This window comes from Triturus cristatus, chromosome 1_2 (genome assembly GCF_964204655.1).
Source record: "Triturus cristatus chromosome 1_2, aTriCri1.1, whole genome shotgun sequence".
In the NCBI taxonomy this organism is placed as follows: Eukaryota; Metazoa; Chordata; class Amphibia; order Caudata; family Salamandridae; genus Triturus; species Triturus cristatus.
Genome location: NC_140580.1, coordinates 754,295,363 through 754,367,451, shown reverse-complemented (window position 1 = coordinate 754,367,451; position 72,089 = coordinate 754,295,363). Strand labels below are relative to the sequence as shown.

The following is a 72,089-nucleotide window of genomic DNA, read 5'->3' as shown; positions in this document are numbered from 1 at the left end:
GTGTATGTGAGTTGTGCTCAATTTTAATTGAGACTTCTTGTGTCTCATCTTTCCTGTGGTCTTGTATTTCTCTCTTTTGTTTAATGCTTACACTTTTTTCTGCACTGGACACATATTTCATTTTTATGAGAAAGTTATCAATGATGATAAGTACGTGGGCAAGCTAGTGAAGACCTGCCAGTAGCTTCTCTGGTGGTGCGCATGTGAGATACTTTCTCATTTCTCCACACTTTTTGAAATATTTTTCTTTGTGGCATGCACACACAGCCAAGTGTTGAGTGATGTGTGTTGAGTGATCTGATTATAGACTGGTTCCCCCGCTGTGGGAGGTTTTTAAATTGAGTATTGAGGCACAGGGGATTAGGTTAGAATTCATTAAAAGAACTACCTAATTAGGGAGAAGATAAAAATATCGCCCTACAGTGATCCTACATATTTATGACATAAATTGTTGAAAGTGCCACGTCTTTTTGTTGATTGGGGGGTGGCCTGGCATGTAGATTCCCTCTATAGCTCCTTGTTGTATTACACTTGGTAATCTCACCAAGTATGATTTGCTCAGGAGCCACAAGATCTTTTGTCACCATTGTGACACGTGTTCCTGTGTCCCTGAATGCCAAGGCCTCTTTTCCATTTATCAAAGGCTGCTGTCTGTATTTGCCCAGTTTACTGGGACTGACAAATAAGGAGGCAATATCCATACCTCCATCACAAATCAGCACAGCCTGAGTTGGAACAATGACTAGGCTAGAGTCCACCCCAGATCCCAGGGTTAACCTTCCTATATCCTTATTCTGAGTACCACCACTTGAAGCTGAACTAGGGGGAAAAGTTGCCTTAGGGGCAATGGTGGCTGGAGTTGAGTCTCACTTGTCCAATTGGTCTTCTGTTTACAGATTTGACACCATGGATGCTTCTTGCCTTTTCCCTTGTTGGATTGTGACTCCCCATCAGATGCAGGTTTTTTGGGGCCCTTGAGAAGACTTATGGTCTTTACCCTTCTCCCTACCCTTATCAGAGTTTTTAGAATCTTGCTTCTTGGAGTCACCACCTTGGTTCGGAACCTTCTGCCTCACCCTGGTTCTGACCCATTTGTCTGCCTTCTGGCCCAATTCTTGGGGAGAGGTCAGATCAGAGTCCACCAGGTACTGATGCAACATCTGATTTTGACAATTATTAAGGATCTGCTCCCTCATAATTAAATTGTACAACCCTTCAAAATCACAGCCTTCCAGAGCCTTAGTAGCACAATCTACAAAGTCAACCCAGTCTTGAGTCTGTGCCTTTTGGGTATCTCTGAACTTAATCTTGTATTGTTCAGTGGTTAAGCCAAACCCATCAATCAGAGCACTCTTCAATGCTTTGTAATTATCAGCATCCTCTTCTCTAACAGTGAGGAGCTTGTCTCTACCTTTGTCTGCAAATGAGAGCCACAAGATTGCTGCCCACTGCTCCTGAGGGACCCTCTGTACTTTACAGGCTCTCTCCAGAGCACCTATCCATTTGTGGATGTCATCCCCACTCTGGTAGGGCGGGACAATGTTTTTCAAGTTCCAATGGTCATGAGTGCCTTCTTTACCTCTAGGGACACTGTTGCTGCCACCATCGGGATCTAGCCCCAACCTTTTTGAAGCTCTCTGAAGCTCTAGGGGTTCCCTATCTAAGGCCAACTGCTCTCTCCTGATCCTGAGCTTAGCTCTCTCAAACTCAAGCAGTCTGCACGTCTTCTCATAAGAGGAATCTCTTTGTGAGAAGCTGAGGTCCCTACGGAAGTACCAGAATGATTAGATTCCTGAGAAGGAGATCTTGATCTTCTTGGTAAACTGTTAACCCTTACAGGTGGGTAGGGTAAAGAAAGGGCCACTGAGGCCTTCTCCATCACATTCAGGAAGATTTGGATTATCCAGGTTAGAATCATCTTGATCCTCCTGGCCATCATCAGAGTCCAGGTCATAGAAGTTTTCACTTCCTGGCCTTTCCTCCTCTGCTGTCCCACCCAACTTGCCTGCCTCATCAGACCCTGGGGTCTTCCTGAGGTCATCTAAAAGCAAAGCCTCTATATGGCGTTGAGTGCCTGGGCTTCTCCCTGTCTTCAGTTTCCTAAATGTACACATGGTTCTCAATTCTTGGAATGGGATATGGTCATACTTAGCTGGCAGAGGCCCACTGGCTTCTGGCCTAGAAGACAGACTAGTGTTATGTGGTGTAGGCACCTACCTAACTTAGTGGGAACTACTAAACTCTCTTGAGTTGGAGAAAGGGTGTGCTAGACCTTTGACTTACCCAACTCTAAGTTCAGTAGAACTTACTTTATTCTAGTCTTGATTTATATGTACCTAATACCTTTAGTTGTTTTCAGTTAGTCCCTCAATGAGATTATCTGGTAAAACAATAGCAAGCTTGAATCCCAACCAATGCACACCAATGTGAGAAGTTGGCCTGGTATATGGTGTCCACTAATTAAGGTGGGCACCTTGCACCAGTCCAAACGACCCTTATTGATGATTCCGTCAAAGACCACCTTTATTGAAAGCTATCTTAGTGGTAGCTATGGAGACCAGCCTTCAGGCTAAGTCTCGAAGGAATGTAAAGCAGACCCCAACTCTGTTTATTAATTTCTTTATTAATAGAATTTGTCATGAGGTTCAGATTCCTTCTCCGTTACATATTCCTAAATTACCGAAACTTACTCGTTATAAGACGATGCTTTGGTTTTTTAAGCGTCAGGATGTCTTTCTTAAAAGATATTCTCTCCCGCAATTTAATCTTAGAACTCCCTTAAGGAATGCTCTTCTTTATTTAGGAACAAAAATTGGAGTTGATACTGTACTACAATGGGCACTTTTGGGATTTCACTCTTTGTTAGATTTCTTGAGGGAAGGGACATGGTTGTTACCTGGAGAGATGCAGCTTCTAATTCCTGGGAACTTTATGTTACTTGGTTCGTATGCTTTTATTTTTAAAACGTTGGTACAAGTTGAACCAGTCAGCATTGGTTCCTCCAATCAACTATGGGACGATTTGTTCACGATTTGTAGGACGAGGAAGCCAGGGGTATGGAAACGTGTTCTTGCAGAATATACTGCGGATGATCTTAGTCAAAAAGCAATGAAAAAATGGCAAGAACAGGAGAATCATGTACTCACTATTAATACTTGGAAAATGATAAATAAACTGAATTTCAGTGTTCTTCGAGGATCTAATTGGAGAAGAATGCTGTTTTTCAGTAAATGGCTTCTGTACCGTACCCCTGCTGCCATTGCTAAAATGTTTCCCAATACTACTGCCACTTGTTTTAGATGCCAGCAATATACTCCTGCAAACTGGTCCCACACTATAGCTAACTGTGTTAAAATAATCCCGTTTTGGAATGAGATATTCGAATATATGCAAAAGTATTGTGGGATTCGGATTACTTATAATGTTAAATTAATATTGTATGGCTACGATTCCGATCTTGGTTTGACAGAACAGTGGGTTAAACTATTATTTATTGCAATGGCAGTTGCAAGGTCATTAATCCTGCAGAACTGGAAGTCAGTTCATGTCCCTCTCTTTACTGCTTGGTTGCAAAAAATTAGGAATGTTAGAAAGTCTGAAATGCGATATGCACAGCGAATAGGCGGGATTATGAAGTTTGATAGAATTTGGAATCTTTACTTTGTGTAATGGTTGATTTCCGTATTGTGTAAATTATTTTCTTCATGTAATTCTGTATTTTTTCTTTCTGCTTGCCAATTTATATTTTTTCTTTGTGTGCCAACTTATGGTTGTATTAATTGTATTTTTGACACAAGATTTTCAATAAAAAATTATTAAAAAAAAAAAAAAATACTTAGCTGGCAGAGGCCCACTGGCTTCTGGCCTAGAAGACATACTAGTGTTATGTGGTGTAGGCACCCACCTAACCTAGTGGGAGTTGCTATACTCTCTTCAGTTGGAGAAAGGGTATGCTAGACCCTTGACTTACCCAACTCTAAGTTCAGTAGAACTTACTTTATTCTAGTCTTGATTTATGTGTACCTAATACCTTTAGTGGTTTTCAGTTAGTCACTCAATGAGATTATCTAGTAAAACAATAGCAAGCTTGAATTCCAACCGCTGCACACCAATGTGAGAAGTTGGCCTGGTATATGCTGTCCACTAATTAAAGTGGGCACCTTGCACCAGTCCAAATGACCCTTAATGATGATTCGGTCAAAGACAACCTTTATTGAAAGCTATCCTAGTGGTAGCTATGGAGAGCAGCCTTCATGCTAAGTCTTGAAGGAATGTAAAGCAGCTTGTTTTACCAGATCATAACCTCCTGAATGACCAAATGAAAGGAGAACCACACAAGTGTTATTATAAAAATGTGTATTTATTACTAAACACACTCTACTAATCTCGTTATGAGATTAGAGCACGAGATACACAATATTAAATCACTAGATCAACAGTAAATAGCACAATAGACAATGGGCTCCAGGGGGAGACCGAACCCTATACTAAGAAAGAGGTATAACAACCATGAAAAACAAATCTGTAAACAATTCTTATTTATAGGGGTTTAGACTCCTTGTGGTCCCTATACAAGGTCTACGCGTTTCGATTGCAATAGTCCTCAGTCGTTTTGGTGCACCGATTATGTCCGTGTTGCACAGACGAAATCGACTGAGCAACACGGACATAATCGGTGCACCAAAACGGAAAAAACGATCAGACTAACGCAGCCCGCGATGACAATTTTAGACGGGCATCAACGTGCTTCCTTAACTGAAAGGACAGAAGAGACACGTCCCCAACAGGCTGGTCCATAAGTAATCGACTGAGGACTATTGCAATCCGTCCCCCTTCTGCTCTCTCCACAACAAAGTTGCTCCCTATCTCAAACCACTCGTCTCCATCTAAATCAAGGTCCTGATGAGAGGCCCAGTTAACCAGGGGTCTCGAAACGCGTAGACCTTGTATAGGGACCACAAGGAGTCTAAACCCCTATAAATAAGAATTGTTTACAGATTTGTTTTTCATTTGAACAATCCATTTCTGTGGTCCTAACAGAAAAATTGTAAAATATGTTTTTTCTTTTGTGTTGACTTTTAGATCAACAAGCCTGTGTGAACGTATGAATGGATCAGAATGTATGGGATGTGTGCATAGTGTGTTAGTAGTGAGCGAATAATGGTTGTGGTGTAAATATTGTATAAAGTTTTATGTTTTGTGATTCTTTTTCTAAACAAAGTTGCTTCGGCAACAGGAAGGTTTAAAAAAAATTTAAAAAATTCTAAAATATTCATAATTAAATTCTGATTAATTCAAGCAAATGAAAAGTCTCAGACACGTTTTGTTTCATTCTTTCAAAATGTGTCCTCCTAAATAATATGGAGCCTGAAGATTTAGTGCAGTATTAGCAGTCTAATTGTTTAATTTAACAGAGGCTCAGCTTGACTGCTTTCAGCCTACCTCCAATATTGTTCACGGTGGATGCACATTGGGCATTAGCATGTACAAGGTGACAGGCACCGCGCGGTGCCTGCCACCTTCTCCATGCCTATCTAGAGGGGGTACCATAGGTACCCCCCTTTGCACCCCCCACGCCCCCAACACTCTGGGGGCTGGCAATGGGCCCTCAATAGCAGAAACCACATGCACAAGTCTCCATAGGCATCGTAATATGGATGGCGGTGTCTTGCAGACACCGCCACCATATTGTGGCAGTTTTCCGCCCGGTCCACGAGTCGACCGGCGGAAAAGTGGCGGACAGTCTTCCCGTCTGCCGCGGATCCCCCAGCCATCCTAATGTGGCGGGGGGTCAATCATGGCAGGATGGCGGATGGATCGCCCCTGCCGGGCCGGCGGTGGCTACCACCGGCCCGGCGGGGGGATCCACCCGCCACCCTAACGGGCCCCAAAGATCTTCAACCAGTCTCATGTCCTGATAGGCTGGATATTTTGTGTCTCAATGGAGAAACTCAGGCAGTTCATCAGAAGCTGCAAACCTCATCTGTCAAAGTTGAACTCCAGACACTTCCAAAGCTTAAGGACCTGTTTCAGAACAGTTAACACTTAACGTTCAGCCATGGCTACTGAATATGTTGGAGCGGATTGAAGACTAATTGGAGACCACCCTCTCATTTGTCCTCTTTTAGGAGAAGTATGTTTTTTTAGTCATTGAATTCCAAAGTACAATCCATTGTGGTTTTAAATTTGCTCATTGCCTGGCCTGATAACACACATTTATCTAATAAAATGTTACCTGCAAAATATATGCTGCTTTTTTGTTTAATCTTGATTAAACATCTCTCTGATGCTAGAACTCAGGATGATTCTTCTAGACAAGACTCCGAGACAGGCATTTCTTTCAATATTGCCAAAACAACTAAAACTCATTTTAAGACTGTTCCCCTTTCCATGTTATTGTACAGACAAAACAACATGCAGGTAATTGTCATAGCGTTCCTGAAGGAAGGAAGGAAAACCTGAGAATGTCCTCATCATTTCAGCTATAGAAATGTTTAAGAAAACCTCATATACCAGTATATTCTCCAAACTAAGCTCGGTTGGTTTGATGGATTATGACCCTTGCCAGATTCTACTAGGCATGCTATGGTTTCAAACATTTTTGGGCTGAAACTAACCATGTGGACATTCTCAGATCAACAGATTGGTCTAGTGATTCAACTTTTTGCTTTATGAATATGTCTTTATTCTCCATTTTATATTTCAGCTCCATTCAGGTCTTCCAGCCCATAAGACAACTGATTTCATTAAGAAGCATGCAGACCTTTTAACCTGGCTCCAAAAAGTGTGTTTATTTCCACTGAGGAGACTCAGAACCATCTTGACAAGACTGTCTGTCCCACATTGCAATTTATTGAATTTTATCAAGAACACTATGGGGCATATTCTCAAGGACTTTTCGCCGAGTTAGCGGCACTTTATTGCAGCCAATGTGGTGATAGATTTATCGCCCTAATCACAAGCTGTTGCTAACAGCCGATATCGCCAGTTTTCCTGCGATAGCAGCCACAAAAAACATCGCCAGGGATTACACCGGCAACTAACGCTAATGAGATGGAGAGTAGGCATTCCTGTGCAAAAAGCCACGGCAACACCACCTCGCAACATTCTCAATGACCTCCCAGATCTGCAATAAGATCACAAAACATGCGATAAGGCACATTAGCAGCACGGAAATAATATCTGCTCTTGCCTGGTATTAGGTCACCAGAAGAAAAACAGATGCCATGGAGCTACTGATCATGCAGCTCGGAAACACAAGAGGGCCACAACACCCACCTCCACCCCCCCCCCGCATCCCCGGGGTAGGAAATGCCCACACCAACTTTACGAAATCATGAATAAAACAATTCGCCTGATGTCGCACAACTGCAACAATTAACATTCATGTGTGGTCAGAAAAAGGAGAATCATTCATTAATCTTTGAATTTCCAAACAAATTATTTTATTCAAATTATACTCTAAACAACTATCTGGAAGAGTCATGGCGGGTCTTCTCTGGACAATCTGTAAGTCACAGCCTACATGACAAAATTCAAGATAAGAAGGTGTGTCATGGGCTCATCAAAGGACAGAGAAAGAGAGAGAGAAAAAAAGGGAGAGAAAAAGAGTGAAAGGAAGAGAAGGAGAGAAAGAGAGGGAGAGAGAGAGACAGTGAAAGGGAGAGAGAGAGGGAGAGAGACAGTGAAAGGAAGAGAGGGGGAGAGAGTGCCGACACTGTGGACCTAGGCCTCACTGCTCACCTGCTGCCACCGGTGTGTCTCCAACCACGTGCCGGTATAAACTGCAACCCACCAGGTCCCTTATCTGAAACCGAGTCCACATTTATAAATGGCAGAGTTCATATCATTGCACACACCATCATCGCTTGCCTGCCCCTGCGCACACAGGCTGCTGCACTCCAGCCCCTCACGCCGCCCAGCAGTGATTACCCACCCCAGCGCACCTAGGCCTCACTGCTCACCTTCTGCCACCGGCATGTCTCCAAGAGGGCCCACCACGTACCGGTGCAAACTCCAAGCATGGGGCCCGCAACCTTGGCAGCCTCCACATCATGCAGCCCCGCACCGCGACCCACCACGTCACCCACATGATTCTTGGTCTTGATTTTGCAATGCCAGAGATCATATTAGTGCACACAGCATCATCGCAGGCTGCACACCCACTCAGCTCTTTAGGTGCCACTAACTCTGTGAACCGCGAGGCAACGCCACCTGGCGGTAGGACCGTGCTGCCCGCCGGCTCAGACCTACACTGCGGTCCAGCAGGGCTCACACAAATCCTTACCAGTCCGGCCCGCCAGGACGGTGAATTATCGCAGGTTGCACACCAGCTCAGCACTTAAGGTGACCCTACCTCAGTGCACCGAATGTCACTGTCCTGTGGCGGCAGGCCCGTGCCGGCTGCAGTGTATCCGGTGCCACCAACTTTGTGCAATGCAAGTCATGGATCCTTTATGATTGAGTTTCGTGATATGCCAGGCAGACGCTGCCATGTCACCTCCAGCAGTGGGGAAGAACTGGGACACGTAGCGTCGTCGTCCCCCCTTTAGCCGAGTGGGCTGGCCCGGCATACACCAGGCCAGCGTAGGGGTGTGAATAATTATCCCTGGGCGTGGTTAGTTTCGGGCTGGACAGGAACCCAACTGATGCGTGTGTCTCTGTTGCAGTGTCGGTGCAACACGGCCCGCAATCGACAATGTTGCATGCACCCGGAGGGCAGCCGTGCACAAAAGGATTGTACAAGGAGCGCAAGGCCGCTCAGGCTCCTGGCTCATACATGCCAACTGTTGTGTGTCTATCGCTATTGGTGCACCATAAGCCTAAGGCCTAGCCTCAATTGCAGCACAAAAGCCACATCACATTTCCAGAATGCAAGCAGTAGTCAGACTGACATTAGGGATGAAAGCTCCTTTGTTTCACATAAGGCGGAATGGACAGCAACACCTTCGACCTGGTCTTGCATCCGGCAGGCACACCCTGAGAGAGATACCATAGCAGATGATGATGACTCCCACACTACACACAGCGCTAAAGAAAGACCAACGTATCCACACACAGAAGTCCTTGCTCAAGGTACTCTTGCATGGAATGACCTTGACACTTAAGTACACAACAACCCATACGTCCAAACTTTGCACACACATACGACTCATTGCTCCGAGCTGTGGCATATCATCCACATAACTGCCACAGGCCAGAAGAGTGCCGGTTCTACGAGAGCCCCCAACGCAATGGCTGAACATCCCGTGCAGATGCACAACGCCTGTCATGTGGAACTGTACAGTGACCTAATGCTGCCTGTTAGTGTCTGATGCATTGGTCTGCATGTTGTGGCCCTTGTCTTGCCCGTACTGACACGCACCTGCTAATTAAGTCTACGCAACTTCACTAGTGGTCAACTGTGATGAGTGTTGATTAGAATGACAACTCGTGTGCCTCAATGAGCATTGTCCCTACACAGTGAGGGACTGACTGATGCATTTCACTTAGGGGTGAGTCCCTATTGCCAACTCCACCTCTGTGAGCCATACATTGTGGTTGGGATAGTTGCTGATAGCCCTGTGCTCTTACGTGTCTTCAGCAATGTGAGTATGGTGTCCAACTTCTTGCCATGTGGATCAATGTGATCCATCACTACAGGCTGTGTCCACCCAGTTGAGTGTGAGTAGGTATGGGAAGAGATGTTCTGTTGTCAAATGTGATGGGGGACACTACTTTAGGCCTTCCAACGACTTTGACATTTCATACACAGCCCTATTTCTTACATTGCGTGGGGCAAAGTCATGAAATTGCGCGATTGTTGTTTCAGAGTAATAAGGCCACAGCTAGTGCGGATGTATGACGTTACAACGCATACATTTACAACGCATGCACTTACAACGCAATTTTTACATCACAACTTCCACTACAACGCATTCCATTACATCGCATGACACTACAACGCATTTTAAAAAACTACCTTTCCAACACATTCCATTACATCGCATACTACCTTTACAACGCATACCATTACAACGCATACTGTTACATTGCATTTAAGGTAAGCATTGGATAGTATAGGGGTAAAAATTACTATTCTAACTCCAGGGGGTGCAACAGTAGAGTAAGTGTTGGATAGTATAGGGGTAAAAATTACTATTCTAACTCCAGGGGGTGCAACTGTAGGGTAAGTGTTGGATAGTGTAGGGGTTAAAAATTACTATTCTAACTACAGGGGGTGCAACAGTAGGGTAAGTGTTGGATAGTGTAGGGGTTAAAAATTACTATTCTATCTCCAGGGGGTGCAACAGTAAGGTAAGTGTTGGATAGTGTAGGGGTTAATAATTACTATTCTAACTCCAGGGGGTGCAACAGTAGGGTAAGTGTTGGATAGTATAGGGGTAAAAATTACTATTCTAACTCCAGGGGGTGCAACAGTAGGGTAAGTGTTGGATAGTATAGGGGTAAAAATTACTATTCTAACTCCAGGGGGTGCAACAGTAGGGTAAGTGTTGGATAGTGTAGGGGTTAAAAATTACTATTCTAACTCCAATGGTATGCATTGTAATGGTATGCGTTGTAATGCCTGCGTTGTAGTGACATGCGATGTAGTGTCTGCGTTGTAATGGTATGCGTTGTAATGGTATGCGTTGTAGTGTCATGCGTTGTAAAGGATGTTCCGTTGTAATGCCTGCGTTGTAAGTGTAGTGCGATGTAATAGTTGCGTTGTAAAGGTTGTTTCCCGCTAGTGTACACATTCCCAGTCATCTCACTGCCTATGTGTGTCACGGTCAAACATGCGCATTGCTTCCATTTCCCAGTGTGTACCTTATTTTTTCAATCGATGTCCTTACATTTATCCATACTTTCATACTTGGTCGATTATGGACATGACACATCTGTGTGAATTTGAATTCTTTATTCACATTCGGTGGAGTGTCGGAGCTGGAGCAGTACATGGCCATGCAAACCCCACATTACATTGTAGCCCAGTGGAGGGCCCCCCAGAGTCATTCAGAGATTGACAAGTACATCAGAAGAGGAAGAGTACAGTCTGCAGTCTGATTGCTGTGTCATCATTGGTAAGCAAACAAAATATGGCAGTCCATGTAGAGGTCCAAGGTGAGTGTCGCAGAGTGTTTTGGGGGACAGGGGGCGGTGTTGTTACAGGGCATGATGCAGAGGGCAGAACCAAGCTGAAACAGGGCATATGGCGGAGAAGATTGCTACTGGCTCCTTCTTAATACTAAGGTGGAATCACCCGCATCTTCATCCTCTATGTCATCTGTCTGACATGTGGGTGCTAATGTTTGGCCTGCAGCACTGTGTGCCACTGACACATCAGGGGCCATAGGTGTGTGTAGAAGTACCAGCAGCATTCATCAGCGACTGCCTTAGTGGCAGCAATGCGATGATGAGAATCTGCAGGGCATGGAAGATACCAACAACTTTACGCTGGTGTGCATCCGTGGCAGCCATTCTTTCCGCATGCATCCGCTCCATGTTCTCCATTGTACTCCGCATCTGTTCCCAAATCGCGGCTGACATCACTGAGGCCACTCTGACTAGACAGTTGTTCTCCACTCAGAGTCATGACTCCAGCGATGTCGGGCATGGGTTGTTGGACATCATGGAGCGAACTATGGGTGTCCGTTAGGGAGTGTAAGTGGTCCCTGATGTGACTTAGACACCCACGTATGTTTTCTAGTTTGGCTGCCATGAGGTCGAACCCCACCCGCACCTGTTCAGCCACCTCCTTCTGGCAGTCTAATTCTTGGCCTTGGAATGCAATGTGTTCTTCAGTGAGGTGCTGGGAGCCAGCCGTGGTGGTGGGTGCTTTCTGCTGTGTGGTCTGTGCAGGGGGTGAGGTCTCCTCGATGCAGCTGGGCTGCCCTGCTCCTAGAGGTGGGTTGCCGTAGCTGTCCATGAGCTGTGGAGGGTGTCGGTGTCGAAGGTGGGGAGGTCCTCTTCATCATCAGTGAAGAGTTGTTGGGTCTGCTCTGCAGGAGGTGTTGATGGTCCCTCTGCAATGTGAAGGGGAGATGCATTTCAACAATGTGTTGACATGTATGTTGACGCATTGTTCAAGTTTGCATACAGACTGCATGACAATGTACATTGTGACTGGGAGGAGCTGACTATTTGATGCGGGACAGTGGACATTTGGACTACATCACGGATGTGAGTTTGTACACATACATTATCATCTCACAGTTTCCTGCTATGCCACATGTGATTGGCCAGTTTCTACGCACAAGCGGAACCAGTTGTGTACTCTGTTCTGTAGTGAAAGTGTTGCACTTTGTACCACATTGTCATCAATGTTGATGTGCTGTTATTGCTATGTGTTTGTGCTGCATTGTGGGAGAGTCGCCCCTGCAGCTGTGAATTTTCTGCCCCTTATCTCTTTGAGGCGGTGTGCCTTTGACTTCTGTGCTTCTGCAGTGCTGAGATGTTGCAGACTTGGCTAATTTTGGCTCTTGTTTGGATTTTGGACGCTTGGGCATGGTTTATCCGCAGATGTGTTTTTGACATCAGGGGTTGTTTGTGCACGTGGATATGTCCGAGTGTGACCTGCTCCTTTCCGGATGTGTTCCACACTCAGCCACCTCAGTGTTGTGGCGTGAACCATGTCATGATAATTGGACTGCAGCCATGCTATTCGTCATGCAGTGTCTCCTGCATTGTCAGTGTGGCTCACAGACTCGCAGCTTTGCTGGTTTTCACACGTGTGCATAGGTTGGTTGTGAGATTGGTGCTGTGTGGGGAGGGACTCCTTTCTGCCCATAGTGGACGGGGGCCTACTTGCTGTTTGTATGTGTGCTGCAGTGTACCAAGGGGATCAAGGACATGATTCAGAGTCATTGTGGGTGTGCAGTGTGCTCTACTTAATTGTGCATGTGTGCCATTGTGCCCATCTCCCCCCGTCCCCCCTGTCCGGTACTCACCCTAGTGCTTTTGTGTCAGGTCATGTCGAGCAGTGTCTGGATCCCCAACTCCTGCCACTTTCTCCCCACTGATGACTGTGGACACCATTTCCTCCATCTCATCCAGCTCCTAGCGTTCCGCTGGACTTCCACCTCCAGTCTGCATTGCTGCCTGATGGTTGTCAGCGAGTTTCTTCTTGGTTTTGCGCTTCCCATCATTCCAGCGCCTCTTGACCTCTCCAATTGTCCTCCTCCTCACTCCGTCTGCATTCACCTTGTCCAGGATGGACTGCCATATTGCATTTTTATTTGCCAATGACACATTGGAGGTGACAAACAGTTGTTGGTGTTGTTCTATCACCTCCGTGATGATGATCTTGTTTTCCTGCAGACTGAACCTCGTCTTCCTCGTCTTCTTCTTGACCTTCCGTGACCCCGAGGAGGACACTGGGGGCTTGTGGGGTTCTGGTCGTCCTCCGTACTTGCTCGGCTTCCTCCATGGTGCAACGCAGTTTAAATTATTTTGTTTCTGTTTTTCGTCGCTTTTATAGTGCATTTTCCAACATGACGCTTGGGAATTGCAGGCCTGTCGCTGGTTATCGCTGATTTTGTATCACGATTTGGGACATCGCCGCTTTTTTCTCCTCGCATTTTTCAGGCATCACGTTAATTTTAACAAGGTCATTTGATGCGTTATCGTGAGACTATTGCATGGTACCCCGGTGTTGGGAATACAACGTTAACACGCCGTTATTTTCCCGCGATAGACTGCGATGTGAAAAGTTGCGTTAAGCCAATTTTGCGATTAATTATCACACGTTCTTGAGAATATCCACCTATGTTTCTTTTAGCTACTTTCATTGTTAATTTCATGGTTTTAATTGTATTAATACTTAATTTGGCAGTTCACGCAAAAAAAAGAGGACTAGTTACTCACAGTCAACTGTATTGTTAGGCATACATTTCTGATTGGTTCTCTAACCCTGAGCAAATCTCTAAAATCGATGTGGGGTGGGTTAGGGATGTGTTTCAGATTAAAGCACATGAATCAAGATATAATAGTATGATGGCTAAAAAACCTGGGTCGCACCATGTTATGGTAAAATCTATGAGTAATATAGAAATGTATCTGACCTTAGATTTGCCTATTTTGCACAGGCGTCTGCTATCTTACTTTTGCTTGAATTCGCTCCAGCAATTGTTCGTAGGATGACATAGACCACAGGATTACCAATCTGTACTTGTGATAGGGTCAGTGTAATTGACACTTTACATGTAGTTTTTATATGCCTTAAGTATGTGTCTCTACAACACAAGTATATCAGTCCTCTTTTTTACAAGAAGGATTTAAAATAAGTTCAGCCAGCTTTGTTATATTTTCAATTTGTATCTAATTTCAAGGATTGCTTTTAGGTATCGTGGTTTTTAGCTGGGTTTTTCATTCTGAGAGGAGACAAGTTTGGTTTTATTTTAGGACGACTTTATGATGAATTTTACGTTTTATGTACTTTTATAATGTGCTGTGTTTAAATCGAATAAAGTAATTTTTGATTTGATTGGTCTTCTACATATGTTGTTTCCATTGGTTACTTTTCCCAGGCTTCATGGCACTGGAGTTGTATTAATATCCTGGCTGGCATTTAAAATGAAGCACGGAAAGAAACTGTAATACTCGCCTCTGTGTCATTAATCAAACAAATCAAAATTTTACTTCACACCAAATAGCTCGGAAAATCTGCTTCAAGGCATAATTTAAATATTGTGTCTGCAAAACCCAGAAGTATAGGTACAATTTCAGCATTCTTCATCAACAGAAGCACTAACAATTTAATCAGAAAACACTAATTGTGTTTTTTAAAGTGTGGTAGTCAAGGTTATGAAATCTTATGCCACCTATTTTTGGAAGTTTTTATTTAAATCTCTTATACTCCAAATGTCAATTGTAGAAAATAATATTTGTTTACTATTTTGTTGAGGGTAACAATGAAAGCTTCTATGTTTGTCCTTATCCATAAAAAACAAATATTGCTTCTTTTAATTTGTCTCACAGAGATTTTGTGGGAAACATCGGAGGAAAACCTCAATCTGAACGTTGCCACAATTCTATCTAAAATCGATTAGCATTAGATACCACACTGAGGTCCTTCATGTCAAAGTGAATTCTGAGAAAACCCAAGTTTGTGATGGCTCCCCTTCAGTGCAAACCACATAATTGCCTGGAATTAAAACAAACCCTCAAATCCAAGGAACTGTACCCAAAAGTGTCAAATCTTTTTGGTGGGTTCAGTTAAGCCTTCAAATGGTGCTCAGCAAAGGGGTGTGAAATTTCCATAATTGGCTTGTGCCAACTTTGGTAAGTTTTGGTTTGAAATTTTGCCTATTGATGAAGTTAAAAAAAGTGGCTGAGAAATTAATAAGAAACTCGTTTTTTTCAGGCGAAGAATCCCACAAAATTAACTTTTCTACATGGCAATTCACTCCAAAAAAGATTTTTATGGAAAAAAAGATTCCTATGGAAGAAAAAGAATTTGGCACACTACTTGGCCTGCTTTGGCCAAGATAAACTAGCATTATCGCAGCTTGTTCTGACCACTTTTTCCATCACCATATCTTTTTTATTCTAGATACATTTTGTAGCATCTCATGTTGGTGATGTTTTGTGAGTTATCACTATTTACAACTGACACAGCAAGCTTTTGTAAAAAATCGTTTCATCTTAAATTTTATGAAGTTGGCAAATTTTAAAATTAAGTTGGCCAGAAATCATTGACAAATTGGATTTTTTAAATACTAGTCTTTGAATAAGGAAATCCTAAACCTTTTGTTAATTTCAAGCGTCTGCAATTTAGTAGAATGTATGGATTGCAATAAATAATGAATGTGTTTTCGGTGGCTCACGAACAATGGAAGAAATTCGGAAGACTAAAGTCTACTTGTAAGCTCCACTGAGTCACGCTGACTCATATAGCACAGAACTTCACAAACTGCATTATAAGTAACATTTGTTATTGAACTGACCATAAATTCCGTCAGCATTATGTCTTTTAAACCCAAACATCGGAAACATAAATGTCACTTCAAATTGCTTATTAGCAGCTTATTTTTGCTTCAATAATACTATGCGTGGTCATAAAAAAGAAGCAGATCATCTACAGATGCTGGGTATAATTAAATTGTAATAAATACAGGATACAAAAAGGGTCACCATGTTATATGTATAATATGGTCCTGTATTCCCTTAATAATAAACTATAAAGTAGACTATGGCGAGTGGATTCTAAATGTCACCAGAGTCAGGAATTGATATTATTGGAATATGAGAAGCATGTTACCTGTTATCAATATTTTAGATTACAAGGTTAACTTATCTTTATATGACAACATTATGAGGTGTTTTTTCAAACAGGTCTATGCTTACTGGAAGAAGTACACTGAATACTGTAGTGTACTGCTTATAAATCTGCGCTAAAAAAGTATAGAAAACATACTTTTATCTTAGTAGGTGGGTTATAGTATAGTCTACCTGTTCCTTATTTTAAACTTTATTTAAAGTTTTGTAAGAAATCAAAGAGTCACACAGGAATTGATAATAATTGCCACACAGTCTTACCTGTATTTTGGATATCCAGCTAAGTCAACAGCATCATCAATCACGCCAGGCGCAACACATATCATGTTACATATGTTTGTACATTCTGCTTTGATTTCAAATACCAGCCCCCACCCGGCTTCTTCGTCCCTAACACTGTAGTTTTAAATGCCATTAGCATCTCATTTCCAGTAGGAAGTGCTGGCTTGCTTAATAATTCCTATTGCTTCATTTGGGATTTTTGCTCAATAGTGCTAGATCCAAAGAGTGATGTCTAATAATCCACAATGCTTCGCAGGTCACCACTTTGCTATAAATGTGAGAGTAATTGATCCCATATGCCTTTTTGGCCTGGACATGGTTCCGGGGATCAAAGGAAAGCCAGGGAGACCCATGTATCAGCAACTTTGTTATAGAAAATTCAGTTTTCAATCAATTCACTTCCCTAGGCTATTGTGCATTTAGGCCTGGGGAAAATTGTTATTACGCTGCTGTAATTCACATATTTTTGTGAATTTCATGTTATGCTTGTTACATGAAATTTCTAAAATGATGCCACAAAGCCACTTCGTGTATTAGCATGCCAACGATGCTTTCTCAAAAGCACAGGAACAAGAGAACTTGAGTGGTTGTCATGCCTGGTGCTTTTGTTAAATGCGCCCTCAAGCCAAAGATTTAAGCCTGCATGCATTTCACACTAAAATATAGCTTGAAATGACAGATTTTCTTATCGCCAAAATTTCGCATAATTACTAGAAAGCAAATTACTCAAATTTCGCACACCTCTAGTCCTTACCTCCATGTAATCGCCTGCCTTCATTTTGGCAATAAGATTGCCATAGCCGTTAATCTTTGTAGTGATTTAGGAACCTCGATTGCTAAATACTAAGTCTCGGCGATGAACTCCGCTCTGCTCATAGAGTTTGCGGAGATTACGCACTCCGCGTTACGCGGAGCTTGCAGAGTTTTTTCCCTCACTCGTGCTCATCAAGTCAAGATGGCGAGCGCAACCGAGAAAATCCACCTACCGGCGAGATTTTTCCACTTTTGCAATCGTCAACATCAAGTTGGCGAGCACAAGCATGGAAAATCAACCTCCTGGCGAGATTTATCAATGCAGGCAGTCAGATTTCTCATTGCGGTCTTGTATGCTCGCAACCGCTCGCGTTGAGAAACTGTCCGCTCGCGTTGGGAAAGGTGCTGCTTGAGTTAAAATCTACTCGAAGGACAGAAAGGAAGTAGCGCCAGCTTGCGCTGTGCATGGTGCCATTTGCAATGATTGCACAGTGCAGGCAAGCACTTAGCTAATGCACTCCGCCGCTTGTGGAGTTCCGTGTAGCGCAGCAGAGGTTTTTTGCACTTTGTGGAGTTCCGCGTAGCAGAAACTCCGCCCAGGCTTACTAAATACTTGTTTAAAAGTATGGGTGCACAAAGGATTTGGTTTTAAAATCTATTCTTTGAAATGGTCAGTGAACAATAAGTATCTGGCCATTGCATGCTTGTGGTTTGTTAATGCTCCTTACAAAGACAGCTCATGGAGCCATGAGGACCGATTAAGTTGGAGTATGTGTTTTGATTATTCAAAGGCATTGTTATGCTTAGAAACTCCTGACGTTTTGGCTGGTGGAGAGGAAATCGAGGAACTCTTTGTTGGTTTCCCGATGGTTGAAATTTGCGATTTTCTGGAGTGATGCAATTCCCATGATTTTTTTATAAAATAACTGATGGGTGTGAATTATTCAATTTGAAGCCAATGCTGTTTGTGCAATGGTGGGAAATACACATGAACATAAAGAAGAAGAGTTTATAACACACATGTGGTCTAGAATTGAGGTCCCTGTTTCAGATGACTCTCAGGATGAAGTCAAAGCCTGACATAATCACAGCAGCTTTAGAATAGGGATGTGACGGGGCATGTTCATATAATACCAAAAACAGGTGTCTCTGCAGAGTTTTCACAGTGGAAGCGAAAGCAGTAGGTCTAAATTTAGTGGCATAGCTAGGTGTGGCGGACCGACCTGCTAAATGCCCCCACTCGTTGTCGTATGTCGCCAACCCCCCCGCTCATCCTCATCTTTCCCCAGCCCTCTTCCTACCGTCACTAGACGGCAAACTAAGGGATCGCCCTGGCAATCAAAGCTCTAGCTACACCACTGTCTAAATGACACCAAACTCTTTGGTATTCAAAAGCACAATGTTTTAGTGAGAGGGCAGGATCTTTATACAAAGGTCTGGAGCCAAGTAGGAGGTTAGGGCCAGATATATGACGCTTGACAATAGGGATTCTCAAATTGCAATGTTAACTGAGTCACAATTTTGGAATCAGCATTCTATATGTATCATAGTGACACTTCCCCAATTAGCACATCGTTGTGATTTACATTCGTCATTTACCAATTTCCAAATACTGGTTCAGTAAATAGCAAATTGATATCTGAGAATCGCAAACACAAGCTCTGTGTAACAGGGAGAAAGGCAGGAATGTGTCCTGTGTGTATTGCAAAGGGCTTGCTTGTGTGTTTTCTAACTTGTGGCATCATTCCACAAGAGCAGCCAGAGTAGGATGTTGGTGGCAGAAAAGGAAGATGAAATTTAGTGAGAAAGAACTGGAGGGACTCAATGAAGAATGTGTTCCACACAATAATGAGCTTTTGGGGAAAAACTCATTTAAAGTTCCAGATACCAGAAAGAAGATAACTTTGAAGGGTATCTAGGATAAAATGAATTTAATGGGAAAGACACATTGCACCATTGAGGAGATACGGAAGCAGTGGTACAGTCTGCATTAAAGAACAAAGCAGGTGTCAAATCGTCTGGCTGAGGCATGTGGAACAGGTGCGGTCCCTTTAGCAACCCACCACCCACACCTCTTGAAGACCTCAAACAGTCAACATTGGAGCCAGAAAGTATTGTTGGCCCAGCAGATATTGACACATCTGAATCCCCCAATACATCTAAAAGTAACTATCAACATAGTAATTTGAAATGTATAACTTTTAATTTTAAATGGATTAGATAGGTATTAAACTAAATAGCATTTCCAAATCCAATCCTGAATAACCATTACTAATACCTTTCTGATGCACTATGTAGAACAGACACTTTACTGGACTTATTCAAATACATTCTGAGTTTCATGACAATAAAATCCACAATTAAACATGCTAGAGACAACATTGTTTTAAAAGAAATATGTAGTAAATAATAAAAAATTGTATTTAAGGTTAAACAAAAATATGTATTGCTTTAAAGTTCATCAAAGTAATCCAAATATTTGTATATCACATACGTACCATCCACGAGAGGACTAGAGCCTGAACAAGAGACACCTCAAGAAAGTCTCTCCGACACAGACCAAGCCAATGGTCCCAGAGCTGCACCAACAACAACTTTACCAAATGGCAATAGTGTGTTGGTTATTGTTTTATTTTCTTGTTATCTTTTGGTGGTTGGTACACTATGTGCACACTCTGGTGATCTTGGACTATTTTCTCGGTTTCCGTTGCTAAACTTCCTTCTTTTTGGTGGAGGTTAAATCTAAAATATGTTAGAGATGTGGTAGATGGTAATGAGTTTGTATATCTATTCATTACAGCCCTGAGGAAGTCTTTATGGAAATTGTAACCATAGACGAAACACGTGTTGGCTGAATGGCTGTATGATCCAAGAATGGAATCTGTGGTTTAACAAGTCCTCCATGAGAGACCACTGGAATTGAAAATAAAGACCTTGAATGAATATGGGACACTTCTACTTTCTCTGAATTTATGGTTGAAATATTTAGAGACTGATACTGTTTGTCATTGCTCAGGGAACTAACCTTTGATTTGATTTTAGCAATTGCTTGCAATTGCACTCAACAGCGTGGGGTGGTGGCTGTTTATATTTCCCTTTGATGCAAATTTTATGAATTGTTTGTTAAGCCCTAAACCCATCACACTTTGCGCAGTAGAAACCTCACTACCCATCTATAGAAATCGACAACTGTGCCATGTTGACTCAGAACTGCAGTCTCTTCCATGCCAGATGTCCAACAAGACTCAGAAACCCAGAGCTGTGAAGGAAACACTGCAACCTGCTTAATGGGCAGACCCATGCACAGGAGGCTTCTTCGGCGCCATCTCAATGCTTCCAGAAAGAGACAGTCTGGTAACTTGTAACACCTACAGTTGTTCGAGATACATTGGCTTTTTCGGTGACTTAGAGGCCTCAAAGTTGGCAGTCCGACACCTACAAAATAGACACATAAAAGTCGTCATGTTCAGTGGGCATGAATGAAAACATTGCAAATTCCAAAGATGGCTTAGATAAGCTAAATAACACCATTGAGGAGGGATCAAACAATGAAGCTGTTATAACTTTATGTATGATTATACAACAACAAAATGGAAATCAAAGGCGCAAACATCATCAGCTTATATCTCTTATAGATCAGTTCACAAGGTCTGTTTACTGTATGGCACAGACTACTGCCACTTTATCAACGCAAGTAGAGATGGGGCACTATATTCGCATTATTGCACTGTAATTTTATTAAACAAATAAGACAAAATGTAAAAAAGAGACAGCGTGGAAGTTGCATGTGGCCTTATGCAAATTGCCAGTGTTTGGTGAATATACAAACCTCACACTTCTCTGCTGCTGGTTAATTAGGTGTGGTAAACGTGAAGATGCTGTAGTGGAGACGGGGTTCTATATACACACATTGCTATGTTAGCATAAGCGCTTTAGATGTAAAACGCCATCTTGCCACTTTGCTGCTTTTTCACACGACACTGCAGGTAGCTGTTATTACAAGTAAAACTGCTTGCTTGCTTTTTCTTCACATGAGAGCGGTCTGTTGTTCACATCCCTAGACGTGCACCGCGACCTTAGTCTGAACACTGTGTGCAGAAGCCGTCAAGGTCAAATAACAATGAATGCTGTTGAATTCAGGTTGATCGGCCCACGCTCTAGACACAACATGCACACAGCTGCATATATCTGAAACTCAGGTGCCTTTAATATTGCATATGCATGCATGATTCAGACACTTGGAGAAAACCTTTCCAGACACAGAAAGCAGAGCTGATCCTGTGATGTGATTCACCTAAGCTGATCCTTGATACCAGACGGTAATGCACCATTCACACTTAGTTATTCCGGTCCCGATGAAGTGCCAACTGACCCGTTAGGGGCAATCGAGGCATGAAACATGTCGACCAACTTCACCTTGGTAGACCTTTAGGAACATTACATCCACATAAGGGCACCCTCACCGCTTTTAATCAGGCTTGAGCTACCTAAACTATTAAACTTGACCCAAGTAGGACCGCTCCAAACCTATTTTACTTCACATTCCTGTGCACTACCCAGCCCTCACACCCACCCAACAGCTTCTTCATCAAGATCTCTGATAAAGAGCCCCGTTTACGGGAGCCCGTCAGGCATTGCAGTGCCGGCCCGACGAGGAGCAAAAGCCCTATGATGAAGCATGACATCCTCCGGGGTGTATGAGGGCATCACGAAGAAAGACCTCCCTGTCCCCCCATGCCTAGCCAGGAACTGCACACCCCTTTAAAACACTCTAGTAGTGCACCCACCCAGCTCCAATACACTAAAGCCTGTCTGGTAGGTGGTCACACCTCCCTGTGACAGGATACCTATTGTCAAGCCATCCTCTGCTTGAGTTTTATCCAGCAGCAGGAGGGCAGACTCATGTCTGTGGCTGGCAGCATCCATTTTGTGATGCCAGGGTCTGTAAAGCTGGTTCCGGGTGTACTGGTGTTGTCATATTTCTCCCTCTAGTCGGGTGGAATCATACCTCCCACACCAGTTACTGGTGTGGAGGTATGATTCCAAGGTGTTTGACACCAATCACAACATGTTTCCATGTTTTAAAGTTAGCATTTACCGCGAGGTTATAATGCACTTAAACATATATGGTTGGCTGCATCACAGACAACCCCGGAGAATAGGTTCCAAAGGCTGCAGAGGGATTCTGCTCACGCATGATCACCCTCTCACACAAAACCCAGCACCCTGCCTTCAGGATTGTTAAGGCCTGCCATAGGAGTGACTGATAGGTTTATATGTGTAGTGATTTAGAATAGATATAGGGAACCTATATCTAAGTAAGGGGTGTATGCACCACCTTAAACAGGCTGCTATAGCAGACCTGTGGTGTCATTTTGTATCGTCTCCCAGGGGTGGCATAATACATGCTGCAGCCACTGAGAGGCCTCTGGGGTACCTATGCCCTGGGTACATAGTATACCATATACTAGGGCCTGATAAGGGTACCCCAGAATCCAATCTGGAGTGTACCTGCAATCAATTTAGAGGAGAAAGCAGCTAGACTGGGGTTCTGGATAGCAGGATCCTAGTCAATCTAAGTCAGAAACAGTGAAACATCAGCAAAAAGTGGGGGTAACTATAAGAAGCAGATCCTACTCTCCTATAACTACCACTCAAGGTCAACCTCATACCACCACCACCAAGGTCATCCTCATACTACCACCACCCGAGGTCGACCTCATACCACCATCACCCGAGGTCAACCTCATACCACCACCACCACCCACGGTTCACGTCATACCACCACCATCACCACCCGAGGTCAACCTCATACCCCCACCACTACCACCTGAGGCTGACCTCATACCACCACCACTACTCGAGGTTGACCTCATATCACCACCATCACCACAGGAGGTTGACCTCATACCACTACCACCCAAGGTCAACCTCATACCACCACCACCACCTGAGATCGATCTCTTACCACCACCTGAAATTAACCTCATACCACCACCACCCGAGGTCGACCTCTTACCACCACCACCACCACCACGGGAGGTTGACCTTATACCACCACCCAAGGTCAACCTCATACCACCACCACCACCTGAGATCGATCTCTTACCACCACCTGAAATTAACCTCATACCACCACCACCCGAGGTCGACCTCTTACCACCACCACCACCACCACGGGAGGTTGACCTTATACCACCACCCGAGGTCAACCTCATACCACCACCACCCAAGGAAGACCTCATACCACCACCTGCAGTTGACCTCATACCACCACCACCTGAGATTGAACTTACACCACCACCCGAGGTCGACCTCATACCATCACCACTCGAGGTCGACCTCTTACCACCACCATCACCGGAGGTCATCCTCATACCACCACCACCACCCGAGGTTGATCTCATACTACCACCACCACCACCACCCGAGTTTGACCACTTACCACCACCACCACCCGAGGTCAACCTCTTACCACCATCACCCGAGGTCGACCTCTTACTACTACTACCACCACCACCGAGCTCAACCTCTTACCACCACCACCCGAGATCAACCTCATACCATGACTCCACCTGAGGTCAGCCTCATACCACCACCACCCCCAAGGTCAACCTCATACTGCCACCTGAGTAGGCCTGGGTGGTAAATTCCATTCCGGAATTCGCGGAATTTAGGCAATTTCGCGTTCCGCGGAGAACGCGGAATTGCACAAAAATTCTGATTTCCGCGGCTTCGCGGAATTTTTGCTTGTACGCGATCTCAAACTGCGTGTTCGCGAGATATTTCCCCCCGAGCACGCAAACAGCGGTCGCGAACAGGAAAAAAGCATCGCGAACAAGCAATTCCGCGTGTTTGCGGAATTTCTGCGTGTTCGCGGAGATTTTAAACCATTTCGCGGAGATTTGCGTAACGTGACTTCGCAAATTCCGCCCACCCCTACACCTGAGGTCAACCTCATACCACCACCACCCAGAGTAGACCTCATACAACCACCACTTGAGGTTGACCTCATACCACCACCACCTGAGATCAACCTTATACCATCACCACCACCACCCAAGGTCGACCTCATACCACCACCACCTTAGGTTGATCTCATACCACCACCACTCAAGGTCAACCTCATATCACCACCTGAGGTCGACCCCATACCACCACCACCCAAGGTCGACTTCATACCACCACCACCACCACCCGAGGTCAACCTCAAACCACTACCACCACACTAGGTTGACCTCATACCACCACCTCAGGTCATCCTCATACCTCCACCACTGGCCAAGGTTGACCTCATACAACCACCACCCGAGGTCGACCTCATACCATCACCACCACCTCCCGAGTTCGACCTCTTACCACCTCCACCTGAGGTCGACCTCTTACCACCACCACCACCCAAGGTCAACCTCACACAAACCACCAGCCGAGATTGACCTCATGCCACCACCACCTCCCAAGGTCAACCTCATACCACCACCACCATCCAAGGTCAACCTCATAGCACCACCACCACCACCACCTGAGGTCGAACTCATACCACGAGCACCTGAGGTTGCCCTCATACCACCACCCAAGGTAGACCTCATACCACCACCACCACCTGAGGTTGACCTCATGCCATCACCACCTGAGGGCAACCTCATACCACAACCTGAAGTTGACCTCATACCACCTCCACCCCAGGTTGACCCCATACCATGACCACACCACCAGCCAAGGTCAAACTCATACTACCACCACACCACCTCCACCACCCGAGGTTAACCACCACTAGCACCTGAGGTTAACCATATACCACCACCACCCGAAGTCAACCTCATACCACCACCACCATTTGAGGTCAACCACATACCACCACCACTTGAGGTAGACCTCCTACCACCACTTCTACCACCACCACTACTCAAGGTCAATTTCATACCAGCACCACCACCACTACTTGAGGTCGACCTCATACCACCACCACCACTTGAGGTCAATCTCATACCACCACCACCACCACTACTCGAGGTCGATCTCATACCACCATCACCACCACTCAAGGTCGACCTCATACCACCACCACCACTCGTGATTGACCTCATACCTCCACCACCACCCAAGGTCGACCTCATACCACCACCACCACTTGAGGTTGACCTCATACCACCACTACCACCTGAGGTTGAGCTTATACCACCACCACTTGAGGTTGACCTCATATCACCACCACCATTTGAGGTCGACCTCATACCACCACTACCACCCAAGGTCAACCTCATACCACCATCACCACTCGAGGTCAACCTCATACCACCACCAACACTTGAGGTCAACCTCATACTACCACCACCACTTGAGTTTAAACTCATACCACCTCCACCAACACTTGAGGTTGACCTCCTACCACCACTCCCACCACCACTTGAGGTCAACCTCATACGACCACCACCACTCAAGGTCAACCTCATACCACCACCACCACTCAAGGTCAACCTCATACCACCACAACCACCACTTGAGGTTGACCTCATACTACCGCCACCACCTGAGGTTGACCTCATACCACCACCACCACCGAGATCGACCTCATACCACCACCACACAAGGTGAACCTCATACCACCACCAATAACTGAGGTTGACCTCATACCACCACCACTGCCCGAGGTTGACCTCATTCCACCACCACCTGAGGTCAACCTCATACCACCACCACCCAAGGTAGACCTCATACCACCACCACCTGAGTTTGACCTCATACCACCACCACCACCTGATATCGACCTTATGGCATCACCACCACCATCCAAGGTCGACCTCATACCACCACCACCACCCCCACCTTAGGTCGATCTCATACCACCACCACCACCACCACTCAAGGTCAACCTCATATCACCACCATCACCACTGAGGTCGACCTCATACTACCACCACCACCACCCGAGGTCAACCTCAAACCACTACCACAACCACCACCACACAAGGTTGACCTCATACCAACACCACCTCCACTCAAGGTCAACCTCATACCACCACCACCATCCGAGGTCATCCTCATGGCCAATATTCTCCAAACCTGAGCCCAATGTGCTTGCCTCCCCTTCTTCGGGAAAGCTGAAGAAGGAAAAGTAGCATATATCGATAAAGACATGTGTATTTTTCGAAAGACAAGGGAGATGTGCAGGGCTCGTTGTGTTTGAATAGGGGTGTGTTATGTTGTGTCACGGTAATTGGGTGTGTTTGTGTTTTGAGGAGAACGTGATACTGGTTTGTGAAGGGTGACAAAAAGAACGATGATAGATGAATGGACTGTATTTTGTATTCTGTTGTCATATTAAGGAGGAATGTTATGTTACATTATTTGATGTTAAGAGCCAAAATTGTCAGTTTTGTAGCAGTGCTTCATAACGAACAATTACCCATGCCCAGCATCCCTGTTTTGAAGATAAGGGTCTGAAATATTAATATTTCCACTCAAGCTCTCTAAGCTTCACTCAGTTGGTTTTGATTGTTTTATATAAACTCCAACTATTTCTCTGCATTGTCGTGGTGTGTTTTGCTGACTTGCTTTTGGACTTTAAAATATAACCCCCCGACTCTGCAAACATCAGAGATTTGCTCTGGCTACCAGGCAAAAACAATTTTAGATCCTTGTGCATAAAGTTCCAAATGTTCTTCTAATTGAGAAGCCTGGCACTCATCATCTGCAAACGTTTGTATATCACACCCGCTGCTATTTTCAACATTACAGAGGAAGTGCATGGTGGCGAGGTATGGAACTCACACCCTCTGGTATTGAAGTCAGGGCCTAATTCCCTTACATTTAAAAGAATAAAAAAAGCTTGGCAGACCTGACAGGTTAGGGGGATAGTCATTAGATCTCCTGGCATTGCTCTTTCAGGCCATAGAAACAACAGACACTTTTCAGGGTGGATGCCTGTGCTTTATTAATAGTCTGAGAGAAATAATGTTGGGTGATGGTATACCATGGTGTAGTAGGGCAAAGTTGATTGTGTTGTGTTATGATATGTTACATTAAGGGCCACGTGTTCAAAGCAATATTCCTGTTGCAAACGATGCGATGCACAGAATCGGGCCTTTTGCAACAGGGAAAATGCCTTTTGGAGTGTACATAGCCAAATTGTGATTCGGCATCATGTTACCGAATCGCAGTTTGGGTTTTGCGATTCGGTGTTAGGACGGGGTGTGTTAAGGACGTCCCTTCCTAGTGCCGAATCGCAAGGGTATGTATGAATGTTTTGTGACTGGAATGCAAAAGCAAAACATTAGCTTTTTACCACCAACTTCAGTTCGGTGGTAACCCATTCACAAAGGGGAAGTGGTCCCCAGGGGGCTCCCTCCCCTTTGTGAATTCATGCAAAAAAAATAAAAGATTCTGAGCCACCCTCGGTCCCATGAACCACTGTCTACTCTTGAAAGATGAAACTGAAATGTTTCTTTTGTTTTTTAATGCATCCCGTTTAAAGAATACAGGGAGCATTTTAAGAATATTTTTTGTTTTATTTAAAAGCAAACACAGACATGGTGGTCTGCTGTTTCGGCAGGCCACCATGCCTCAGTTTTTAGCTAATGCAATGGGTCGTAAAGTATGACCTATCTCATGAATATTAATGAGGTAGGCCCATTTGGGACCCACTGGAAATTGTAAATGAAACTCTTAAGAATTTCATACATTTGAAATTGTGATTTCCTAATTGCAGTTCGCATAAAATCCCAATCCGGAATTCGCAATTTCAAACGTTCGTACATGTGGCTCTTAGTTATTTTACGTTATGGTAGTTGTGGGATAGCACTCATTCCTTATAAATGTCCTCTGATAGATAGAATCCCTGAATGCATGAGTATTTGTTGCAGTCATCCTAGCTTGAGAGTAAAAGAGTGCTGAACAAGGGTGGGAGTCCAGGGTTTGTCAGTGGTGACACCGAATGTGTGAATACGTAGTGTAGAGGCATAGTCCTACAATAAACATAGCACATCATTAAAAGTGTGTGAAATGTCGATGAGATTCCAAAAGCACTAATTGGCCACACCAAAAGCAGAACTATGCATTTTCCATTTACATAACAAAAGTTGTTCCTGGTCACTGTCATTCCATTGTACATTAGAGGCACTGAGAGCAATTATACGATTTCTTACTACACAGTTAGCTTGATGAAAAGACTGACTCCTCTGCAGGAGCATGCACACCTAAAATGGTGCATTGGCATTTATAAATGAAAATGAATAAATGAATCATTAACCACTATGACAAAGTTGGCGCACTTCCCGCTTTTAGGCAATGAAAAGCTCCTCCAACTCCCTCAAGTTAACTGCAGCAAATGCTGTGTGGTGGGAAAGCTTTTGGCCTAGAGAATTGGAAACACTATTGAACATCCTGGAATAAAGATAAAGGGGTCTATTACGATGGCGGGCGGACAAGTTCCACCCACCACTGTAACGTTATGCGGACCGTCCACCAGAGATGCGGCGGTCCCACTGTGGGGTGTGGCATCCCCCATCCACAAAATTGTGGCGGGCGGTGCTCACAGCACAATGCTGTGGATGCACGTTGGGTATTAGCATGCACAAGGTGACAGGCACCGCGCGGTGCCTGCCACCTTCTCCATGCCTATCTAGGGGGGGTACCATAGGTACCCCCGTTTGCACCCCCCATGCCCCCAACACTCTGGGGGCTGGCAACGAGCCCTCAATAGCAGAAACCACATGTGCAAGTCTACGTAGGCATTGTAATATGGATGGCGGTGTCTTGCAGACACCACCACCATATTGTGGAAGTTTTCCGCCCGGTCGACGAGTCGACCGGCGGAAAAGTGGCGGACGGTCTTCCCGGCTGCCGCGGACCCCCCAGCCATCCTAATGTGGCGGGGGGTCAATCATGGCAGGATGGCGGACGGATCGCCACTGCCGGGCCAGCGGTGGCTACCGCCGACCCGGCGGGGGGATCCACCCGCCACCCTAACGGGCCCCAAAGATCTTCAACCAGTCTCATGTCCTGATAGGCTGGATACTTTGTCTCTCAATGGAGAAACTCAAGCAGTTCATCAGAAGCTGCAAACCTAATCTGTCAACCTTGAACTCCAGACACTTCCAAAGCTTAAGGACCTGTTTCAGAACAGTTAACACTTAACGTTCAGCCATGGCTACTGAATATGTTGGAGCGGATTGAAGACTAATTGGAGACCACCCTCTTATTTGTCCTCTTTTAGGAGAAGTATGTTTTTTTAGTCATTGAATTCCAAAGTACAATCCATTGTGGTTTTAAATTTGCTCATTGCCTGGCCTGATAACACACATTTATCTAATAAAATGTTACCTGAAAAACATATGCTGCTTTTTTGTTCTTGATTAAACATCTCTCTGATGGTAGAACTCAGGATGATTCTTCTAGACAAGTCTCAGAGACAGGCATTTCTTTCAATGTTGCCAAAACAACTAAAACTCATTTTAAGACTGTTCCCCTTTCCATGTTATTCTACAGACAAAAAAACATGCAGGTAATTGTCTTAGCGTTTCTGAAGGAAGGAAGGAAAACCTGAGAATGTCCTCATCATTTCAGCTATAGAAATGTTTAAGAAAACCTCATATACCAGTATATTCTCCAACCTAAGCTCTGTTGGTTTAATGGATTGTGACCCTTGCCAGATTCTACTAGGCATGCTATGGTTTTAAACATTTTGGGGCTGAAACTAACCATGTGGACATTCTCAGATCAACAGATTGGTCTAGTGATTCAACTTTTTGCTTTATGAATATGTCTTTATTCTCCATTTTATATTTCAGCTCCATTCAGGTCTTCCAGCCCATAAGACAACTGATTTCATTAAGAAGCATGCAGACCTTTTAACCTGGCTCCCAAAAAGTGTGTTTATTTCCACTGAGGAGGATCAGAACCATCTTGACAAGACTGTCTGTCCCTCATTGCAATTTATTGAATTTGATCAAGAACACTATGGGGCATATTCTCAAGGACTTATCGCCGAGTTAGCGACACTTTATTGCAGCCAAAGTGGTGATAGATTTATCACCCTATTCACAAGCTGGTGCTAACAGCTGATATCGCCAGTTTCCCTGCGATAGCAGCCACAAAAAACATCGCCAGGGATTACACCGGCAACTAACGCTAATGAGATGGAGAGTAGGCATTCCTGTGCAAAAAGCCACGACAACACCACCTCGCAACATTCTCAATGACCTCCCAGATCTGCAATAAGATCACAAAACATGCGATAAGGCACGTTAGCAGCACGGAAATAATATCTGCTCTCGCCTGGTATTAGGTCACCGGAAGAAAAACAGATGCCATGGAGCTACTGATCATGCAGCTTGGAAACGCAAGAGGGCCACAACACCCACCTCCACCCCCCCCCCGCACCCCCGGGGTAGGAAATGTCCACACCAGCTTTACGAAATCATGAATAAAACAATTCGCCTGATGTCGCACAACTACAACAATTAACATTCATGTGTGGTCAGAAAAAGGAGAATCATTCATTCATCTTTGAATTTCCAAACAAATTATTTTATTCAAATTAAACTCTAAACAACTATTTGGAAGAGTCATGGCGGGTCTTCTCTGGACAATCTGTAAGTCACAGCCTACAAGACAAAATTCAAGATAAGAAGGTGTTTCATGGGCTCATCAAAGGACAGAGAAAGAGAGAGAGAAATAAAGGGAGAGAAAAAGAGTGAAAGGAAGAGAAGGAGAGAAAGAGAGGGAGAGAGAGAGACAGTGAAAGGGAGAGAGAGAGAGAGAGAGAGAGAGAGAGAGGTAGAGAGACAGTGAAAGGAAGAGAGGGAGAGAGAGTGCCGACACTGTGGACCCAGGCCTCACTGCTCACCTGCTGCCACCGGTGTGTCTCCAACCACGTGCCAGTATACACTGCAGCCCACCAGGTCCCTTATCTGAAACCGAGTCCACATTTATGAATGGCAGAGTTCATATCATTGCACACACCATCATCGCTTGCCTGCCCCTGCACACACAGGCTGCTGCACTCCACCCTCTCCCGCCGCCCGGCGGTGATTACCCACCCCTGCACACCCAGGCCTCACTGCTCACCTTCTGCCACCGGCATGTCTCCAAGAGGGCCCACCACGTGCCGGTGCAAGCTCCAAGCACGAGGTCCGCAACCTTGGCAGCCTCCACATCATGCAGCCCCGCACCGCAGGCCACCAGGTCACCCACGTGATTCTGGGTCTTGATTTTGCAATGCCAGAGATCATATCAGCGCACACGGCATCATCGCAGGCTGCACACCCACTCAGCTCTTTAGGTGCCACTAACTCTGTGAACCGCGAGGCAACGCCACCTGGCGGTAGGACCGTGCTGCCCGTCGGCTCAGGCCTACACTGCGGTCCAGCAGGGCTCACACAAATCCTTACCAGTCTGGCCCGCCAGGACGGTGAATTATCGCAGGTGCACACCAGCTCAGCACTTAAGGTACCCCTACCTCAGTGCACCGAATGTCACTGTCCTGTGGCGGCAGGCCCGTGCCGGCTGCAGTGTATCCGGTGCCACCAACTTTGTGCAACGCAAGTCATGGATCCTTTATGATTGAGTTTCGTGATATGCCAGGCAGACGCAGCCATGTCACCTCCAGCAGTGGGGAAGAACTGGGACACGTAGCGTCGTCGTCCCCCCCTTTATACGTAAGCTGAGTGGGCTGGCCCAGCGTACACCAGGACAGCGTAGGGGTGTGAATAATTATCCCTGGGCGTGGTTCATTTCTGGGCTGGACAGGAACCCAACTGATGCGTGTGTCTCTGTTGCAGTGTCGGCGCAACACGGCCCGCAATCGACAATGTTGCATGCACCCGGAGGGCAGCCGCGCACAAAAGGATTGTGCAAGGAGAGCAAGGCCGCTCAGGCTCCTGGCTCATACATGCCAACTGTTGTGTGTCTATCGCTATTGGTGCACCATAAGCCTAAGGCCTAGCCTCAATTGCAGCATGAAAGCCACATCACATTTCCAGAATGCAAGCAGGAGTCAGACTGACATTAGGGATGAAAGCTTCTTTGTCTCACATAAGGCGGAATGGATAGCAGCACCTTTGACCTGGTCTTGCATCCGGCAGGCACACCCTGAGAGAGATACCATAGCAGATGATGATGACTCCCACACTACACACAGCGCTAAAGAAAGACCAACGTATCCACACCCCACACACAGAAGCCCTTGCTCAAGGTACTCTTGCATGGAATTACATTGACACTTAAGTACACAACAACCCATACGTCCAAACTTTGCACACACATATGACTCATTGCTCCGAGCTGTGGCATATCATCCACATAACTGCCACAGGCAACAAGAGTGCCGGTTCTACGAGAGCCCCCAACGCAATGGCTGAACATCCCAGGCACATGCACAATGCCTGTCATGTGGAACTGTGCAGTGACCTAATGCTGCCTGTTAGTGTCTGATGCGTTGGTCTGCATGTTGTGGCCCTTGTCTTGCCCGTACTGACACGCACCTGCTAATTAAGTCTACGCAAATTCACTAGTGTTCAACTGTGATGAGTGTTGATTAGAATGATAAATAGTGTGCCTCAATGAGCATTGTCCCTACACAGTGAGGGACTGACTGACGTATTTCACTTAGGGGTGAGTCCCTATTGCCAACTCCAACTCTGTGAGCCAGACATTGTGGTTGGGATAGTTGCTGATAGACCTGTGCTCTTACATGTCTTCAGCAATGTGAGTATGGTGTCCAACTTCTTGCCATGTGGATCAATGTGATCCATCACTACAGGCTGTGTCCACCCAGTTGAGTGTGAGTAGGTATGGGAAGAGATGTTCTGTTGTCAAATGTGATGGGGGACACTACTTTAGGCCTTCCAACGACTTTGACATTTCATACACAGCCCTATTTCTTACATTGCGTGGGGCAAAGTCATGAAATTGCGCAATTGTTGTTTCAGAGCAATGAGGCCACAGCTAGTGCACACATTCCCAGTCATCTCACTGCCTATGTGTGTCACGGTCAAACATGCGCATTGCTTCCATTTCCCAGTCTGTACCTTATTTTTTCAATCGATGTCCTTACTTTCATACTTGGTCGATTATGGACATGACACATCTGTGTGAATTTGAATTCTTTATTCACATTCGGTGGAGTGTCGGAGCTGGAGCAGTACATGGCCATGCAAACCCCACATTACATTGTAGCCCAGTGGAGGGCCCCACAGAGTCATTTAGGGATTGACAAGTACATCAGAAGAGGAAGAGTACAGTCTGCAGTCTGATTGCTGTGTCATCATTGGTAAGCAAACAAAATATGGCAGTCCATGTAGAGGTCCAAGGTGAGTGTCGCAGAGGGTTTTGGAGGACAGTGGGAGGGGTTGTTACAGGGCATGATGCAGAGGGCAGAACCAAGCTGAAACAGGGCATATGGAGGAGAAGATTGCTACTGGCTCCTTCTTAATACTAAGGTGGAATCACCCGCATCTTCGTCCTCTATGTCATCTGTCTGACATGTGGGTGCTAATGTTTGGCCTGCAGCACTGTGTGCCACTGACACATCAGGGGCCAGAGGTGTGTGTAGAAGTACCAGCAGCATTCATCAGCAACTGCCTTAGTGGCAGCAATGCGATGAGATATCTGCAGGGCATGGAAGATACCAACAACTTTACGCTGGTGTGCATCCGTGGCAGCCATTCTTTCCGCATGCATCCGCTCCATGTTCTCCATTGCACTCAGCATCTGTTCCCAACTCTCGGCTGACATTGCTGAGGCCACTCTGACTAGACAGCTGTTCTCCTCTCAGAGTCATGACTCCAGCGATGTCGGGCATGGGTTGTTGGACATCATGGAGCGAACTGTGGGTGTCCGTTAGGGAGTGTAAGTGGTCCCTGATGTGACTTAGACACCCACGTATGTTATCTAGTTTGGCTGCCATGAGGTCGAACCCCACCCGCACCTGTTCAGCCACCTCTTTCTGGCAGTCTAACACTTGGCCTTGGAATGCAATGTGTTGTTCGTTGAGGTGCTGGGAGCCAGCCGTGGTGGTGGGTGCTTTCTGCTGTGTGGTCTGTGCAGGGGGTGAGGTCTCCTCGATGCAGCTGGGCTGCCCTGCTCCTAGAGGTGGGTTGCTGTAGCTGTCCATGAGCTGTGGAGGGTGTCGGTGTCGAAGGTGGGGAGGTCCTCTTCATCATCAGTGAAGAGTTGTTGGGTCTGCTCTGCAGGAGGTGTTGATGGTCCCTCTGCAGTGTGAAGGGGAGATGCATTTCAACACTGTGTTGACGTGTATGTTGACGCATTGTTCAAGTTTGCATACAGACTGCATGACAATGTACATTGTGAATGTGGGAGGAGCTGACTATTTGATGTGGGACAGTGGACATTTGGACTACATCACGGATGTGAGTTTGTACACATACATTATCATCTCACAGTTTCCTGCTATGCCACAAGTGATTGGCCAGTTTCTTCGCACAAGCGGAACCTGTTGTGTACTCTGTTCTGTAGTGAAAGTGTTGCACTTTGTACCACATTGTCATCAATGTTGATGTGCTGTTATTGCTATGTGTTTGTGCTGCATTGTGGGAGAGTCGCCCCTGCAGCTGTGAATTTGCTGCCCCTTATCTCTTTGAGGCGGTGTGCCTTTGACTTCTGTGCTTCTACGGTGCTGAAATGTCGCAGACTTGGCTAATTTTGCTCTTGTTTGGATTTTGGACTCTTGGGCATGGTTCATCCGCAGATATGTTGTTGACATCAGGGGTTGTTTGTGCACGTGGATGTGTCAGAGTGTGACCTGCTCCTTTCCGGATGTGTTCCACACTCAGCCACCTCAGTGTTGTGGCGTGCACCATGCCATGATAATTGGACTGCAGCCATGCTATTCGTCATGCAGTGTCTCCTGCATTGTCAGTGTGGCTCACAGACGCGCAGCTTTGCTGGTTTTCACACGTGTGCATACGTTGGTTGTGAGATTGGTGCTGTGTGGGGAGGGACTCCTTTCTGCCCATAGTGGACGGGGGCCTACTTGCTGTTTGTATGTGTGCTGCAGTGTGCCAAGGGGATCAAGGACATGATCCAGAGTCATTGTGGGTGTGCAGTGTGCTCTACTTAATTGTGCATATGTGCCATTGTGCCCATCTCCCCCGTCCCCCCTCTCCCTGTTCGGTACTCACCCTGGTGCTGCTGTGTCAGGTCATGTCAAGCAGTGTCTGGACCCCCAACTCCTGCCACTTTCTATCCACTGATGACTGTGGACACCATTTCCTCCATCTCATCCAGCTCCTAGCATTCCGCTGTACTGCCACCTCCAGTCTGCATTGCTGCCTGATGGTTGTCAGCGAGTTTCTTCTTGGTTTTGAGCTTCCCATCATTCCAGCGCCTCTTGACCTCTCCAATTGTCCTCCTCCTCACTCCGACTGCATTCACCTTGTCCAGGATGGACTGCCATATTGCATTTTTATTTGCCAATGACACGTTGGAGGTGACAAACAGTTGTTGGTGGTGTTCTATCACCTCTGTGATGATGATCCTGTTTTCCTGCAGACTGAACCTCGTCTTCTTCTTCTTGACCTTCCGTGACCCCGAGGTCCCAGGCTGGTCCTCCTGGGGGCTTGTGGGGTTCTGGTCATCTCCTGTACTTGCTCGGCTTCCTCCATGGTGCTACGCAGTTTAAATTATTTTGTTTCTGTTTTTCGGCGCTTTTATAGTGCATTTTCCAACATGACGCTTGGGAATTGCAGGCCTGTCGCTGGTTATCGCTGAGTTTGTATCACGATTTGGGACATCACAGCTTTTTTCTCCTTGCATTTTTTAGGCATTGCGTTAATTTTAACAAGGTCATTTGATGCGTTATCGTGAGACTATTGCATGGTACCGTGGTGTTGGGAATACAACGTTAACACGGCGTTATTTTCCCGCGATAGACTGCGATGTGAAAAGTTGTGTTAAGCTAATTTTGCGATAATTATCACACGTTCTTGATAATATCCACCTATGTTTCTTTTAGCTACTTTCATTGTTAATTTCATGGTTTTAATTGTATTAATACTTAATTTGGCAGTTCACGCAAAAAAAAGAGGACTAGTTACTCACAGTCAACTGTATTGTTAGGCATACATTTCTGATTGGTTCTCTAACCCTGAGCAAATCTCTAAGATCGATGTGGGGTGGGTTAGGGATGTGTTTCAGATTAAAGCACATGAATCAAGATATAATAGTATGATGGCTAAAAAACCTGGGTCGCACCATGTTATGGTAAAATCTATGAGTAATATAGAAATGTATCTGACCTTAGATTTGCCTATTTTGCACAGGCGTCTGCTATCTTACTTTTGCTTGAATTCGCTCCAGCAATTGTTCGTAGGATGACATAGACCACAGGATTACCAATCTGTACTTGTGATAGGGTCAGTGTAATTGACACTTTACATGTAGTTTTCATATGCCTTAAGTATGTGTCTCTACAACACAAGTATATCAGTCCTCTTTCTTACAAGAAGGATTTAAAATAAGTTCAGCCAGCTTTGTTATATTTTCAATTTGTATCTAATTTCAAGGATTGCTTTTAGGTATCGTGGTTTTTAGCTGGGTTTTTCATTCTGAGAGGAGACAAGTTTGGTTTTATTTTAGGACGACTTTATGATGAATTTTACGTTTTATGTACTTTTATAATGTGCTGTGTTTAAATCGAATAAAGTAATTTTTGATTTGATTGGTCTTCTACATATGTTGTTTCCATTGGTTACTTTTCCCAGGCTTCATGGCACTGGAGTTGTATTAATATCCTGGCTGGCATTTAAAATGAAGCACGGAAAGAAACTGTAATACTCGCCTCTGTGTCATTAATCAAACAAATCAAAATTTTACTTCACACCAAATAGCTCGGAAAATCTGCTTCAAGGCATAATTAAAATATTGTGTCTGCAAAACCCAGAAGTATAGGTGCAATTTCAGCATTCTTCATCAACAGAAGCACTAACAATTTAATCAGAAAACACTAATTGTGTTTTTTAAAGTGTGGTAGTCAAGGTTATGAAATCTTATGCCACCTATTTTTGGAAGTTTTTATTTAAATCTCTTACACTCCAAATGTCAATTGTAGAAAATAATATTTGTTTACTATTTTGTCGAGGGTAACAATGAAAGCTTCTATGTTTGTCCTTATCCATAAAAAATAAATATTGCTTCTTTTAATTTGTCTCACAGAGATTTTGTGGGAAACATCGGAGGAAAACCTCAATCTGAACGTTGTCACAATTCTATCTCAAATCGATTAGCATTAGATACCACACTGAGGTCCTTCATGTCAAAGTGAATTCTGAGAAAACCCAAGTTTGTGATGGCTCCTCTTCAGTGCAAACCACATAATTGCCTGGAATTAAAACAAACCCTCAAATCCATGGAACTGTACCCAAAAGTGTCAAATCTTTTTGGTGGGTTCAGTTAAGCCTTCAAATGGTGCTGAGCAAAGGGGTGTGAAATTTCCATAATTGGCTTGTGCCAACTTTGGTTTGAAATTTAGCCTATTGATGAAGTTAAAAAAAGTGGCTGAGAAATTAATAAGAAACTCGTTTTTTTCAGGCGAAGAATCCCACAAAATTAACTTTTCTACATGGCAATAAACTCCAAAAAAGATTTTTATGGAAAAAAAGATTCCTATGGAAGAAAAAGAATTTGGCACACTACTTGGCCTGCTTTGGCCAAGATAAACTAGAATTATCGCAGCTTGTTCTGACCACTTTTTTCATCACCATGTCTTTTTTATTCTAGATACATTTTGTAGCATCTCATGTTAGTGATGTTTTGTGAGTTATCACTATTTACAACTGACACAGCAAGCTTTTGTAAAAAATCGTTTCATCTTAAATTTTATGAAGTTGGCAAATTTTAAAATTGAGTTGGCCAGAAATCATTGACAAATTGGATTTTTTTCAATACTAGTCTTTGAATAAGGAAATCCTAAACCTTTTGTTAATTTCAAGCTCCTGCAATTTAGTAGAATGTATGGATTGCAATAAATAATGAATGTGTTTTCGGTGGCTCACGAACAATGGAAGAAATTCGGAAGAATAAAGTCTACTTGTAAGCTCCACTGAGTCACGCTGACTCATATAGCACAGAACTTCACAAACTGCATTATAAGTAACATCTGTTATTGACCTGACCATAAATTCCGTCAGCATTATGTCTTTTAAACCCAAACATCTGAAACATAAATGTCACTTCAAATTGCTTATTAGCAGCTTACTTTTGCTTCATAATACTATGCGTGGTCATAAAAAAGAAGCAGATCATCTACAGATGCTGGGTATAATTAAATTGTAATAAATACAGGATACAAAAAGGGTCACCATGTTATATGTATAATATGGTCCTGTATTCCCTTAATAATAAACTATAAAGTAGACTATGGCGAGTGGATTCTAAATGTCACCGGAGTCAGGAATTGATATTATTGGAATATGAGAAACATGTTACCTGTTATCAATATTTTAGATTACAAGGTTAACTTATCTTTATATGACAACATTATGAGGTGTTTTTTCAAACAGGTCTATGCTTACTGGAAGAAGTACACTGAATACTGTAGTGTACTGCTTATAAATCTGCGCTAAAAAAGTATAGAAAACATACTTTTATCTTAGTAGGTGGGTTATAGTATAGTCTACCTGTTCCTTATTTTAAACTTTATTTAAAGTTTTGTAAGAAATCAAAGAGTCACATAGGAATTGATAATAATTGCCACACAGTCATACCTGTATTTTGGATATCCAGCTAAGTCAACAGCATCATCAATCACGCCAGGCGCAACACATTTAGTGTTACATATGTTTGTACATTCTGCTTTGATTTCAAATACCACTCCCCACCCGGCTTCTTCGTCCCTAACACTGTAGTTTTAAATGCCATTAGCATCTCATTTCCAGTAGGAAGTGCTGGCTTGCTTAATAACTCCTATTGCTTCATTTGGGATTTTTGCTCAATATTGCTAGATCCAAAGAGTGATGTCTAATAATCCACAATGCTTCGCAGGTCACCACTTTGCTATAAATGTGAGAGTAATTGATCCCATATGCCTTTTTGGCCTGGACATGGTTCCGGGGATCAAAGGAAAGCCAGGGAGACCCATGTATCAGTAACTTTGTTATAGAAAATTCAGTTTTCAATCAATTCACTTCCCTAGGCTATTGTGCATTTAGGCCTGGGGAAAATTGTTATTACGCTGCTCTAATTCACATATTTTTGTGAATTTCATGTTATGCTTGTTACATGAAATTTCTAAAATGATGCCACAAAGCCACTTCGTGTATTAGCATGCCAACGATGCTTTCTCAAAAGCACAGGAACAAGAGAACTTGAGTGGTTGTCATGCCTGGTGCTTTTGTTAAATGCGCCCTCAAGCCAAAGATTTAAGCCTGCATGCATTTCACACTAAAATATAGCTTGAAATGACAGATTTTCTTATCGCCAAAATTTCGCATAATTACTAGAAAGCAAATTACTCAAATTTCGCACACCTCTAGTCCTTACCTCCATATAATCGCCTGCCTTCATTTTGGCAATAATATTGCCATAGCCGTTAATCTTTGTAGTGATTTAGGAACCTCGATTGCTAAATACTAAGTCTCGGCGATGAACTCCGCTCTGCTCATAGAGTTTGCGGAGATTACGCACTCCGCGTTACGCGGAGCTTGCAGAGTTTTTTCCCTCACTCGTGCTCATCAAGTCAAGATGGCGAGCGCAACCGAGAAAATCCACCTACCGGCGAGATTTTTCCTCTTTTGCAATCGTCAACATCAAGTTGGCGAGCACAAGCATGGAAAATCAACCTCCTGGTGAGATTTATCAATGCAGGCAGTCAGATTTCTCATTGCGGTCTTGTATGCTCGCAACCGCTCGCGTTGAGAAACTGTCCGCTCGCGTTGGGAAAGGTGCTGCTTGAGTTAAAATCTACTCGAAGGACAGAAAGGAAGTAGCGCCAGCTTGCGCTGTGCATGGTGCCATTTGCAATGATTGCACAGTGCAGGCAAGCACCTGGCACTGAAAATCACCGCGAACAGCATTTAGCTAATGCACTCCGCCGCTTGTGGAGTTCCGTGTAGCGCAGCAGAGGTTTTTTGCACTTTGTGGAGTTCCGCGTAGCAGAACTCCGCCCAGGCTTACTAAATACTTGTTTAAAAGTATGGGTGCACAAAGGATTTGGTTTTAAAATCTATTCTTTGAAATGGTCAGTGAACAATAAGTATCTGGCCATTGCATGCTTGTGGTTTGTTAATGCTCCTTACAAAGACAGCTCATGGAGCCATGAGGACCGATTAAGTTGGAGTATGTGTTTTGATTATTCAAAGGCATTGTTATGCTTAGAAACTCCTGACGTTTTGGCTGGTGGAGAGGAAATCGAGGAACTCTTTGTTGGTTTCCCGATGGTTGAAATTTGCGATTTTCTGGAGTGATGCAATTCCCATGATTTTTTTATAAAATAACTGATGGGTGTGTCATATTTGGGTGAATTATTCAATTTGAAGCCAATGCTGTTTGTGCAATGGTGGTAAATACACATGAACATAAAGAAGAAGAGTTTATAACACACATGTGGTCTAGAATTGAGGTCCCTGTTTCAGATGACTCTCAGGATGAAGTCAAAGCCTGACATAATCACAGCAGCTTTAGAATAGGGATGTGACGGGGCATGTTCATATAATACCAAAAACAGGTGTCTCTGCAGAGTTTTCACAGTGGAAGCGAAAGCCAGTAGGTCTAAATTTAGTGGCATAGCTAGGTGTGGCGGACCAACCTGCTAAATGCCCCCACTCGTTGTCGTATGTCGCCAACCCCCCCGCTCATCCTCATCTTTCCCCAGCCCTCCTCCTACCGTCACTAGACGGCAAACTAAGGGATCGCCCTGGCAATCAAAGCTCTAGCTACACCACTGTCTAAATGACACCAAACTCTTTGGTATTCAAAAGCACAATGTTTAATGAGAGGGCAGGATCTTTATACAAAGGTCTGGAGCCAAGTAGGAGGTTAGGGCCAGATATATGACGCTTGACAATAGGGATTCTCAAATTGCAATGTTAACTGAGTCACAATTTTGGAATCAGCATTCTATATGTATCATAGTGACACTTCCCCAATTAGCACATCGTTGTGATTTACATTCGTCATTTACCAATTTCCAAATACTGGTTCAGTAAATAGCAAATTGATATCTGAGAATCGCAAACACAAGCTCTGTGTAACAGGGAGAAAGGCAGGAATGTGTCCTGTGTGTATTGCAAAGGGCTTGCTTGTGTGTTTTCTAACTTGTGGCATCATTCCACAAGAGCAGCCAGAGTAGGATGTTGGTGGCAGAAAAGGAAGATGAAATTTAGTGAGAAAGAACTGGAGGGACTCAATGAAGAATGTGTTCCACACAATAATGAGCTTTTGGGGAAAAACTCATTTAAAGTTCCAGATACCAGAAAGAAGATAACTTTGAAGGGTATCTAGGATAAAATGAATTTAATGGGAAAGACACATTGCACCATTGAGGAGATAAGGAAGCAGTGGTACAGTCTGCATTAAAGAACAAAGCAGGTGTCAAATCGTCTGGCTGAGGCATGTGGAACAGGTGCGGTCCCTTTAGCAACCCACCACCCACACCTCTTGAAGACCTCAAACAGTTAACATTGGAGCCAGAAAGTATTGTTGGCCCAGCAGATATTGACACATCTGAATCCCCCAATACATCTAAAAGTAAGTATCAACATAGTAATTTGAAATGTATAACTTTTAATTTTAAATGGATTAGATAGGTATTAAACTAAATAGCATTTCCAAATCCAATCCTGAATAACCATTACTAATACCTTTCTGATGCACTATGTAGAACAGACACTTTACTGGACTTATTCAAATACATTCTGAGTTTCATGACAATAAAATCCACAATTAAACATGCTAGAGACAACATTGTTTTAAAAGAAATATGTAGTAAATAATAAAAAATTGTATTTAAGGTTAAACAAAAATATGTATTGCTTTAAAGTTCATCATAGTAATCCAAATATTTGTATATCACATACGTACCATCCACGAGAGGACTAGAGCCTGAACAAGAGACACCTCAAGAAAGTCTCTCCGACACAGACCAAGCCAATGGTCCCAGAGCTGCACCAACAACAACTTTACCAAATGGCAATAGTGTGTTGGTTATTGTTTTATTTTCTTGTTATCTTTTGGTGGTTGGTACACTATGTGCACACTCTGGTGATCTTGGACTATTTTCTTGGTTTCCGTTGCTAAACTTCCTTCTTTTTGGTGGAGGTTAAATCTAAAATATGTTAGAGATGTGGTAGATGGTAATGAGTTTGTATATCTATTCATTACAGCCCTGAGGAAGTCTTTATGGAAATTGTAACCATAGACGAAACACGTGTTGGCTGAATGGCTGTATGATCCAAGAATGGAATCTGTGGTTTAACAAGTCCTCCATGAGAGACCACTGGAATTGAAAATAAAGACCTTGAATGAATATGGGACACTTCTACTTTCTCTGAATTTATGGTTGAAATATTTAGAGACTGATACTGTTTGTCATTGCTCAGGGAACTAACCTTTGATTTGATTTTAGCAATTGCTTGCAATTGCACTCAACAGCGTGGGGTGGTGGCTGTTTATATTTCCCTTTGATGCAAATTTTATGAATTGTTTGTTAAGCCCTAAACCCATCACACTTTGCGCAGTAGAAACCTCACTACCCATCTATAGAAATCGACAACTGTGCCATGTTGACTCAGAACTGCAGTCTCTTCCATGCCAGATGTCCAACAAGACTCAGAAACCCAGAGCTGTGAAGGAAACACTGCAACCTGCTTAATGGGCAGACACATGCACAGGAGGCTTCTTCGGCGCCATCTCAATGCTTCCAGAAAGAGACACTCTGGTAACTTGTAACACCTACAGTTGTTCGAGATACATTGGCTTTTTCGGTGACTTAGAGGCCTCAAAGTTGGCAGTCCGACACCTACAAAATAGACACATAAAAGTCGTCATGTTCAGTGGGCATGAATGAAAACATTGCAAATTCCAAAGATGGCTTAGATAAGCTAAATAACACCATTGAGGAGGGATCAAACAATGAAGCTGTTATAACTTTATGTATGATTATACAACAACAAAATGGAAATCAAAGGCGCAAACATCATCAGCTTATATCTCTTATAGATCAGTTCACAAGGTCTGTTTACTGTCTGGCACAGACTACTGCCACTTTATCAACGCAGGTAGAGATGGGGCACTATATTTGCATTATTGCACTGTAACTTTATTAAACAAATAAGACAAAATGTAAAAAAGAGACAGCGTGGAAGTTGCATGTGGCCTTATGCAAATTGCCAGTGTTTGGTGAATATACAAACCTCACACTTCTCTGCTGCTGGTTAATTAGGTGTGGTAAACGTGAAGATGCTGTAGTGGAGACGGGGTTCTATATACACACATTGCTATGTTAGCATAAGCGCTTTAGATGTAAAACGCTATCTTGCCACTTTGCTGCTTTTTCACACGACACTGCAGGTAGCTGTTATTACAAGTAAAACTGCTTGCTTGCTTTTTCTTCACATGAGAGCGGTCTGTTGTTCACATCCCTAGACGTGCACCGCGACCTTAGTCTGAACACTGTGTGCAGAAGCCGTCAAGGTCAAATACCAATGAATGCTGTTGAATTCAGGTTGATCGGCCCACGCTCTAGACACAACATGCACACAGCTGCATATATCTGAAACTCAGGTGCCTTTAATATTGCATATGCATGCATGATTCAGACACTTGGAGAAAACCTTTCCAGACACAGAAAGCAGAGCTGATCCTGTGATGTGATTCACCTAAGCTGATCCTTGAGGTATGGGGTTCCCCATTCAAGACTAGAGACATTCTATTAGTTTTATAAAACTAGTTTACTAGCGAAGGGAGGGTGGTTCACAAAGTATTATAGGACTTCTTTTCCACTATCATTTGTAATATGATTTCTCCCTTCATTTTTTATGGTATTGTAACAATGCTGATGGTTTTGTTTTTAATCATTTGCCTCCTTATATTAGCCAAAGTACTGCACCTTAGAGCACGTAGTTCAAAATAAACATTTTAAACTTTTTCGTGTCTCCGATTACTCTTGTTGTGGACTGATACGAGAATAATAACGAAAAGGTGTTTCTGATTCCCACCATTCCTGAGAGTACTCTAAGTCGCATGTTCTGGGTTGTCTAATCATTGGTAGCTTCGAGGTGATCATGAGAACGAATGAGACACTGATGCTAGTCGGATAGGGGTTCTAGGTACTGAGGTGAGTGTTTTGGTACAACACAATTCACTGAGGTCCTGGTTTCCTGTGCATAGTTCTGTGCATGAGCAGAATCCCTGCAACATGGCACACCTAACGTTTTGGTCTTAGTAGTGCTTATATTTGTCCACAACACCCTCACTCTTGTTTCCGGTTAACAAGAGTGACGTTTTAAACCTACCTAAATAGTTAATATCTAGGTTCTCTCAGGCTTGACAATTAAAAAGGTTTCATTTTAAATTCTACCCTATTGTGCTACAGTTAATATAGAATGTTTTTCTTCTCTGTATCCTTATGACTGAAGTGGCTATTGCAGCGCATAGTCGCGCACCTCTCCGGCGTCATTTGACGCAGTTCGGGGTACCTGACGATGGGATGGCTATTATCTTTGTAGTGAGTGCCGATGCATCATTTCCCTATGAGTTGTTTTACTCTTGGGTTACTTTGCCGGAGGTGAATGCGGATGATAAGACGTTTCACACATACACTCCTACTGCGGTCCCAGATAATTACACGCCGTATAGGACGCAGGAAATTCCTATATCCGCCTGGCAGCATCGTATTTGGTTCAATGGCGCCCTCCCCCACATGGTTACACCGGTTTGTTTGGGTCCCTTGTCCATTCCAGGGGCCACTTGGCCAGTCTTGGCCGGGTTTACACCACATCCACGTTATTTGCAAGCCCCCCTGGATGACTTACGTCAACTCCATACCACCTTGATTACCGTACATAGGGCTTTAGTGCAATACTTTTCTCGCAATGTCCAGGTGGCAGCACCTGGAGTTGCGGCGCAACCAGCTGGCCCGGCCGGGATTACTATTAGTCCAGTCATGGTTAATTCGGTAATGGGCAAGTACCCGCTTCTTCTACGCGGCACTGAGAGAGATTGATTCTATGAGCAGCGAACCACCCTTGACGAATGTGTGACTACAGGGGGTCGCCCTCTTCTCCACTGTCTGTTCTAGCGTCTGATTTAATAAACTCGTGTAAAATTGAAGAGTAAAGTTACTAACTAAAACGATTCTCCAGTGGAGTAAGAAACCCTAACTGGGGAGTTTATAAGGGGTAATTAGGATAAGAGCATAGGGATCCTTGTAGTCCTGATGAAGGCCGGATAAAGATACTATAACCGGCTGAAACATGTCGACCTCTATGCAGACGGGGGGTGGTGAGTACATTACTAGCTCACACCACCATCATCCGTATATCTTTTTTAGTCCTGACTACGGAATTTATGAATAAAACTATTATACAGATATCCCTTAGTTAGTTTTAACATTATAAGTTTCTGCACATTTTTTAGGATCCTTTTTTATTCCTGTGTGTCTTTATCATTGTTGTATTGTTTACCCCTCCCTATTGCTCCGTCTCTAGCGTGGGTTTGCGCAGAGACATTAGTAGCAGCCCTATGATGAAGCATGCCACAATTTATTGTGGGTGAGGGCAGTTTTTACAAGTACAGTGTGCTCCCCTAGTCTATAACGTCCAACAAACTGAGACGACAGTTGACTTACCCTACCTCTTTGATGTGTTGGGACTTGATACGTGAGGAGGATGAGGTAGGGTGTATCCTTCTCCCCCTCTGTCGTGAGATTGTGTGGTAGCAACATATCTAGTAGCAGCAGTTACAAGTTCCAAAAGTAAGATTGATGATAACATCTTGACAGCAATTGCTGCAACTGAGATGGGTGATAATTACCCTTGGGGTTTCCCTTCTAAATACTCTTATCATTTAAGTCCTGATAAAGTTCCCAATGTGAGAATAAATGACGTTGGTGACAGATTGATTCCCAACGCGGACTGCAGACTTTCTTTGATAACAGCAGCTCACGAAGGTATGGTTTCTGCCCATGCCGGCGTTTCGGCGACTGTTACTATCGTACAACAACGTTACTAGTGGCGCGGATTGTATAAACAGACTCATGCTTATGTTCTTAAATTTGACATTTGCCAGCAGATTAAACCTTCGACGGCTGAGCGTCCGGCACAAACACAGTTGTACATATCTAATAAACCACTTGGGTGTGTTTATTTAGATCACTGCGGTCCTTTCTCCTCTGATACTGTGTATAAGTACATCTTAGTTGCAGTGGATTCGTGCACATGTTTTCTATGGGTCTGGCTACAACGGGGTGCTGATGCTCGAACTGTTATCAGGGATTTGCGTGTCTTTGTGGGAATTTTTGAATGTGGTACCCTCCTTTCTGACCAAGATCCAGCGTTCGCCTCTAAGGCGTACAAGGATGCCATGAGATCTTTGGGGGTCCAGGTCAAATTTTCATTTCCATACCGGCCTGAGGGCAATAGCGTTGTGGAACGAATGAACCGTGACTTAAAGCAATCCCTGACAGCTAGGGTTTTAGTTACTGGCAGGAACTGGTTGACCCATTTGTATAGCGTTCAGCGTGCACTTAATAATCTCCCTAGAAGGTGGTCAGACACCATACGAAATGCTCTTTGGCATAAAGACGTTTGTCCCGGACCTTGATGGTCTAGACATGGCGGCATAGGCCGCACCCTTTGACGTAGATGATCACTCTGCTGTATTACAGAATCTACAAGACACCAGAGACAGTCTTGCAAAGGAACACTTGCCCTCCACAACTGATGCTGCGCTTCAGATTCCGGTAGTTGGCTGACTACCTCGAGTTGGTGACCAGGTCCGTGAGAAGGTGGAGAACAAGAAGGAGTTTGGCCCCTCTTATTGTGCTCCAGTTCCAGTGCTTGGCGTGCAGGTACAAGAACAGTCATTTTACCTCCACTTCTTGGTCGCAAGGATAACAGGTACATCTCCATTGACAATGTCAAACTACGACGAGTGGCCAATTCTTCTTAGTATGACTCCAGTGGTCTCTTGTCCAGCAATGCTGAGTGATTCTGTTTTGGCTCCGGCGACTACCAACAGGCCTGACATTGCCATCAAGATGCATACATTTACTAATCCTTTATTGCCTCCACCGGCTGGTGGTCCAGTTGAAGATACTGAGTATACTTATCCCACAGATGTGTTGTTGCTTGGTTTACAATCAAGTGCAGTTGACCAGTCACGTTTTTCATTTGACACTAACTCTATGACTTCCAATGCCCCATCGAAAATTTCTATTTTTGCTGCTTGGTTTAAAAGACATTTTTTGATTCCCCCTTGAACTTACATTTGGCTGGTGCTCATATCTATTTTTTTGTTTATGTCAATTGGATTTGTGGTTGTATTTTTTCGTCTAGTAAATGGACACTATCTCACCGAAAGATCTACAATTAGATTAATTGATGGAACTTTGGCACCCCACTCCTCATCACACCTCATGAAAAGGGACCAGACTTTTGTGAATATTACTGCCTGGCCTGTGTTGGATGGGATTGTATGGGATGCTGTCAAATTTCAAATCCATGGTACCACAAAGGTGATAAATGTTCCCAATGTACTTTGTGTTTCTATGGGGAATATTGTGAAACAAAATATACACTGATGATTGGGATGTCCAACGCCGTAGATGCTCTTTTTTCTGATTTGAAATATTATGCTGCTTTTGGTGCTGAAGATTTGTATTTAGACACAGCAAATTATGGAGAGATGTTTTGCTACCAACACTATGGCAATCATTTTCTGCATAAAGCAAATACATTTAGAAATATCATCAATTTTACACGATGGGAACATTGTACAGTGCCCATTGAAGGCAGCTCCAAAACTCTAGTGAAAAAATTTACATATTTTACTGACTTCAGCGTATCTAAACCTGAAGCCTTTTATTTTAAATTGGCTGCAGAGTCATCTTCTAAAGTTAGACTGACCCACACTAAATTAATGTATTCCAAGTCCTTTATGAATGAATTAGCTATAGGGGGCTATGAGCTGTGGAAAGATACCATTGATCTTAAATCTCTTTGGGGTTCTAAAGCATGGCAGGTACAAGGTACGGAAGCTCTGCATCGTGCTTGCCTTATCCCAAACCACATGTTGTTTTTTAATTCTGCCATTTTTCAAACCTCCTGCTTTGGATTGGCTACTTCTAAAAAAAAAAAAAAGAATTCCCCCTACTATTCCTGATCTGGGTGCTTATCCAAGATGGGATAATCACACAGATCTGTCATTTATTACTAATACATCCTTCAACATTTCCAACCTCGACCCTGAAGGGTGGTTAATATGGCAGAAAAACTGAGATTCCTGTCAACATTGTTTTCTGGGTCTGTACCCCGGCTATACACAGGTTAGCGTGGACCCCTGGTTTGAATCTTCCCATTCTGTTACTACCTATTCTGTAGGAAAGTTATGTCAAACCTGGCTGCAAAATTCCACCTTGGCATCTGTTAAACTTCATTTATCAAAATTGAATGACAAGGTAAATTTAAATGACTTTGTTAAAGGCCCTGTGGGTGGCAGGTCCAAAAGATGGGTGTATGCTGTTTACAACGAAGTTTGGAAATTATCTCAAATTGAAGCTGCTTCCAGATTAAGGGCTATTGATCAAGCCAATTTAGAAAAAGTGCTAGCTGTCATCGATAATAGCATTAACACCCTTTCTTCTAGAATTTACACGTTAGATAATATTGTTTAATCTGTTGTGGATATTGTTCAGAATGATATGACTGTTTTATACCATGGTCAAAATCAATTGCGTTCTATAATGCAGTTTGCATGAACTTTACAAACATTGAAGGCTGGGAAAGTTCCCTGGGACTACATGAGGACATCGTCTTTATTCCTGCCGTTTAATCTGACTGCTAAACAACAGTTCATGTCCAAGAAGGATGCAACATACTCATTATTGCATATCGAAAAGTTGGAACCTTTACCTTTCTCTGTGGCCAAATCGAACGCGGCTGTGTGGCTTATCCATTGATTGATCACTTTACCATTTCCATTGTTTAAGTTCAGTTCATGTATGAAACACTATGCCTTAGGCAAGTAGGAACCATTGGGTACCGCTTTCCTGCATGAAGTTTGGTCACTCCCATTTACCTACAGATGCCTGAGAGAGGGTAAAGAGGTTTATTTAAAAGGAGAGGAATGCACTTCCACACCTGATCACTCAGTAGTCTGTAGGAACATCCAATTGCATGGCGTTTGCAACGTTCACGCACCCAATTTAGCTTGCATTCTGAAGGGAAATCCTGTGCCAGCAATTATGCCCACTTTCACGTTATTAGCCAATGGTAGTTACTTGCTTTTAAATAATGAACCATGCTGTGGGATGTTAGTGGGGATTCTGTACATTGTAACTGTCTCACAACAAGTAGTCTGTTGTAAGAATGTCCTTTTCCCACCCCCGCATGGAAGACTGGATGTATCCATCTGGCCTTCCATACCAACCTTGAAAGCCGAGTTCAACAAGATGAGCAGAATAAGGGCTCTATTTTCTCAAAAAGAAGTCGCCCTGACTTCCTCCCGTGAAACAATTGTCCTTCACGTAGCAAACACCCGCAACAAGGTGCATGCTCGTTTAAATACTGATCTCCCCCTTCATTTCGGTGCTCTGATTCATACTATATTTAATGCCTCGTCAAAAACTGGCTTGGTGCATTTTTTCAAAGTTGTGGGCTCTGGCCTTTTGACCTCCTTCCAAACAATATTTGGTGTGATACCGGCATTTTTTCCAGCGTCTTCGGCGGGCTTCTGTTGATTCTCGCCTTGACTGCTGGTGTGCTGCTGTTGGTTTGCTTGCTCCGCAATGGCTGCACGATCTGTATCACACGACAGCCTGCCCCGGCTGCTTCAACTGCGCAACCGGATGCTTGATTACTATGGAACATTACCACTGGCCACTTTAAGCGTAGCCTATGGATTATCCTTCCGGTTATCATACTTTACTTGCGTGCAACCTGTTTTCCATTGCCTAGATTGTCCATTCGAATGGGCTCTGGATTTGTGTCTGTCGAACACGGCGTCTCCTGCCCTGGATTATGATCGACTAATGAGTCCCTTAGTGGCTCATTAGTTGGACTTTTCTGGTACACTGGGATTATGGCCTGTGGAACGGCACATGGAGTCCTAGCGAATTGGGATATATATGCAGCAGCATAAGACTTCTGGGCGAGAAGTTATCTTGAAGAACATGCATGTTGTCCTCTGATTGTGCTAGAGGCTCCAGTTATCGAAGAACATGTATGTTCATTTACTTTACTTGACTGGATGGCTGACTCTCTTACTGAACATTATAATGACTTCCTCTTGGAGGTAGTTGCAACTTATTGTGTCTACACGTTGATGGGTTGAATTGGCAGTTGTCAATCTTCCGCACGTCTTAATCCAGATTTTTAATTTTTCTTTTTTACTCCACGTTGGGATGTATACCGTCCCTGAGAGATGTTTTAATTTTTCTTTTTCCCAACAAATTTTTTGAACTTTCACTACCAATTATATGGATTGGCAATATATGATCTTGGTTCTGTCTCACTTGAACTTGAACTCTGCGTTCCTACATTGATTCCCTTTTTGTTCGTGGTCCGATCAAGGGAGGGTGTAGTGGAGACGGGGTTCTGTATACACACATTGTTATGTTAGCATAAGCTCTTTAGATGTAAAACGCCATCTTGCCACTTTGCTGCTTTTGCACACGACATTGCAGGTAGCTGTTATTACAAGTAAAACTGCTTGCTTGCATTTTCTTCACATGAGAACGGTCTGTTGTTCACATCCCTAGACGTTCACCGCCACCTTAGTCTGAACACTGTGTGCAGAAACCGTCAAGATCAAATAACAATGTATGCTGTTGAATTCAGGTTGATCGGCCCACGCTCTACACAACACGCACACAGCTGCAAATATCTGAAACTCGGGGCCTTTAATATTGCATTTGCATGCATGATTCAGACACTTGGAGAAAACCTTTCCAGGCACAGAGTGCAGAGCTGATCCTGTACTGTGATTCACATAAGCTGATCCTTGAGGTATGGGGTTCGCCATTCAAGCCTAGAGACCTTCTATTAGTTTTATAAAACTAGTTTACTAGCGAAGGGAGGGTGGTTTACAAAGTATTATAGGACTTGTTTTCCACTATCATTTGTAATATGATTTCTCTCTTCATTTTTTATGGTATTGTAACAATGCTGATGGTTTTGTTTTTAATCATTTGCCTGCTTATATTAGCCAAAGTACTGCACCTTAGAGCACATATTTAAAAATAAACATCTTAAACTTTTTCGTGTCTCTGATTACTCTTGTTGTGAACTGATATGAGAATAATAACAAAAAGGTGTTTCTGATTCCCACCATTTCTGAGAGTACTCTAAGTCGCATGTTCTGGGTTGTCTAATCATTGGTAGCTTTGAGGTGATACGGAGAACGAATGAGACACTGATGCTAGTCGGATAGGGGTTCTAGGTACTGAGGTGAGTTTTTTGGTACACCACAATTCACTGAGGTCCTGGTTTCCTGTGCATAGTTCTGTGCATGAGCAGAATCCCCGCAACAATGCTTTAAACCTCAGTAGCCGCTCTGTATCAGAAGGCGTGAGCGTGCATCGCTGAGCAAATCATAATGTTACCAAAGAAAAGAGAAGTGTTGGGACAGAGAGAAAAAAACATTATCAATATTTGTTACTTTTTACTTCTTTTGTGTGACCTTTTTTTATAAATTGTAATTTACAACAATATTGACTTGTTTAAAAATATGTGCTTTTTTGGACTGAAACTAAACCAGTTTACAGTACATAAAAGCAGCCTTTGCCCGAGCAGATAAGAGCGGTAGGGCCGGGTGCGGTATTTTCAACAGACGACGATGAGGGAAAATGAATTATTTAATCTTCCCCTGTCATCGTCCGCTGAAACCTGGCCCCACCCGGGCCCACCGCCCGACCGCGCTTACCTGCACTGGCCGCGGCTGCATATAAGCTTGAATCAAAGGTATTACTTACTTACTTTAAAAGCAAACATTTTGTCTTGAGTTTGATTATATCTATTTAGTTGCTAATAACTTTAAAACTAATGCATAGTTATGTTTGCGCGTCATGCTCTTTCTTCTGGTGGCCTTGAGCCATCCTTTGTGTGATGTGGTGGTTGTTACTGATCCTCATAATCTGACTAATTAATGATATTCCTTGAAAAGTTGTTATGCTATGCAACAAAGCTCATGATGCTACTATCATGCAGCTTGTCTCATTTGAATATCAGACAGCATCACCACTTACATGTGGACAGCAAAAACAACTCTTGAGCAATCCAAATGTCCTTTCAATAACAGAACTTTTTGACTTATTGGCAGCAATGTAACAGCGCTCACTTAGGGGCCCATTGGGATGGTGGGCGGACTTTAGTCCGCCTGCCACCCCAGCGATGCTGGGACCGGCCGCCAGTGGTGCTGCAGTCCCGCACCTGCAATTAGGATGCCACCGCGGCGGTGGCATCCTCCATTCCCAGCATTGTGGCGGGCGGTGCTCACAGCACCGCCCGCCACAATGCTGAGAGTGCACTGTGTGCATTGTCATGGACATGGTGACAGGCACCGCGAGGAGCCTGCCACCATGTCCATGACAATGCAGGGGGGTACCATAGGTACCCCCCCTGTGCACCCCCCTGACCACCCTGGGTGCATGCAGCGGGCCCCCAAAGACCAAACCGCCTGCCTTTCCATGGCGGAGTCTCCACCATTGAAACACAGTTCACCGCCACGATGATAGCAGGCACCGCCACCATATTCCTGGGCTTTTCCACCTGGTAGGGAATCGGGCGGATTGCCTACCGGCGGAAAATCGGCGGACGGTCTTCCGTCCGCCGGGGTCCCCCCCGCCATCGTAATGTGGAGGGGGAAAGAATCATGCGGGACGTGGATTTTAGTGGGTGGATCGCCACCGCAACACGGGCGGTGCCGATCCGCCCGCTATCGTAATGACCCCCCTTAGTGTGGAGGGTGATGGTTAGGTGATAGAATTGTACTGTTCCCTTCAATTTAAAGACACACAAGAAGTAACAAGTTAACTGGATGGCCATATGAATCATGTACGTTTGTAAATTTGGTAACAATTGCCAAGTGAATGTCCCCAGAATCTCCTCTAAGAAGGTATGCAGAATACCAGTATGCATTGACAGAAATGAGTCGTGCGTGCTGCCTAGCAATCTTGCAGCAATATCTGTAACTAAATTGGAGGCATCACAGACAACTTGGATATTTAGGGAATGAATTTTCCTATTTCTAAAAAGGTACTCGCTGTGAGATGGTGGGCATACAGGAACATGAATGCCATCTATACATCTAATGACGAGGGTCGAGGGCAAATTTATAAAACTGTAACTTTGTCAATTGCAACTCTTGCACAGTGCTAGGAAAAGTAATATAATAATTAATGTGTATCGTTATAGCTTCCAGAAAAGCTCTGTTAAACCTGGATAGTGCACTTTGAGAAATCCTGCGTGCTGTAGCAATCACACGTTGGTAACTCCCAGAGGCTAAGAAGTGCAGTGAGCATAATACCTGCACAGGAGTGGGGAAATAATTTCTGCTGAGAGTGCTTCTCTCTAGTGGCTTAATTGCAGATATGAGATCTAAAATATTAGTACCACTGAGCCTATGCTTTTCAAAAATGTCCTCCCCTGTCTGTTAGAAAAGGGTAAATCTGAGTCTAAATATCCATTCCTTTCTCCTCCTCCCCTGCAAACCAGGTAGTATACTCATCCTCCTCACCATCACGTACAAAGCAGTCATTGTGGAATATTCAGATGCATTCTGAGCTGTGTGTAGAGATTATACCTAGTTACTACCTGTTTCGACTTGGTGGTAAATTGCACATTCAAAATGGCCAATCTGCGAATCGTCACTGTTTGCGGATGCTTCTTACATTGAAATTGCAATCCGGTAATATGAATGTGCTAAATGCGACTTGCTATTTAGAAGAGTCTCAAAAATATTGATTCGATATTCAATAGATGCACAAAAATAGTGAAGCAAATGCCCTCTGTATATATATAAAAAAAAGGGTATTTATGTGATTGGTAACCATCTGGAGACTGATTAGCAATTTGCAAACGCATCGTACAGCTATCCCTGAGTTCTTTATTTCAGGTTATGTCCTTAGGCTACAGCAAAATCAGGTATATCATTTCAGGGCTCCATCCTCCCTCAATCTCTCCCTATCACCTAGCTTCCACTCTACACCTCACAACAATATGCTACTACATCATTCACTCTCAGTATGCCAGATACGAGCTCACACATGCAGTGAATGAGAATGCAAAAGCAACAGTTGATGGACAGAATGCAGAACAATGTCATACATTCACCACAGTACAGAGATCTGGGCCTAAGTCCATCGTTTCCTTGCTCACCATGCCATACCAGTTTGAATCCAGCCATATACAAATCAGTCTTGACCCTGTGCCTCATGGGAACAGTCCAGCCCGAACTGCCAAGCCAGGTCCTCCCTGGACGGCAAACAAGCATCCTAGGACCAGTTTCGAGGTTTCACCCCTCTTCAGCCAGGATAGCTTGATTCTAGTGGCATGGAGAGCACGGGACCCACGTCTGGGCATACCCGTCCCACTCGGGGTGACAAATGCAAAAACAACAGTTGATGGACAGATTGCAGAACAATGTCATACATTCACCCAAGTACAAAGATCTGGGCCTAAATCCATTGTTTTTTTGCTCACCATGCCATTCCAGTTTGAATCCAGCCATATGCAAATCAGTCTTGACCCTGTGAATGAAAATGCAGCATATGACACATCTCCCTTTCTTACAAGCAACAAAACAATGAACAGCCATTCTCTTGCATATGTAGTAAAAGGACAATCATTCACTTAATCTCCAATATGCCTTACCTTAAACAGTCACCCTTCAACAAAAAACTCTCCAATACCCACAAAGACACATAAAGACAGCAAACAACAGTCACATAAATTATGCGAGGGATCAAGACATAATACTCCCCATACCTCATGTTAAAAAAACAAATTAGACAACAACTAGGTTGTGACTACCAATGCACAGTGGTTTAAGATTTGCTGGTCTTACAACCTCCTCGGACATTAGGTCATACCACCCCATCTGCACACTCACAATGATGCTTCATAACATTTAGGAATACAGAATAGATTGTAACGGACGTGCAGTCGTGCAACAGTCATGGAATAGAATCCACTGACTTCCTTCAGCAAAGGGTTTCCCATCATCCCTTAGTCTACCAATTCAAGGCACAAAACAAAAATCTAACTGAAAGTTTAGTCATACATCCACTCAACTCACAATTCCCTTCAACTCAAAATTCCCAGACCCCAACACAAAACCTGTCATCACAACTGCACTCATACTCAATGCCCTCAGACACCCACCGCACATTACTAAACTATGGTGCACAACAAATTCTCGCAACATCTCCATTATCCTAAAGTAGAACACTCATCCCCATAAGAACAACACTCTGCACCATGCGCAAACACACAAAACTGCAGCGGAGCACTCTAATACACCCCACACCCAGCACACTAACTGGCAAAAACGCATGTAACCTACACGAAGTACCCAGGTGTCTGAAAATGGCACCCGAAAAAGTCAGGACATTTTCCAAACAAAATGATAACAGCCTCCAGTAGACAAATACTAAAAAAATATTGACACAAAACAACAAATACTAGAGCAGTCCAGCAATATAACAGGTTACATCAGACCAGGACAGGAGGTAAAGAGGTACACATCTATACCACACTAGAACTAAATCAAACACAAATGCTCTCTGCCTCCTGTACCACACACATGTCAAACCTGCCCATTGTAGGAAAACAAACAGATCCCAAAGCACAATCAGACAAAACCTTTGGTTGTCACCCACAATACGATGAGGTACTACATTTATCACATTTTCACTTCATGGGGCACTTTACCTTGCAGCGTCCTGCGGCATGGCACTTCTCTTCTCCCACATTGCACACCATGGGGCACTCCCAATGCATCTTCCCACGAAAGGGTGCTACTCTTCCCTAACTTAGCCCACCAAAGGGCACTTCCTCATGGAAACTCTCACAACAGGGTGCTACTCTTCCTCAGTATAGCACCCCCTGGGGTACTCCCCCGGGCAATTTCTTGCAAGTGGGTACTACTGGTCCCATACTGTGTATACCACAGGGTAATCCCCACATACTACCTATGGCAACAGGGTACTCTACTAAACTTGTTTCTCTCACAATGGGCTACTACTCTTTCCTACATCTGCTACGTTTGGTCACACAACCATCATGTAGTCACACAGCCACTCACAGAGGAGTACTACACTCTCTTCCCCACACTGCTAACATGACGTCATCACACCAAAACACATGGATTTGAACATAAATGCTCACACTGTACACCCAAAACAACCTACCGGTGAATAATCTAAACTTCCCAACATGTCTTGCAAAGCTAACCTTCTGCACGCCACAGCCATTAACCTGAACTGCAATTCACAAGCAACCGGAGTCGGATCATATGGAAACATAGTAAGCCAACATGTGCATTACCAATAAGGTGTATATGGCACAAGTCAGTGTGCACCAGCCAAACTGTTCCTCAATGTAATGTACCTCAGAGTTTGTGGGGATCAAGGCACATTTATTAACATAACAAACACACAAGACGATGGACGGAATGTTGCACATTGGCAAAACATTCACCCCAGTCACAGATCTGGGTTTAATCCATCGATATTTTGCTCATCACGCCAACCCAGTTCAGACATGGCCATATGCAAATCAGTCTTGACCCGGTGCCTCACGGGAACAGTCCAGTCCGAACTGCCAAGCCATGTTTTCCCTGGACTGGAATCAAGCATCCTAGGACCGGTTTCGGGCTTTCACCCCTCTTCAGCCAGGATAGCTTGACTCCAGTGGCGTAGTGAGCACGGGACCCATGTCTGGGCATACCCTTCCCACATAGCGTGAACAGCAAAACACACAAGATGATTGACGGAATGATGCACATTGGCAAAACATTCACCCCCAGTCACAGATCTGGGTTTAATCCATCGTTATTTTGCTCATCACGCCAACCCAGTTCAGACATGGCCATATGCAAATCAGTCTTGACCCTGTGCCTCATGGGAACAGTCCAGCCCGAACTGCCAAGCCATGTCTTCCCTGGACCGGAATCAAGCATCCTAGGACCGGTTTCGGGCTTTCACCCCTCTTCAGCCAGGATAGCTTGACTCCAGTGGCGTAGTGAGCACGGGAAGAATGATGGATTGAACCCAGATCTCTTGACTGGGGGTGAACGTTTTGATTTGTTCTGCATTCTGTCCATCAATTGTGTGTCTTTTTGATTTATTAACAAAGGCACACAGTATACTACTATAAACTCCATGAGAGAAAATATCTTTGGAGATAGTCCTACTTCTCCTTTTAAATTCACCAGGAGGCCTTGGGTAGGCTTTCTTCAACACCTCCAGACTTGTCCCAATCAAACATCGGCTTACAACCCTCATTCTTGAAGACAAAATCTGCTTAGGCATCTCCTCCACACCAACACTCCGGTCTGGATCTTAAGACATTAGTGAATCTCCCTCACAAGCAAGTTGTACTGCTATGCCCCTAAACCCTCTTCTTTCAGCCCAGCACATAATACTTGAATTCAAATGGAGCAATGTGCTAACCTCGTGGTACATTAACACCAACTGGGCAAACAGAGGCATGGATTAAGCTGTGCCACAGTCACCTAATGGGGAAACCATGCTGCACACTCACCAATGCTTCTCCTTATGTCACCATCACCGTTGTGAAACCTCCTTAGAAATTAATATAACACAATAAGAGACATTTAGAGTTCTCTCTGAGAGGCTGCTAATGGTGAGTTTTTGATTGTGGAGTGGGATCAATCCATTGGTGGCGCAGACGTTAGTTGACCAGAGTCTTTCATGGTTTAGTAGTTAGTAAAGTTAAAAGACTACACCAAATCTACCAGGTTCAGCTGATATCCAGGAACTTGGCAAGGGGTGATACATGAGAAGGTGATAACATAATTTGAAAGTGTACCACTCTTTGGGCCATAATTACAAAGATTTTGAGTTGGGGGTGTGCCACTTTTTAACACAGACCCCATACAAAATCCTTTGTGGTATTTACAAAGCAACTCAAATATTGATTTGTATTGCATTGTAAAACAAAAACTAGTGCAAAGCAGTGCATTTTGCTGCCCTGCATTACATTGCATTTGGGAGGCATTCCATAGGTGTTTTTTGGGGGAGGTATATGACTTTATTCAGTTTTTTTTCAATAAAGCATTCACATATAGGATAGTTTCAATTCAGCATTTTAGCATATATTCCATGGGCGGATTATGTGCATTCTGGTGCATCCACCCATGGATTTTGACGCAAACCCATATTAACAAAGAGTTGTAGTTATGGGTTTGCACCAAAATGGTGCACCTGCCTGAAAGCTGATGTAACGAGGAGCAAAATCTTTATTTCTACTTGTTATTTTCGCCTGGCATGTGTGCTGCATTCTGTAACACACATACAGCATCCAAAGAGATTTTTGTGCAAGAAGCTTCTCCTTCCTGCACAAAAACTATCCTGACCATAACGCACGCACCCTTGCACCACACGCCAAGGGTGCCTGCATTTACACTACGCAGCCCAAAGTGCACCAGCGCAGGGAGAGAGTAGATTTGCACAAAAAAAGGAAAATATTGCCCAATTCTCCTCCCTGCCTTTGACGCAATACAGTGCAGCAACTTCATTGCTGAGCTGAATTGCATGAATTACTTGTAATTCTGGGCCTATGTGCAAAAGGGGAAGACAAACATGACCTCTCTGTATTTCTGTCATGACCCAGGAAATCCATTTATGGTGACTTCAACTCATGGGCAAAAGGCAATGTGTACTGCTGCTGAAAGAAAATCTACTCCATAGCGTAACTGTTCATCGAATGTATCTCATACCTTAACTATCCGCAATGTAAACGATCCGTTCCTCTGAAACAATTAATATGTTTTCCTTTGACCTTGGTTTACTGTAAAAATCTTTCTGTTTTGTTCCATTGATATTGCTTGGACACATAGCGGGTTTTTTAGTACACACATGAGCAATTCACCTTTCTACTCTTGCTTCCCATTCTCCCAGCTTATGGCAGACAATGAGAAATGCAGGAGAGGAAATGAGGTAGAAAGAGAAGGTGGGGAATGCATATAAATCCCTGGGAGGCCTTTGGCCAGTTTAAGGGGAAAGCAATATCCAGAATGTTGCATCTATCCCTCTAAAGATTCTGCTTTATAGCAGAACTGGTGAAAGCTCAGATATTTAAGGTAAGTTCCTTTTAGTCTGACCTGAAGGCAAAGGTCCACCCCAAACTTCAGGCCACAATGTTAGTGCAGTGAAGAGACCCCACCAGGCAGTGATATTATTATACAAAAACACAGCAAAGTATATAACTCCTCAATCGCACCCCCAAACTTTGCCTACTGGTTCTTTCTCCTAGAACTTTAGGGATTCCCATCTATCCTAATAAGTATGGTTCATTCTCTAAGACTATGGCATGAAGTGATGTGAGCTCCAACAGCACTGCAAGGCATTGAAAATGGCAATACAGCAGAATATATATAAAAGAAATGTAATTACTATGTCCCACACATCTTTGTACACATGTCGCTTTCAGCTATTTCTAACCAAAATTAACTATTACAATTGCTTATCTCTCAACGTAGCAGTTTAGGGTCTTTTGTGTCGTGGTCTCGTAGCCCACCCATACGTGGGGTGCCCTTCAGAGGACAAGTGGAAACTCAGGGTGGTAGTAAATATGTGTCTCCCCCCAGATTCCAGAACTGTCAGCAAAATGTATTTTCTTTTTACCGAAGTTTGACATTTTCAAGGGTTGCTGGTAACATTGCCTAGTGGGAGCCTGGTTGTCTAGGTTTAAAAATGTCGAGGTTTTCTAGGATTTCCTAGATGCTAGATGGAATAGGGCCCACAATTCACAGCTACCCAGTTTGCAAACAAAGGATAAGCTTTGAGTGGAAAAATGTGATGTACCCATGTTGCATTTTGGGTTGTTTCCTGTTGCAGGCACTTGGCCTACCCACACAAGTGAATAAACTGTGGTGGGTGAGGTTTTTTGAAGGCGTGTGGCACTATAAAGGTCTATACACATGTATCTAGTTCTTCCTTGTTTTGTTGCGGTGCTCTAGAGTAGGGAGATCACCCACTCCCCAAATACGTGACTGTAGTCAACAGAAATGTCAATTCTTTTATCCTCAAGCACACACTAATATTATCATGCAGTAACGACTTTATGTAGTGGCATGAAATAACATAATCTCCAATTTCTTATTCTTCTTGTATTCTTTTTTAAATTTGTTATTAGAATTCTGGTCTCAAGCCTCAAGCCAACACGTGTTTAGTCGCCATAGGAAAATACCCGCCACTTCCTCAGGGCTAAAAGACCTAGAAATACACTAGCTATAGTACATATGGAAATGCGGACATGTCATTGCCACTTTAAACCCACACAGCGTGACTTTAGTGCCTGTTTTAACCGTATTTTGACATTCCTGTGATATCTTAGTGGCAAATCATGCACAAATGTTTGTTAGATAATTCCAAAGTCATACGTAGCACAATGTAAAGTTCTATTACTTTATTAATGATAGTCTTTTTTTCTTTTTGTCCTTATCTCACCAATAAGCATATGCAGATCTTACATGATGCCGTCATACCAAACTGTGCACCCTACGGCGACTGCACTTGCTTAGGTCAAACCAGACCAGCCCCTTTGATGATGGCTTGGTGTAATCATTGGACCGGAAAGTACCAGGGGAGTTTTATAGCAATTTTAAATCCCGGCCCCAGATCACTAGTGCCTGCCAGATGTGCTTTCCCTAGTTTCTCCCTGGTCCAGGCGGGCCATGGCGAACGCAGCTTTAAGCCAGCCGTCACATCTCGGGGGTCGCTGCTCTTTCCACTTCAAGCAGATCTCTCTCCGGGCCAACAGCACCAAATATAACAACAACCCTCTATGTAGCTGCGGTAACTTTCTCCTGGACACGCCATCATCTCCAAATATTACCAGAGAGATATTCACCCCTATAATGACTTTAAAAATACCACACAGTATCCCCACCACTTTCTTCCAAAAAGCTCCAAGGACAGGGCATTCATAGAAAATGTATAAGTCGTTGGCATTAAGAAGGTTACATCTTGGACATTTGGGGGAGGAAAGAGGGGCAAACTTGGCAATTTTTGCGGGAGTGTAATAGAGTCTGATGGTCACTAAGAAGTGGTTCTTCTTTAAGCTGGCCGGTTTAACATATTTATAAAGAAGTTTCAGGGAAGGTTCATAAAAGTCTGTGATGTTGGACTCTAGTGAAGACTGGTTCCAAACCTCATGTTGCGGGGGGGTTTCCATATCATCAGCTTCCACGAGCTTACCATACCAAATAGAAATTTCTTTCTTTTTACCATGCACCGTTTGCAGTGACTGTTCCAATTCCCAATCTCCCCTTATATCTTCCTTTTCTGCTGTAAACCAGGAGGCAAGTTGCAAGTATTTAAACCTAGAGATGCTACCCCCCACCTTAGCCCTTAATACCTCCCATGGATATAGTCCTTCTTCAGACACACGCTCTGACCAGGTGGTAATACCTGCTCTCTTTATTGGGATTGCAAGACTGTCCTTCAAACAGGGCGGGGTACCCGGGGAGTCCCAAATAGGGGCAAACTCTGAGTAATACCCAATCCCCCATCTACATCGGACCTTAAACCAGATATCCAAGGCAGACCTGAGAACCTTCAGACGCACCCGTTTGAAGAACCTTGGTGCCCCAAACTTGTATAGAAAACCTTCTTCTCCACAACCCCCCTCCATCGTATGCATCTCACCCAATAGCCTCCCCTATGATGACTCATCAGGTTTTACAAGCAACATCTGGATGTTTTTAAACTAGAAGGCGATAGCGTACCACCGAACATCTGGAAGAGCAAGCCCTTCCCTTATGAGCTTGCGTCTCAACTTTTTCCAAGACAGTCTAGCTCCCTTTTCAGCCCAAATAAAGCTTCCAATTTTACTTTGGATTTTACTGATGTCCTTACTGGGGAACGCTAAAGTGATCATATTAAATAGGTATGTCAACTTGGGAAGGATGACCATCTTCACCAGGTTAACCCTACCAAAGATTCTCGATGGGAGGTTCTTCCATCTGGAAAATAGACAATCTATCTCTTTACTGATCCTATTTAAATTGATCTGGGTGGTTTTATCCAGCTCCTTAACAATATTTATACCCAGATATTTTAGTTCGTTGCTCATAGGGCCCTCCCAGTCATTAATGTTCCAGCACATCACTGTTGTACGGTCTAGTGTCTCGTTCCCTCTGTGTCACGTGACGCCCCGTCCAATCGGGACGGGCGGCTCCGTGACGCGGAGGGGGGCGGAACACTAGACGGAGAGAGCTGGCGGCGAGCGGACATCGCCGCTCCTCGTGGGCCATTATATCGGAATTACATGTTGTAATTCGATTAAATAAACTACACGCTGTTATCACTACCTGCCAGCGTCCTCCCTGTTATTCCTGGCACAACAAATGGCGACGAGGGTTCCGGAAGTGGGGCCCACGAGTGTCTCTCCATGCCCTCCTGTTCTTGCTGATTGAGGCGGAGCCCTCCCACGTGGGCGTCTGCTGCTGAAGTCCGTCCCTGCTGCATCTAGTGCCGGCCTTGCTGCCTGTCTCGCCTGCCTCCCTGCCTCGTGCTTCTGCCTGTTGATGCTGTCTCCGGCCCTGAGTGCCAGGTACCTTCTGTTGCTGTGGGGTCTCGCCTAGCGGTGTCCGCGCCTTGCTTGGTCCTCACCCCTCGTGCCTACGTGCTGTCAAGGCTTTGGGTCCTGCTGCTGCGTGGGAGAGCCTGCCGTCCGCGCCACGTGTGCCGGGCGCGCTCAAAATGGCGCACGGAGGCAACATCTGTGTCCCGCCTCTATTTTTGGAGGTTCCCGGCAAGCCATGCATGAAGTGGAAAAGCTGGTTGAGGGCTTTCGAGAACTATATCGTTTCCATTGATGGCACGGGGTACTCGGCGGAGCGGAAAAAGGCGCTGCTGTTCGGACTGCTGGGGAAGGCTGGGCAAGAGGTCTTCGACAGTTTGCCTGTGTTCGTGAATCCGCCTGGTGTTACCACTCAGCTCAACGCGTACCAGGAGGCGGTAAGGAGGTTGGAGCTGCAGTATGCTGAAGAGACTAACATCATGGTGGGGCGCCACAAGTTCGCGCTTAGGAAGCAGGAAGAGGGGGAGTCTATTGAGGAATACATTGCCTGCTTGCGCGTTCTGGCCCAAGACTGTGAATTTGCGGGCATGACGGACACTTACATCAGAGACCAGGTGGTGTTCTACTGCCACTCCAAGAAAGTGCAGGAACGATTGCTGACATGCCGCGATCCTACGCTTCAGGAGGTGGTGGCCATTGCGAAGGCCATCGAGAGATCCCTGGTGTCCGCAGAGGAACTTGCCAAGACTAGCCACGCTGCCAATGTGTTTTATGTGCAGGACAGGAGCAAATCCGCCCAGAAGCCTCCTGATAGAGGGGCGAATGATAAGGGGGCGGTTAGGAAGCCGTTCGCTTGCTTCAGGTGCGGAGCGATAGATCACTTGGCGGACAGTAAGGCTTGCCCTGCGCTGGGCAGGAAATGTACTAAGTGCAGGAGGGTGGGCCACTTTGCTGCTGTATGCAAGACCAGGAAGCCAGCTAGCAGTGTGAAAGTGAGTTCTGTGAGCGAAGGTGATCTTGAGGCGCTAGGGGATATAGTGCTATCTATTGATGCTGAGGATGGGCGAGTGAAGGGGCCCATAGGCTCCGTGATGATTGGCTCTGTTGAGCTTCCGTTCACTGCTGATTCAGGTTCCCCTATTACCCTGATTTCCGACACTACCTTTGATGCGATGTGGCACGATGTGCAATTGCGTGTGACGGACGTAAACCCGAAAGCGTTTGGGGAGCAGGATATAGTGATGAAAGGGTACTTTCCCGATACCCTCACTTTCAAAGGGAGGGCCATCAATACCAAGATTTACGTGGCCGAGAAAGGGAGAAGCCTTGTGGGATGGAAGGATCTGGCAAAGTTAGGAGTGATGTTAATCCCGGGGGCAGCGGATCCCATAGTTCTCAGAGCTGACTGGGTCAATTCCATTCAGGCGGACGATGACCCGGGTGGGTTGTCCGGCGTTCTTGCAAAATTCAGCTCAGTCTTCGCAAATGAAGTGGGATGCGTGAAAGGCTTCGTGCAAGACATACAGCTGAAGGAGGGGGCGATGCCAATCAAGCACAAGGTCAGGACTGTGCCCCTATCTGTCAGGGCGGAACTCAAGTCTGTGCTGGACAAGTTGGAGAATGAAGGGGTAATCGAAGGTGCCGGTGCTTCGGAATGGGTGTCCGCGATCGTCGTATCGAAGAAGAAAAGAACTGGAGACATCCGTCTGTGCGTGGACCTGCGTTCCCTCAATAACAACATCCTAGTCAATTGTCACCCGCTGCCCAACATTCAGGATATTTTGGCGTCGACGTCCGGATCCTGCCTGTTTACCCTGATTGATCTGAAGTCCGCGTACCACCAGGTCTGCCTCACCGAAGGCTCTAAGAAGCTGACCACATTTGTCACTCCGTTTGGGGCATACAGGTATGTCCGGCTGCCTTTCGGACTCGCCTCTGCTTCGGGGGTGTTTCAAAAGTTGATGGATCTCTTGTTCTGTGACATGGAGGGGGTTGAAGCGTTCCAGGACGATATCTTGATCCACACTAAGGACGAAGCAGAGCACCTGGTGGTGTTGGGCAAGGTGTTGGAGGTTCTGCGTGAAAAGGGGATGACAGTCTCCAAGGACAAATGCAAATTTATGGAGTCCAAGATCGAATACTTGGGGCATGTGTTGACCCCGGATGGGATTGCTCCCAAAGAAGACCTGGTGAAGGCGATCAGAGAAGCTCCGTGCCCTGGCGACAAGGATGCACTGCGGTCTTTCCTGGGGCTCAGTGAGTACTATTCGAAGTTCCTGCAGGGGTACGCGACCACTGTGGAGCCACTGAGGGCCTTGTTGAGGAAGAATGTCAAGTACGCGTGGGCAGCGGAGCAGGACGCGGCTTTCGAGGCCGTCAAGAGGAGTATCGCAGAGGCACCGGTGCTGCAGCCTTACAACAAGGACTTGCGGAATGTGGTCACGGTCGATGCAAGTGCAAAGGGCATTGGGGCGGTTTTCTGCCAGTTCCACGGGCAGAAGGAGAACACCATCGCCTTCATATCCCGCTCTCTGAGCGATGCCGAGAAGCACTACAGCACCATTGAGCGCGAGACGCTCGCCTGTGTCTGGGCGGTGGAGAAACTTAAGAACTACTTGTGGGGCAAGGTGTTCGAAATCGTCACGGATCACAAACCCCTGATCTACATGATGGCCGGCGAGGGCCGTGGTAATGGGAAGGCCAGTTCGCGGCTGCTGCGCCTACTGTCCAAGCTGCAGGAATACCACTTCACCATCAGGCACATCAAGGGTGGCCTCAACTGCAGAGCGGATTGCCTGTCCCGCTTGCCCGTGGCAGGGGACGTTGATGGGTCCCTGGACGATACGGAGTGTGTGGTGGCACTGGTGGATGCCACGACGATGTGCGAAGGTTCCATATCTGAAGAGGAGTGGCTCGCTTCTCAGGAGAAGGACGTGGTTCTCCGCACCGTGATGGGCCACGTGACATCATATTGGCCTCCCGTGCGGAATCTACATGGGTCCCTCCGGAGCTTCCAGCAGGTGAGTGCGGAACTCACCCTCGAGAATGGCTTCTTGAAACGGCATGAGCTGTTTGTCCCTCCGGAAGGTCTCAGGGGCAAACTAATAAGGATTGCCCACAAAGGTCACCCTGGCGGCACCGCGACCAAGAACCTATTAAAAATGTACTACTGGTGGCCGGGGATGTCCAGCGACGTCTGCGAATTCATTGACAGGTGTGAGCAGTGTCTGAAGGCGGACAAGCATTGGAAAACCAGCAGAGGGGAGCTGCAGAGAGTGGAGATTCCGGCTGGCCCATGGAGCAAGGTCGCCATCGACTTCGCGGGCCCGTTTTCACTGCTGCCGGAGGATTGCAGATTTCTCATCGTGATCACCGACTATTACTCCAAGTGGATACAGTACAAGTTCGTCCGAGAGGTTACCACGGACCGGGTGATTCAAGTGCTACGAAAAATCTTCGCTCAAGAAGGGCAACCGAAGGTCATGGTATCTGATAACGGCACCCAGCTGGTATCCAAGAAAATGATGGATTTTCTCGCCCACTCGGGGATCAAGCAGGAGAAGACCCCATTATACAGCCCGAAGAGCAATGGGCAGGTAGAGAGAATGAACAGGTTCCTCAAAGAGGGAATCCAGCTTGCCCTTGCGTCCAACTTGGATGTAAAGATGTTTCTCGCGGACAAGGTGCACACTTACCACAACACTCCAAATGCCGTTACTGGTCACACGCCTTTCTATTTGATGAGGGGGAGACGGTGCACCAGTGAACTTACCCCCAAATACAACGAGTGGTATGATGTGCGAGAAGACACGGAGGGTGTACATGAGAAGACGCTGAGAGTCAGGGAGCGACTCATGGCTAAGCAAGAGTGTGCAAAAAAGTACGCCGATACTGTGAATAGAGCCAGAGCTAAGGAGGTGGAACAGGGAGATTGGGTCCTAGTAAGGAAGCCGCATAAGGTGATGAAGGGGGAGTCAGTCTTTCAAACTCCTGTACGTGTGCGGGAGGTCAGGAAAGGGGCAGTGTGTTTGGAAAGCGGAGGATGGAGAAGCAAAGATGACATCGTCAAGCTCAAAGCAGGCCAGGAAAACATCATTATGAATGGAGGCCGTGCGAGTGGGCCCAGGAATGACGATAGTGTACCTGAGTGGCAAGAGTACGAGGTTGTGAGCAGGAGTGAACGGGCGGATAATGGTTGGCTGCACACCCCGCCTGTTGACAGAGCTAGCAGTGGTGAATCAGCATGTCATGAGGAGATGCGAGTTGAGACAAGTGGTGCCGGTGGGCGTGGTGGAATGAAGTCCATGCGAGAGTGCGAAGGCAACCAAGGTGTCCAGGAGGGTACCAGATATAGCAGCCCGCTATGCGCCGAGGGGCAACCTCGGTTTGTGACTCCTAGGAGGCCTACCAGATCTGTTAGGGCGCCCAAGCGCTTTGAAGACTTTGTTATGACATGATTAACGTTTTGCTGTTATATTATTGAAGGGGAGATGTTGTACGGTCTAGTGTCTCGTTCCCTCTGTGTCACGTGACGCCCCGTCCAATCGGGACGGGCGGCTCCGTGACGCGGAGGGGGGCGGAACACTAGACGGAGAGAGCTGGCGGCGAGCGGACATCGCCGCTCCTCGTGGGCCATTATATCGGAATTACATGTTGTAATTCGATTAAATAAACTACACGCTGTTATCACTACCTGCCAGCGTCCTCCCTGTTATTCCTGGCACAACAATCACCTCAGTGTTGGATGTATTGGCCAAATAACAGTGCTTCTACCCTTGGCACAACCACCCCAGGATTACTTGTATATAACAGCAAGTCGTCTGCGTAGAGAGCTAATTTGCAACTATATTGCTGCGATTTAAAGGGGAGAATTAGATCGTTTAGCCTTATTGTTTGTGCTAATGTCTATTAATGATAGTCTTAACTCAAATTCTTCCAATTATTTAGCTTACAAACATTGAGGGCTCATGTATTAACCCGAAATTTTAAGCATTTTCTATGTTCATTATTTATTTAGCCCAAATCGCAAATCAAAAACGAGCACACCAACCATGTAATCATTCTTGTATCCTACTTCTCGTGTGTTTCATCCTTATAAAGTGATTAAGTGTATGCTACCCTTGCGTGATTTGAAAGAAAGTTAATTTGTACCTGTTTCTCTAGATGAGTTTAAGTTTATCTGAAAGTACATCGGGAATGAGAAAGGTTCTTTAAGTTCTCGTGTTCATTATATATACTGACTTTTCTTCAAACAATAAAATTCCATATGTATCATTACTTTGAACACCCTTCCTTTGAGCCGGTTCTAATTCCGTCCCAGTTCCCACATTTTCTTGTAAATTGCATAAGCTTCCCCGTTTTCTACAAGCATGCTTATTCCTGTGTCAGTAGCTGTTTACTCCGTAGATTTGGACTCTGTATGTCAAGTTAAAATATCAATCCTTAGAGCCCGAATTCAGTTCATAATTGTTTAAAAACATTGAAAATTAAAGACCTATCAAAGAAACTCCAGCTTACCGGTGAGAGTGCTGAATCTGTTTAACAAGGTTCGAGCGAGTACGCTCCGTTGATTCCCATGCGCTATCAGCATAATGTCTCAACAAAGACAGTTAATAATGTAAATAGACAAAGGACTGTCTTGCGATCGTTACTGCCAGAGAACGGTCGCCATATTGTAGTGGCATTAGTCAAGAATCAGTGAAACCCAATGAGTTATCGGCATGCTGTCTCAATAAAGACAGTTGAAATGTAAATAGACAAAGGACTATCTTTTGATCGTTACTGCCAGAAAATGGTCGCCACATTGTAGTGGCATCCTTCAGAAATCGAGTAAAACCCAAAGTGTTAGTCTGTGTTACATCCTGGTCATGGCCTATGTTATTTTTCCTTAAACTCAAGCATACCTGATATTTAAAGTGAAAAGTCTATACTCGCCCCCCACTGGTGTATTAACTGTATATCGAGTGGTATGTGTTACTATCTGGTCGCTGCCTCCATTAGGCTTCTAGATAGTATTTATCATGTCCAAAATAATCTCTGTATCATCGATTGGTACTCAGTTTAGTGTATACACATTAGTGCATGAATCCCAATATATTTACCACTAACATTGCATTCTCCAGGGTTGTTCCACATCAACGTCATTGTAAATCTATAAACAATAAATGTTATGGGACCTAATGTATTAGGTGTGCATCAGCTAGTGAAATTCAATCTAGACATATTACAAACAATCGTCATAAATGAAACGCATATTGTATTCTAAATCACCGAACATTATTAGTACATTATTAATGATCTTCATATGTGAATCTCTTGCCAGCAGCTTATGCGTTCTTTCATTCTCCTATGACATACTCTCCAATATAGTCATAAGTGAAACTCCCATTGTATTGTTATGCCACAAAGTATCATTGGTTCATCCCTATTTATCCTAATATGCAGGTCTTATTATCAATGGCATATATGTTCCCTCATTCGCCTAGGAAGTATTGGAACTCATGATCTGTGTTGAGACCGATTTCAACACATTTCAAACGTAAAATCCACATGCTCTTCATGATTTGTACCTTGGCACTCACAGCGCTTGTCAACAGTTGTTCATGTTTCACATGTGGAAATTAGTTGATTTGTGTTAAGAACACTAATGTGCCTGCATGCAATATGTTGCACAAGGCAGTGCACACAAAAGTACATTGACACTGTCATGGAATGAGCTGGCACATTTTCAATGAAGCCACTGTTATAAATAAATGTTGTCACAGATTCTTCATATACATGTGCCCACGGTGGTCTTGATTTTGTGAGACTCATTAGTTGTCGGTGATACAAACTAACGAGTGTCAAGACATCCAGACCTCCGTGGGCCCATGTATATGTACTTTCTGCAACACAATCTATTTCTAACAGTGGCTCCTCCGAAAAGGTGCCAGCTTCTTCAATGACAGTTTCAATGTACTTTTGTGTGCACTGCCTTGTGCAACATCTTGCATGCAGGCACATCAGTGTTCTTTTAGCAAAATGGCCAATTGGCACATCCCAAAGATGTAGATTGGTTGAAGTTGTGTGAGTCCCAAGGTACCAACATTTGTTCGTTTTGTGTTGCAAGGGACTTACAGGTCTCTGAGTGTGGTGACACCTTGAGTATTGAGGTGTGTTAGTTAACCCTGAGTGCACCACTCCTGTTTCTTTCAGGGTAAACAAGAGGTGTCATGACTTCATTGTATTGCTGTGCTCACCGGTTCACAGACACAAGCTTCTCAGTGTATTGCTCATTCAAGTTGTGGCCTTTTGTGTATTGAGTTTCCTGATGTCAAAGTGGCATGGTGGGTCTACCAACTGGGCAGTACAGGGATTACATATGTGCGGAGTAATCCAGCTGTTACTCATGATGCATTTCCTGATATGCACTGTGACCTATTGTTCTTGTGCTCATGTGTCAGATGTATACAGGTGACTGATGCTTTCTGGTTTCTTCTCCTTGCCCACAGCATCATCATCCACACGCGAGGGAGACACCGCCATGGACCTTGAGGAGGGACCCAGCGACAGTGCCACCAGTGCTGTGGAGTCAGCAGGAGACAGTGGCACGGAGGGCGAGGGGAGTCAGTTGGAGGACCTGTCCGGAGGCGAGAGCATGTACGACACCGACGGGTCGCAGGCTGACATCCTTGAGGAGGCGGAGGATGCAACAACATCTGGCAGCATCCCACCATCTGTACCCGCCTCCTCCATTGCCATCTCCGCCCTCCCAGTTGCTCCCGTCCCTTCTGTCCGTGCACGGTCCCACCGTGTCTCCTTCAGACCAGGCACCGCAGCCCCTGCCCCTGTCACCCCTGCTGCCCTCAGTGAAGAGTCTGTGGGCACACTGCACCAGTTGCAGGTTGGTCAGGCATCGATGCTGCATGTCCTCCATGAACACACTAGACTGCTCACACAGTTGGTGTCGTTCGTGGAGGGCATGTCATCAACGATGAATGAGCAACGCAGGTTTCTGCGGTCCATGGACTCTTCACTGACGGAAGCAGTGTCTCTCCTGTGGCGCTCCGTCCCTACCCCGGACCCATCCACACTGCCCTCTCCCATGCCTGTCCAAAGCACACACAGACAGTCACAGGCACACACCCCAACAGACACATCCAGCACACCCCCAACTAAGGCACAGCGCACACCTCCTGGCACGCACACTCAGGGGGATGTAGTCACACCCACAGGGTCTGGGGGCAAACGGCAGACACACAGCCACAGTCAGAGTCCGCAGTCCTCACGACCTACTTCCTCCAAATCCACTCCCCTTAGCTCCCCTGCCAAGATATCACCCAAGCACTGGGAGTCCTCTGCACCCACCCCTCATGTGTCTGGGTACTGCTGGGTGTCCTCTGCCCCACCCGTCATATGTCTGGGCACTGCTGGTAGTCCTCTGCACCCACCCCTCATATATCTGGGCACTGCTGGTAGTGATATGCACCCACCCCTCATATGTCTGGGCACTGCTGGGAGTGATATGCACCCACCCCACATATGTCTGGGCACTGCTGGTAGTCCTCTGCACCCACCCCTCATATGTCTGAGCACTGCTGGTAGTCCTCTGCACCCACCCCTCATATGTCTGGGCACTGCTGGTAGTCCTCTGCACCCACCCCTCATATGTCTGGGCACTGCTGGTAGTGATATGCACCCACCCCTCATATGTCTGGGCACTGTTGGGAGTCCTCTGCACCCACCCCTCATGTGTCTGGGCACTGCTGGGAGTCCTCTGCACCCACCCCTCATTTGTCTGGGCACTGCTGGGAGTCCTCTGCAGCCACCCCACATATGTCTGGGCACTGCTGGGAGTGATATGTACCCACCCCTCAT

The 72,089-nt window shown here is 44.8% G+C and overlaps 1 long non-coding RNA gene across 1 annotated transcript; it reads right to left on the bottom strand.

Annotated features, from left to right (window-relative positions):
- Nucleotides 1-19,237: 19,237 nt before the first annotated feature.
- Nucleotides 19,238-68,880, bottom strand: LOC146867948 (uncharacterized). The gene is made up of 3 exons (XR_014962387.1): nt 68,751-68,880; nt 42,328-43,264; nt 19,238-20,727 (listed from the first exon to the last, which is right to left on the bottom strand). It is a non-coding gene; the product is annotated as an uncharacterized LOC146867948 (long non-coding RNA).
- Nucleotides 68,881-72,089: the final 3,209 nt, after the last annotated feature.